The sequence below is a fragment of the Amborella trichopoda genome, chromosome 8, assembly GCF_054954075.1.
Source record: "Amborella trichopoda isolate Santa Cruz 75 chromosome 8, AtrichopodaSantaCruz75HAP2 v2.0, whole genome shotgun sequence".
Taxonomy (NCBI): domain Eukaryota; kingdom Viridiplantae; phylum Streptophyta; class Magnoliopsida; order Amborellales; family Amborellaceae; genus Amborella; species Amborella trichopoda.
The window spans coordinates 38,749,821-38,821,909 of NC_142343.1; the positions used below are offsets into that span (position 1 = coordinate 38,749,821).

Below are 72,089 nucleotides of genomic sequence, written 5' to 3' on the forward strand. Positions count from 1 at the left end.
AAAAATTCGATCATGGATTACAAGAAAAAAAAACAAACATTTCGATCATGGATTACAAAAAATTCGATCATGGATTACAAAAAATTCTATCATGGGTTACAAAAAAAAAAAAAAAACAAAAAATTCGATCATGGATTACAAAAACAAAAAAAAACCAATTCGATCATGGATTACAAAAAAATCAATCAAGTATTACAAAAAAATCTATCATGGATTACAACAAAAAAAAAAAAAAAAAAATCCGTACGGGACTCGCCGATTCACTGTACGGGATCGCCGATTCCGTACAGTGAATCGGCGAGTCACTGTGCAGAATCGTCTGATTCTCTCTTGAACCGGACGATTCCCGTTTTTTTCACCGATTGGATCCGTCCATGGCGATTCCCGAGTCGAACTGGGCGAGTCCGGTTCGACTCGGCGTTTTTTTAAACACTGGTATTTTCTGTTAAAATTATCTACCAAAACAAAAATAAAAGAGTTGAAAAAATGATTTATCCTCCATAAATGATGTTGGTTTGCATTGAGCACTAAGAATAATAATATTCTTTTAATGTTTAATTTTAAAATTTTAATTTCCTTGAATTTTTTGACTTTCTCTGTAAAAATGTGTAATGCCTTCTTGGTTAGACACACTCTTTACGAGAAATAAAAATAACTGAGATTTTGCCCCAAATTGAAGATTTCATTAGAAACTTAGAGAAAACTAAGTGAATAAGAGGGGGTTAAAGAGCCCTTTTGTCTTGGTTTAATTTGGAAATGTCAATGTAGGGCGATGCAATGCCATCATAGAAGTGTCTAATATGTATCCCTTGGGTTTTGAATATAGAGAAAAAGAGGAGAGAGGACTTTTCATGTGGTGTAGCTCATAATGATAAAGTTGGGCCTAAGTAGGGGTGGTAATGGGCTGGGGCCGGGACCTGGTCAGGGCCAAACCTAACCTGGCTTATTTGCTCGAGAGGGTTGCCCCTATTACCAACCACATCCCATTAAAATGCATAACGAAAGGCATTTTTTAGGACCTTGTTTCTATGCGGCCAAGCCTGCATATGTAAAAATGCGACCTCTTAATAAATTTATTTTTAAGATGGATTTTAAGATTTAATTTTTAAGATATGTAATATCTAACATGGAGATCATGGATATGAATAAATAAATAAATTTTAAAACCTCAAAATAATAATCCTAGCAAGAAATCATTTGAACTGTTAGTTTCCATTGTTTTTAGATGGAACGCCTACTTGCATCCATCTTTAAGATGGATGCTTTACACATTCTGGACCGCATATATAAAAATACAGTCCAACCCGCATGAAACAATTTTCTATTAGTAAATCTTGTCATTCTTAGTTCACTATTTAGCAAGTAATCCTGATTCATATTAGCAATAAAACCAAGCATCATTCATTCATGACTCACAAGCAAGAAAAAAAAAAATTGGGGGCTTTTGCAATTTGATTTAAAGGTTTTCTTACTACAATTACCAATTAATGCATGTGCAGCTACAAGCAAATGGGTAGGGTTTCTATAAGGTTACAACATTAAACAATCCAATTAAAGCGTACCTCTAAATTTTATCATAACATGTAATTTTAGTGTAAAAAATTCTTAAGATTATCTAAAAATCTATTTTTATATCTAATTATAAATTTTTAAACTCCAAATATAGTTAAAATCAAGTAGATCTATAAATATGTGAAAATCTTGAAATTGGACGATCTAGATAATGTGTTGCAAGATATACTATTTTTGAGACTCAAATTTTTTTTTTTTCATACTCATACATCTCATTATCGAGATGATCAATTAGAAGGTTTTTTAATATTAAAACAACTTTTTCAGATGGATTTTGAGATGCATCTTTAATTCTACATTTTAAGGTTGCAACCTTATATATAAACTTTTTTCTAAACAAATTTCATCAAACTTTTCGCCATTGATAAGAGGGAACGAGTAAAAGTCAATGCGGCTTTACCTAGGCCCTGTTTGATAAGTTTTTTTTACCATTTCACCAAGAATATTTGACAATACTTAGAATTTTGGAAACATAAAGAAAGTTAGTGCAATCACTTTCCTTAGTTTGATGATTTAGTTAAAAAATTAGAGCAATCAATTTCTCTTGTTTGAGAATATCACTGAAAAATTGGTGCAGTCAGTTTCATATGGGAAACTATCAAATTGATCATAATAGTCTCTAATATAGAGAGAATCTAGAGGAAGACACTCTTAGAGAAAGGGTCTAGGGAAAGAAAGGCCCTTGGAAGAGAGATAAAAAAGGGGCCTAGAAAGTAAGAGGTAAGGTTTGGGGGAGATAGAGTAGATTCTAGAGAGATAGGGTTTAGGGGACATAGAGCAAACTTGTGAAGAGAGAGAGGGGTTAATGAAAGCTCACCCTAAGGTCTACAAAAAAAAAATAGTAGACCTAAAGGTTAGTGAGGTTTCATTTCTATTAAATAACTCAAATGTATCAAAAAAAATAATACGAAGTTTGCAAGCTTTAAAATTTAGACCATAAAAACGAACTCAAATTTTTACCCTTTTTAAAATGATGATCATTAAATGCTTATTTAATGAGGGAATTTTCCGCTAGTTCCCCACTATGGGAAAGTATAGTCTCCAACTTTTCTATTTGTGGGGAAGAACAGGAAATAGGGTGAGAAGTTTTTTGGGCAATTTTTACCTGAACAATAGATGACAATTACCCAAATATTTGAAAAGGTGGGAAAATCATGATTTTTTACTACTTTTTACTGATATCAAACCTGGCCTTAGAGAAAGCGAAACCTTTTGTTAGGGGGGGGGGGGGGGGGGGAATTGTGTAATGCAAGGGTATCCATTGCTGTTCACTATAGGTTAAGATTTAACGAAAGCAAAGCTGCGAAAGCAATGTTGTAAGATTCGCCTCGCAGCTTTCCTTCGGCCATAGCTTTCGGATTTTAGGCATGAACCGAAGCAAAGTGAAGCCTAGTGTTGCTACTTTGATTATATTTAGGCTCTTTCAGTCAGCTTTGGCCTAATTTAGCCGAAGATTTGACCCTTTTGGCTGAAGCTTTGGCTGAAACAAAGAAATATCTGTATAAAAGTATTTTTTATTTTTTTTGAAATTTTTATTTTTTATTTTTCTATATAAATATAAAAACAGGTCTGCAGTTTGTCCCGATTCGGCCAAAGTACCAAATTTCTTCATTTTTCTCATTAGACCAAAAAAGACTCCGAAGCGAATATGAGAACATTGAATGAAAGATTATCGTTCTAGCACTAGGATTTGATGCCCTCGCCACAACTTACCGCAAGCCTTTGCTTTTAAGGGCTGGTCTCGCTGGGCAACCCGGCCCATTTGCCTCCTAAGGCTAACCCAAGCATGTTAATAAAATAGGTATTTTTCATTTCTCTCCATGATTATAAGCTTTGGGGCTCCTGAGGTATTCCACAATTTGAAAGACCAAAAAAGCACCTGTTTTGAAATTTGGAAGAAACACCGCACTTTTTGAATAAATTTTGACAGGCAGTGTCTATAAATAGACTATTTATCATTTGTACGACAATTATTCTTGTCATTTAAATTTTTAAAATAGTTGATTGTAAGAGTATCATTAATTAGAGTATTAGACATAAAATTTCACAAAAAAAATTCTCGATTTTTGTGACTTACCCCAAGCCCTTCAATTGATATCTAATAAGTGTGAATAGTTGTTTCTGTTGGAAAAATAAGTAAAAAAAGGTAAATAGTGCCTTTATAGGCTATCCCATTAAAAAAAAGATGAAGTTTCTATAGGGCCTAGGTTTTATAAAAACAAAATAAACCCTCACTTCAAATCTTGATTTGGAAAACACTTTATGCATCAGAAATCCTTATGATTGCTGTAAAATCAATTTCTAACACCAATAATAAAATTTGAAATTAAAAAATGATACAAATCTTGCGGATATGTGAACACTTATTTTTAGAGTGTAATGGATGGTCTAGATGATTTATTCCAATATATATTATTTTTAGAACTTGAAATCCTAATTTTTTTCACAACTATAATGATTAAGCTGAGATGATTGATGTATAGGTTTTCAACATTTGAATTGTAATTTTTGATGATTTATGAGGTGATGTTTTATTTATTTTATTTGGATAGGGTTGCAACCTATCAAACCATTTGCCTTGAAAAAAAGAAGCATATGGTAATAGGAACTTTGAAAATAAAAGATACTAATAAGGGTTCAAGGCATTTAAATTTGGGTTTTTTTTTTTTTTTTTGGGTAATACAGTGGGGAAGACAAGACCCTATGATTCAATGGAGAAGACATGACCCTAGCTGTTTTTTCAAGTAGATTGGGAGTTAGCATTTTGAAGGTATTAGTGGTGGGAATGAAAACTACAATGTGGTAACTAGAGTGTGAGGTGCATAATGTTGCAAGCTTAAACAATCCAATTAAGATGCACTTTTAAATTTTATCATAACTATAGTTTTGATATTACAAATTCTTAGGATGACATCTCTAATTATAAACCTTTAAACTTTAAAAATGGTTCAAATCAAGTAGATCTAAAAACACATAATTTTTTTGAAAATAGATGGTCTAGATAATGCGGTACAAGATACAATATTCCATAAACTTGAAATTTTTTTTTTTTTTTCATATTTATACACGTCGATATCAGGATGATTAATTTAAGGGTTGGAAAACATCCAAACAACCTTTTATGATCAAATTTTTTAGGTGCATGTTTGATTACAGTTTTAAGTAGCAAGCTAGTATGAACTTTTTCCTTTGAATTTGGCCGTAAAAGTAGGTGATGAAGCGACAAAGAGGTGAACCTCCCCGTTCAATAAATCCACGTAACAGTAAGACACTTGCCTATACAAGTGTGCCCTTTGTGTGGACCCCTTCTCCACATAACAGTAAGGCGCATTCTTACCGTCTATTTACAATATCGACGGCCTTGATATGATATAGCGGGGTAGGAAAATCGTTGACGTCTCTCTCTCACGCGCTCTGCGACTTTAGGTCTGTGATTTTGCTGACTCCATTCGAAACCGCTTCGGACCCCCTCTCTCTCTCTTAAAAAAAACCCATATGTAGACGCCTTCTTATGTATCACCAAAAATCCTACAAACTGGAGACCTCTTCTTTTCCTTTCTCTCTCTAAAAGGTCCAGAAGAAAAAAGAATTTCTCCTGTCACCATGCCTGGTATGTCGAGATCTTCGGCTTCATTTATATGCTTTCAAATTTTTCTTTTTTTTTGAATTCTTACAATTTTATGAATTTTTTTGTTGAATATGTTCGAATAGTTGGGAGAATGATTCCTTGTTAGATAGTTACAGTGATCGTTATTACCTGCAACTAATTTGTAATGAGTTTTTATGCGATCAAAGTTGAGTTACAGAGTGCTCTGGTTAGGGTTTGAAACTGTGGAGTTTAATGTCTTGGAGCCCCAAAATATTGAGATGGAAACTTGTATAGCTTGTGGAAATGGAGGGCATGGAGGTCCTGATGCATTTGCACATGAAATGTATTGAATTTTTTGCTAAAAGAGTCAATTTTATAAACTCACGGTTTAAGAAATGTGAGTTACTCTAATTGTTAATTGGATTTCTGGTACAACACTTGAAAGCTTTTTGATACCTTCATGTGGTCTTCTCTGCAAAATTTGAGTCCATGTTCAGCTAATCAATGATCTGTCATCCTTATAACTTTTCAAGTATTGTTGATACCCTCAGTAAGATCCTAAATCAACATAAATATAATATCTAACTGCAAGGCCATAGCTTTGGCAGCTACCAACAAACTCTTGATACTGGTACTTCTGTTTAATTGTAAGGATAAATACCGACTCTTAGTCCCAACTATTCTCAATGAAATATAGCTTCATCATTGTTTTAAACTCTATGCAAATTCCATTTGATATAGAGTTCTGTATAAAATCTGGTAATCACTAGCAAAAGCACTTGAAGCTGCCGACACTACTGTTTATTTGGTAACTGATACCTCTTCTGCATTTTTGCATTTTTTTCAACTTTTGAGTTTACCTAATTGTAGTTTTCATAGTTTTCTTGTCCCTTCACAGCCAACTAGCTAAGTGTAGTTCTTACTTGTTTGCACTGGCCTTTCAAAGTGTTCCCCATGATGTCATTTCTTTGCCGTATGACCCAATTACTACCACATTGTCTTGTAGTCATTTTATGTCTTCTTAATTCTCAATTGGAAAAGAGTACCAACAGTGATAATAGTTTCTCTTGTAATCTTCAATTTCTAACTTCGCAAAGAGCGCCATGAACCTTAATGGTGGGAGCCTTTCTGATCCTTTTTGTTGAGTCCATTGGTTTTGGAGGCCACATGCTCAGGGAACTACATGAAAAATTATCAAGATTTTCCATTGATATGACCCCATCAAGATCAAGTAAAGATATGGGGACTTATATCGTTGCTGAGGGTATAGTCCTTGATAGAGCAGAACAGTGGACTAGAATTCCTATAGCCAACCCCAAGTAGTTGGGAAAAGGCTATGATGATGATGATTTGACCCCATCATAATGTGATGAATCAAGATTGGGAGTGAAGATATGAACATCAATCTCAAGGAATGTAATTCCGTTTTTTCTTTTTTATCGAGTGATGAGCTCAGTGATTCAAAAAGTGAACCGTTTAGCGCCTAAGCGGTCCGAAAGGCCTGGGCGCATCGCCCAGGTCTAGGCAGCTAATTTTGGCGGTCGACCCTGGGCGGCTGCCTAGGGTCTGTGCCCGGCCCAAAGGCAAATTTTTTTTTTCTTTTTTTTTGTTTTGATTTTTTGTAAAGATATAAAAAGTTAGACGGAGGGGTTTTAGCTTCATTTGAAACCTAAACCCACAAGAACCCTATTTAGAGAGAAAGAAACTTCCAGAAAACTACATTTCATTAGATCGAAGTGTTTTTCAAAGTTTAGAGTTCGAGCAATCAAAGTAAGTGCAAAAGTTTATTTTTTAGATTGCTTGTTTTATTTTGAGATATCTTATTCAGGAGTTAGTCGGAGTGGAGATCTGGGTTGGCAATATGGATACAACCCGAATCCAAATGAGAAAAATTATGTTAGATGCAATTTTTGTGAAAAAGATATGAAAAGAGGCATAAACCGGTTTAAGAAACATCATGCCGGTATTAAGGGGGATGTTGCCCCTTGTAAAAATATTCCTGAAGCTATCAGAGAGGAGATTGAGTAATATGTAAGTTATGTAAAACAAAAATAAAGAACAAAATCCTTGTCATAGATCTATTTCTGCTACTTCTAGAAGAAGTGATCCGGGTTGGAAGTATGGGTACAACCCAAAACCAAATGATAAAAATTGTATAAGGTGTAATTTTTGTGAAAAAGATATCAATGGGGGTATTAGCCGATTCAAAAAACACCTTGATGATGTTAGAGTTAATGTTGCTTCTTGTATAAAGGTTCTTAAACCAGTTTGGGATGAGATTGGACATCTTCTGAATTTAGAAGAACTAGAAAATGATGAAAATAAGCCTTGTTCTATGGAGGTCATTTTCTCCAAGATCTTCCAGAAGTGGTGATCCGGGTTGGAAGTATGGTTATAACCCGAATCCAAATGATAAAAATCGTATTAAATGTAATTATTGTGGAAAGGATATTAATGGGGGTATTTACCAGTTTAAAAAACACTTTGCCGGTATTAATGGGGATGTTGCCCCGTGTAAAAATGTTCTTGAGGCTACCAGGGAGAAAATTATACAATATTTGAGTTCAGAGAAGCACAAAGAAAATGGTAGAGTAGTCAAGACTCCTTGGCCTCATCTGCACAGACTGCACATACTAGTAAGAGGAAGGTAGAAGAAGAGGAGGAGGAAGAGGCAGATTCAGAAGAAACAGAGGAGGATGAGTGTTATATTGAAGAAGGAGATGACTCTGATGATGATGGCCTCGACTCTGATGTATATGATGAGGCTTGTCCTATTGATATTCCTTCTGATGATGATGATGACGATGACTGAAGACTCTTGCCTCTTGGTACTGAGTGTTGAATGTTGACTTTTGTATTCTAGACTGTATATTTTTAAAATTTATGTATATTTCTGTTGTGTTGAGTGTTGACTTTTGTATCCTACACTTATATGGTTTTACAGTTTACTGTTTTAACATTATGGATTATCAAAATTCTCTTCTCGACTTCTATCTTTTTTTTTTTTTCCAACTTGGAATATGGTATGTTTTTTTCAACTGGGAAGCTGCCCAGGTTCTGGGCGCCTGCCTCGGCGTTGGGCGGCCTGGATCCCCTAAGCCGCCTAGGACCTACCTAGTGCTTTTTGATACACTGATGGAGCTATTTTCATACATTTGGGGAAAAATCTAAGCCTTCTCTATCCTTGAAACTTCTCTTTCTTTTATGTCTCATCATTTTTAGTATATGTTGTCCCATCTTCTCCCATACTTGATTATATTTGGCTTTCATTGTCATCTTTACTGCTAAATAGGTCCACATGGTAAGTTTGTAATTCATAAAATATACTTGCAGCAGTTGGTATTGTGCATTTGTGTTTATAGAATGAAGTTGTTATATGCTTATAATGGGCATTGAATCAAATTCTCCGGTTAATTTTCTTGGGAGCGTAAGCTTCCTATGTTTTGCAATGAGCTTGCTTTTCCTTTTATGTATTGTATTGTTGATGCAGGTATATTAGTGTTGTGGCTTTAAATTAGGTTGACATGCTTGAGTTTAACATGCTCTACAGGAAAGGATATGACCTCCAAAATTGGAATGCCACCTTTAGATGTTTCTATTGCATTTCCTCAGGCAACATCAGCATCTGTCTTTCCTCCTTCCGGTAAGATTGTCCTTTAAGCCTTGAGCTATACTAGAGATGCATAATGTTTTGATTGATGTGTGTTATGCTTTCGTTCAATGAGAACATTTTTATTGGCATGCAAATTACTAGTTAGGAGCTATGTGCCCATGATATATCTGTATCTCACTCTGGTTGATGTTATCATTTAGTTGTGAGCGCTGGTTTTACTTGAATGTATGATGTGGTATGGTCATCTATAATTTGTATGTTGAAATTAGAAGTATTGACTACTTGAACTGCCCATGATGACAACTACCTAGGATCCTCAAGGGTCATCATGCCTGCAGAATCCTCAATTAACATTATATAGAAAATCAATAAGCATGTTAAATTTCTTACTTTTACATAAAACAGAAAATTAATCCATAAAAATGAGAAGGGGAGTGATTTCATGCAATGGTTGTATAGTAATATAATGAAATAATTTGCAAAAACCATGTTAGGGCATTTGTTTTACCCTAATTTTTAAGTATACACTCTTTTCATTCCAATGAACAATCACAAAGAAAGCAACATTTGAAAACACACCCTAGAGTGTTTTTTTAGCCCAATTAACATACGCCGTCCATTCTAGGAAGATGCTTAGATCTAGGCCTTAGAGGGATTTTTCCCCTTTTCAAACTTTTTAGATGGCTTTCTTATCATTAGATAAACAATGAACAATGTTAAAAAAGAAAAAAATGAGTTCCTCAAACCATAGATCTTGAAATTCACCAAATGGATGGTCTAGATTCATTGTTGGACTGCTCACTTTGACCATATATAGGGTGCAATATGAATTATGTTCTTTTTGATATTGATTATTGGGATGAAGAGAGGGTGTGTGCAATTTTTTGGGTCTTACAAATGACACAAACATGGTTTTCTATAAGTGTGGTTTCATTATATTACAATTACATAGTGACATGAAATCACTCCCCAAATTAGAAATTTTCTAATTAACTATAAATTCCTAGGCTATTACTTCCTCAGTTGGTCTCTGCCTTTGACTCAACTGCACTTCTGGCATCCATTAGAAGACTCTGGTCTTTATCAGCATCTTCTTAGGCGCCTTATTTATCTCGCCATAACTTGACCTAATATCATTATGTTGTCACTCAAGTAAGCCAGTATATGCAAGCACCTCGTACTCCACATATAGATGCCATTAGGTGCATTTTGCTCTATCATAAGCTAGCTCCTAGGTGAGGAAATCTTATGATTGAGGGTCAAGTTCTCTCTTAGATTTGGTTGACTACTCCAATGTTGACTGGGCAGAATGTCCACTGATCATAGATCTACTCCTGGTTATTGCACATTCAATGGACATGGAATTGTAAGAAGCAAAATATTGTTGTGGGCCATACAGGGTAGTTTATACAATATATTTATAATATAGTATAAAGTCAAGCATTCCTCAAACACAAAAAAAGAAAAGAAAAAGTAAGCTGTTGTTACCTAGTCCTGTGCGGAAGCTGATTATTGCTTTATGGCATCCACCATCTGTGAGCTTATTTGGCTGTGCACACTAATTAGTGATATGGAAGTAGAATTGGGGTTCTCTATACCGATGTATTTTGACAATTGGGCTGCTATTCAGATTGCCATTGATTGTGCATTTGATGTCAGTATCAGGCACATTGAGGTTGATGATCATTTTACCCGTGAAAAAGTGGTTACAATAGTCATCCATACACCTTATTTGAAAACTATGGATCCCCTAACTAATGTCTTTACAAAAGCTATTGGTGGAGGTCGTCTTCTATCTGTCATTGGCAAGTTGGGCGCGCTTGATAGTCATGCACCATTTGAGAGGGAGTGTAAGTGTGTGTATCTGTTTATGTATAGGATGCATCATGTATGTATTCATGTTATTATAATCTGGGACATACTTGTTAGGATCGGGAGTGGGGGATCATGAAATGCTAGAAGATCCCTTTGGTTGGAACCGCTGTCCATATAATGCAATATTTTAGAAGTCTAGATCCCCAAATGTCAGGCATCGGGATCCCAACCTTTTGGGGGATCTTGATCCCAACCTTTTGGGGATCTTGTTCCTGATCTTATATAATCTAGGACTATATATACTATTTAAAATAGGGATCACTTTATTTATAGCTAGCAAGCAATGCAGCTATATTAAAAATATAGTTGTGCTGTTAGCTGGCTAGAGAATAAGAAAATGATCAGTTTGGTTGTTTTGGTCTTTAAGGTTGGTCTTGGTCTTTAAGGTTGGTCTTAAGATCCCTAAAAATAAGATCGAGATCTCTAACAGTGGGGAGCGGGATCCCAAAATTTAAAAATCTATATCCCTTGACGATCCCTTTTCAAGAGCGCATAAGCGAGATTTCTAGTACGGGATCTTCGCCTATGTTGGGAAACCCCTGACAAGTATGGTATGGGACCCAAGTGTCCTTATGGACATATATGGGAATACATCAAGTGACTTTGGCTGGACCCATTTCATTCTCTGATTTTTCCATCTACTGCTCATCTCTTTCTTCCTGTACCCCTGTAAACCCTAATAGGGTCAGACATGTAGCATAGTGGGAAGCTCAAAAGATTAAGCAAAGTCATATTTTGCCCTAACAGAGCACTCTCCCCTTCCACCCTGTCTAATATGCTTCTGACCTTCTCCTTTATTTAATTTTTTTCCCAAGAAAAAAAACAAAAAAAAAGAAGAAAAAACTTTGTCTGGCTTTGGTTTCATGTCAATTCTTTTAGAGGTGGAATACTTTATATAAGGGCTCAACTTCACTAGCCATATTTAGCAAATTGTCATCAGTTTCTTTGAGATTCACCACTTATTCTTTAGTAAAAATTATCCTTTACACCTGACACCTCTTCAAATATAAACTTTAGGAAGCGGGATCAGTGCTTGCTCTCCTATATCAAATCCAACTCCCTTAGCATTATGTATGAAATGGATGAGTGACATAGCACCTTCACTACCTCACGAAGAGATAATGATCATGATTGAATTTGACTGTTGATGAGGGGTTGCCCCGCTTAATCCCTTTAAGACTTCAAAGATGAAATCTAGGAGGATCATTAGTCACTCTACAAAACCCGCGCATCTTATGGCAAGCCCATCGAAAATTAATAGTGTCTTTGAAAACTTACATGTTCACATACTTTTCCCAACTCAACTGTGGAATTCAGGGTAATACATTTAAGGAAGATATGCTACATGCCAGTCGAATAGAGGAAAAGTAGTGTGGTACCTCTTTACAAGAACAAAAGAGACAAAATTGTACAAACTATCGAGGAATCAAGCTTATGAGCCATACTGTGAAGCTCTAGGAGAGAGTCATTGAACAACAACTAAGGCATGAAACGAGTGCATCTCAAAACCAATTTGGTTTTATGCTAGGAAGGTCAATAATTGAGGCTATGTTCCTACTTAAGCAGCTGACTGAGAAGTTTAGGGAGAAGGAAAAAGAACTCCACATGGTCTTTATTGATCTAGAGAAAGCTTATGATAGAGTACCTCGAGATTTGATTTGGCAGGTGTTGGAAAAGAAAGGCGTCTCTAGACATTACATCAACTTGGTGAGAGATATGTACGATGGAGCATTAACTAGTGTACGAACAGCTAGTGGAGAGACAAGAGAGTTTTCAGTAACAATAGGTCTACATCAAGGGTCAGCATTGAGCTCGTACCGCTTTGTCTTAGTTATGGACGACTTAACTGGGCACCTACGGGATAAGGTAATGTGGTGCATGTTGTTCGCAGATTACATAGTTTTGATTGACAAGACCCAATACGACGTCAACACAAAGTTCGAAGTTTGGAGGGATGCTCTAGAATCCAAAGGTTTTAAAATTAGTCGGACTCAGATAGAGTATATGGAGTGCAAGTTTAGTAATAATAGTAGTAAAGAAGAGGAAGTAGTTAAGATTGACGGTCAGGAAGTACAAAAAGGACCGCACTTTTGATCGATAATCCAGGAAAATGGAGTGATCGAGGACGATGTCGCACATAGAATTAGTGCTGGGTGGGCGAAGTGGAGATGTACAATTGGAATTTTGTGTGATTGCCGCATACCAATGAGGCTGAAGGGTAAGTTCTATAGGATAGCTATGAGATCAATTTTGCTCTATGGGGCGGAATGTTGGGCGTACAAAAAACTATATACCCATAGAATGAGTGTAGTGGAGATAAAGATATTGAAATGGATGAGTGGCAAGACAAGAAATGATAGAATTCAAAATGAATGTATTCGGGAGAATTTAAGCGTTGCACCAATAGGCGATAAAATGAGAGAGATTAGACTTAGGTGGGCTGGCCATGCGTGGCGCCGACCAAGTACAACACCTGTTAGGAGTTGCGAGTTAGTTCAAGTGGAAGGATTGAAAAGGGCAAGAGGTAGGCTCAAAAGGACGTGGTTGTAAGTAGTTTGAAAAGATGTGGTGACTTATGACCTTATTGAGGATATGACCTTTAATAGAGCAGAATGAAGAATCCGGATTCATGTAGCTGACTCCAATTAATTGGGAAAAGGCTAAAATGATGATGATGATGATACGTGCACCATGTATATAATGCATTTAGTCTACTTATCTCTGTGGTTTGTCTCAATGATGGGTGGAAATGAATTGTTGCTCTGCATTTAGGAACATTTCATCTCTACTGATACTAGAGATTAGCCTATGCTTTTTAAAATAAAAAACTGTGTGCTGTATGGGATGCCTTCTATTGATCTCTCATTTCATTCTTGCAGTCTCAGACTATTATCAGTTTGATGATTTATTGACTCCTGAAGAAAGAACCATCCGAAGATATGTGAGAAAGCTTGTTGAAAAGGAAATAGCACCAGAGATGGTAAAGGTAAAGTTTTTTCCTTTTTTTTTTTGAATATTTCGTGTTTCTTCTCTTCATATCCAGTTGTTCATGCAGACAATTGTGTGAATCTTATTTTGCAAATTCATTACGAATTGAGGGATCAAGTTTCTTTAGTGTGATTTTCCCGAGTCAAACATCATATAGGATGGGATCATTCATGTGCGATATTTTGTTACCAGTTTTGGGAGAAAGCAGAGTTCCCATTTCATCTTGTACCCAAGCTTGCTGCACTCCGTATCGCTGGTGGTACGATTAAGGTACTGAGATTTTCTTCCATCAGTCTCACATTATGAATTTCTCAGATTCAGTTATTGACAATTTTACTGTTTGAATGATCAGGGTTATGGGTGTCCAGGGCTCTCCATTACTGCAAGTGCTCTTGCTATAGCTGAAGTTGCTAGGGTTGATGCAAGCTGTTCTACATTTATTCTGGTTCATTCCTCCTTGGCCATGCTAACAATTGGTACACTCCAGCAAATGCTTTACTTCTTTTATTTTGTATATGTATCCACACACTTGTGAATGAAATATGTGCTTATAGTGAGATTAACTTGAGGTTGGTCAATTTTCAAATGTAGCTCTATGTGGTTCTGAGGATCAAAAGCATAAATATTTACCCTCATTGGCTCGTTTTGATACAATTGCCTGCTGGGTACGGAAAGTGCTTACTGATGTGACACGTGCAAAAGCTTTGTTATTTTTCATAATCTATACAACATTCAAAGGCGATGACTTCTATTTTTCTACTTTCTACAGGCTTTAACTGAGCCTGATTATGGAAGTGATGCTAGTTCCTTATCGACAACAGCAACAAAGGTACCCTCTCTCAACCTTCGTTACCTGTAACAACTGACATACATAATTTTCTATGAGAAAATGGCTTTTTGTATTTTACATTGTTTGTTTCCCAAAGATGCTAAGTGACATGTTTATCCCATAAGATTCATTTGTCTAGTCTCTTGCACTTGGTTTGTGGATTAAGGTACTGGTCTTTTTAATGTATCCTGTTTTGTTTGACATTGGGATAATCAGGTACCTGGTGGTTGGCTGCTTGATGGTCAGAAACGCTGGATAGGGAACAGCACATTTGCAGATGTCTTGGTTGTCTTTGCTAGAAACATGAGCACTAACCAGATCAATGGGTGAGTTGAACTTCCTTATTTATTTTTATTGTAGAGTGCAATCCTCTGACCTGTATGTTTGTGCGATATATGTATGGGAGAGGAGAAGGATGCTTTCTGTTGCTAAATTTCTTACTATGAACCATTCTCAAAAATAAAATAAAATCTTACTATGAAGTATATTATGGGCATTAAAATGCACATCACTGAGTTTTGTCTTTTTTTCCTTTTTCTTTAATTTTTTAAGAAAAAAGTGTCATGGCCGTTTGTTGCATGTTATACTTTTCAATTTGTCTGAAAATGAGGCTTGGAGCTTGAGCCTTTTGATCATGGGGAATTCTAGTAATAGTTCTGCTAATTTCTGGGTTTTCTCAGATATATTGTAAAGAAAGGGACAGCTGGACTAAAGGTATCTAAGATTGAAAACAAAATTGGCCTGAGGATTGTTCAGAATGGTGACATCCTTTTGCAGAAGGTCTTTGTTCCAGATGAGGACTGGTTGCCTGGAGTCAATTCTTTTAAAGATACAAGCAAGGTATAATAGAGGCATAGTTGTTATTTAGGTCTTGCTGATCTTATGCTTGTCATTTTCAGATACTGGTGAATTCTTTAAAAAATGGAAATTTATCCAAATATCATGAGAGATGAACTATTTAACCTTGTACCCATGTCTTCTGATATAATTTCAATACCCATCAAAAGATACATGATTATGGGTTGAAATAGTTGCAAATGGGTAAACAAATACTGAATAGTTTCTCTTCTGGGTATATTTTGATAAATTTCACCAGAAAAAAGAAGAAGAAGAAGAAGCAATCTTATGTACTGCATGTTCTTCATTATTTCATCAAAATAGAGCTAGGAGTAAGTTCATGAGGTCCTCAGAGGGCCTGTTCTATAGCCTTTTAACAGTGCCACTTGGGGTGGCCGAAACCCTAGTTGGGAGATTACAATGGCCTCATGGAAGTTAGGTTAGTTCATCTGTGGCCTTGTTTGAGGTGATACTCTAGCATTCGAACCTTTTTGAGAATTGAGACCAATATGATTGGTTTCTCTGTGGATTATAGTTGCAAGTGTCGATAAATGTCCATTTGAAATGGAGCCATTTGTTCTGGTTTCTGGTTCATTCAGTTTCATATGAATTCCACATCATGGATGTCAGTCTCAAACTAATTGAAGCTTCTGCTATTCTCCATGTCTATCAACAGTTACACAGTATTTTCTGCTGAATTCATTAGTAACTTGCATAGTGGTGCAATGACTTACTGCGTATTATAAGTACCAAACTTGTTCAGTGTTCAGTGTTCAGGAGGACTTCTAGACTACCGATTAGAGGTCAGATCATTGAGGTTAAAACTTGAATGACTTGGAAACCCTAGAAGCTTCGGGACATCCATCCAAGTCCCTATTGCCATACTCTTCTGGGTGAAATATAAAATGAGACATGGTTGAGACAGAGCTCGATATCATTAGGGTGTGGCCTCAAGTCTTGGATGGTGACTTTGTCGCAATCTCAAATTCTCAACTAAAAAAAATCATTTGTTGCATGGTTGGTTAATGGGCTTCAATTAATTCTCCATGATGTTAATTATAAAATTCTTATCTAGACCACTTAAGATTATGAAACTACCATACATGAACACAATGACAATAATTCATTTTGATAAAATAAAATTTACCAATAATGCATATAGTCATATACTAAACATATCTAGCCTCATTTGTCTTTTTTTGTTTCACACTCCAAAGAGATTTAGTCTGCTGTCCTAATTATATTGCTATTCAAAGTGAAATTTCGACTGTACCATGTTCCATCACATGCTTCGTATAAGAACAGATTTTGTTATAGCTTGTGAGATAGGTGAGATATTTGTTTCTCATGAACATGGCATTCAAAAATGACACAAGGTAATTGGGATTGCCTAACTGCGTATGTCAGTTGTTCTATGAGCCTTAAATGCGTAAGCATGAGACCCCTTACTTGAAATGCAGTTTGTTCTGAAATTTCTGGTATCCAGTTTTTTGATTCCTCTGTTTGATGTGCCATAAACTGGCAATATTTTATGGCAGGTGCTTGCCGTTTCACGTGTGATGGTTGCATGGCAACCTATTGGGATAGCAATGGGTGTATATGATATGTGTCATAGGTAAGGAAGGCCCATCATGCAGTAATTGTATTAACTATTTTATATTGTTTTATATGTTCCCTTTTTACTGGTGAATTCTTTTTATTTGGAAAATAATCCAGATATTTGCAAGAGAGGAAACAGTTTGGAGTACCATTGGCATCTTTTCAGATTAATCAAGAAAAGCTTGTTCGTATGTTGGGTAACATTCAAGGAATGTTTCTTGTTGGTTGGCGTTTATGCAAGCTGTATGAAACTGAAAAGATGACTCCTGGTCATGCTAGCTTAGGCAAGGTAAAGTTTTATGCGTAACCAACGCACCTTTTTGTATTCTACATGGAAAAAAATGACCCTTTGTTGATCATTGCAGGCTTGGACTTCCTTGAAGGCTAGAGAGACTGTTTCTCTTGCACGGGAACTACTTGGTGGTAATGGAATTGTAGCTGATTTTCTGGTGGCCAAGGTATTATTCTTTGTGTTCTAAGTGATGTATTTCTTGTACTTTATTAATTTCTGAAGTAAATTGGAGCTTTATATGATATGAGATTCTACACTAGTGGTGCATTAAAAATTTGTATGTTTTCTCTGATATGCTTCTCTGATGAGTGAATGTCCTCTATATTCGTGCCTGGTTTTCTAGAAGAAGTTTAAAGGAGGTTTTTTCTTTGAATTTGGGCTAGCTCTGCATTGTAGGATTATATTAATCTTGTTTTTTTGGTGGGGAAAATTTCGTAAACATCCCCTATATTTTGAGGAATTTAGAAAGTTTCTTTGATATTTCATATTTTATGCTCATGTCCCACTTATTGAGAGGGAGTCTTGTATTTTAATTTTAGTAGTCTTCTATGCATCAGATTAAGCTAAAATTTTGGGTGTCCAGAGTTGTCACCTTCATGCATCTGTAAAAAAAGGTACCAAAGAAGTTATTCAATACAAATAAAATGACCAAAATATCCCTACAATTCAGGGGTATTTTGGTTAGTTTGATATTTTTTGTATTTCAAATTATTTTATTTTTAATTATTTTTTGTATATTTTACAGGTGCGTGATGGTGACAAGTATGAACACCCAAACTTTAAGCACAACCTGATGTCTAGAAAAAAACTAAAAAAATAAAATTAAAGTACAAGACACACTCTCAAAAAGTGGGACATCAGCATAAAAATTGAAATTTGGGGGATGCTATTTGCATCCCGTAAAATATAGATGAATTTTAGAAAAATTTGACCCTTTTTATTGGTAAACCAATTGATGATGTTCATTCATAGCCTTTTAGAAAAATGATGTTGAAATTACACCATGGGAGGTAGCTTTGGGGCAATATATGGCATCCTGGCTTGCGTAGACACTCTTGAGCATAACTTGCTTTGCTCTAATTCCTTTTGTGGCAGTATTATGTTTAAGATGTCGTAGTACCAGAATTATTCCCTGATTAGGAATTATTGGGATAAAAAAGTGCATTAGCTTACTTTAATAGAAGCATTGTCACACTTTGGTATGACTTAAATTCTATTGTCTACTACAGTCTTCATAACATTGTTCAAAACCATCAGATTTTCTCTAATCGTAAACGGTGGTTCATCTAAGTCTTTGGTTACATTTTCTTGTAGTCAGTGCACTCAAATGAAGCATTCTTACTGCATTACCTCTTTGATGTGTTAATAACATACTAAACCCCTAGGTTTATTCTTGAGCCTTCCTGAGCAATGGACCCTGAAAAACACCTCCTCAACTATTCTGAAAGTCTGCTTACATAGGCTGTCTGTGAAGGCTAAACTACAGACACAACCAAGATTGACCATTGTTATCACAGTTGGGATGCCTTGCTACATGAATAAGAAACAGTGTGCACCATTGAAGATGTTTGAACATTCTCTTAACAAAGCAAGAAAACCAGTTACACTTGAGTTTTCTGAATGGCAAGTTCTTAGGCCTTTCCTGGGTAACATGAGTTTTTAAGTTCTGAACCCTGAGCACGTAGACGCTACTTGTTTTTGATTGATTGTTGTGTCATTTCATGGCTTACTTAGACTTCCTAAAACAACTAGCCTTTTTTAGGCATGATTGGTGGTTAGGACTGACAGGAATGCGAGGTTGGTATTTGTAGTGTTTGATTGCTTCTCAGTTCTACTTTGGAGCATCCTGAAATTTCTTTCAGAGGCCAGTGATCATTTAAGTCGAAAAGACAAGGCAGTGAGGCATATCCTTGAATATGCCCACATTTACCTGTACATGGAACTTAATGTTCTTCTGTAGAATTTGCATGTTTAGTGCTGCATTTTTATGTAAATGTCATGGTCGAGAAAATATTCCTACTTAGCCAAAGAAATCTTCCCTAGTTTGGATGTCTGGTTATTTCCAGATGGCAGACATCCACAAACACTGGGATTTATATTAGCTTAATAGTATTCAAGTCCATAACCTAAATGCTGATTACAGATGGTACTGCCTCCAGTGCATGGTATGCTGCATTTGTCGGCTTTCTTTTTCATTTGGTAGTTCATATGTTAACTTTTCTTTCTTTATGACATTTATACCCTGCACTCTTTCATGTATATAAATAATTTGTAATAGGTTTCGGGCTATTCCAATACTTTTAAGGTTAATAATGATGAAGCAATAATTGTATTTGGTGCAGGCTTTCTGTGATCTGGAGCCTATTTTCTCATATGAAGGCACATATGAAATCAATAGTTTGGTGACAGGAAGAGAAATTACAGGAATAGCGAGCTTCAAACCTGCTGCGGTTGCTAGAAGAAGTAGCTTGTAAGAAACAATTACATCTTCCAACCAGGGGTAACTTCATGGTAACCGCAAGACATGAAAAGAATAATTACTGTACCAGTCTGCAACCTGGCAATAATAATGGAAACAATGGAAACTCAGTGCAGAGTAGTCTCTCTCTCTCTCTCTCTCTCTCTATCTCTCCCTTTCTCTCTCTCTTTCTCTCTCTCTATCTCTCCCTTTCTCTCTCTCTCTCTCTCTCTCTCTCTCTCTCTCTCACACACAAATTCCAGAATAACTCTTTTCAAAACTAGCTTCATCATCATTAATCTAATGTGGGTTCTGGAATTTTCATACTAGTACAATGGTTCAGAGTTATAGAAAAGGAGAATGATCTCATGTCACTCTGGCATTATTCAACTTTTCAAGGAGTAGGGAGTGTCGCGCTTACAAATTTACTTGGTGTTCCATCATCAAGAGATTGCATGATTAGTACTAATCCATCTCCGACACAAGGCTGGGTCAGATGCGAAACTTGAATTGGGCTATTTTCTCCCCAAATGACAGTCTCGTTGATTTATGTCCTCCCAATTTGCATCAATCAGACCATACAAATCCATTTCATGTCCATTTTCTTCCATACAGTTGTTCATGTATTGCACAGTTGATTGATCAAACACTATCAAAGTGTAGCTTGTAGTTTTGCTTTTGATTCTTTCTCGGGCAATGTCGAAACAAAGAGACATTAGGGACATGAAATGCTTCTCATTCTTCAAATCCTTGAGAAAATTGGTCATCTCTGCAATCCTGAAAACGGTCGTGACAGTGGAAGGGTTGTCGTGGGTGGGAGTGATGGTAGCCTGTGTTTTCGTGTCGTAAGGAAAGTAAGGCCTTGAAAGCTCAGGGTAGTGGGAAAGTCTCTTATGGGTCTCACCCCATGATCTCGTGAAATTAGTCTAGAGGATTGGGTCAGCGAGGAGGAGGCTACAGCTGTGACCGACTGCGAAACCACCACACTCAAACCTGGTTAACTGCAAGAACGGTAAAGTGATGGATGAGATATGGTTCAATCAACCCTCTCTCTCTCTCTCTCTCCCTCTTTTGTATACACAACTCAAGAGGACATCATCTGTGGAAGGACTTGTGACCTTTGGTCTGGTGGTGTGAAACTGGCATTATATGAGATTCAAGGATCGAAGGTTTGAAGTGTGCTCCTCATAAAAATCAAACCTAATTTTTGAAGATGGTCTGTGCTAATTCTTTTTCAGGAATTCAACAATTTATCAAAATGTACATGAGAGATCAGCTATTTATATATGGGTGCTGTTTTTATAAGGTTACAACCTTAAAATCCAACAATCCAATTCAGGCGCACCTTAAAATTTTATTATCTTAAAATCTATTTTCATACCTAATTAGAAAATGGTGGTCTAGAAAATGTGTTGCAAGATGCATTATTTCCAGGATTCAAATTTTTTTTTTTTTTCATATTCATACATCTCCATGTTGAGATCGTTTTTTTCATATTCATACATCTCCATGTTGAGATGATCGATTAGAGGGTTTTTTCAACATTAAAACAACATTTTCGATAGATTTTTGAGGTGCATCGATGATTCTACATTTTAAGGTTGCAACCTTATATAAACTCTTCCTTTTATATATTGGACATGCTTTTTTATTCAATTTCGAAGTACCATCTAAAGGCAAGGTTTCTATGTTTTACCTACAACATAAAAGTTCTATCTTCCTTTTACCATACAGCTCTTTGATTTTGATGAAGAGAGCCACTCACTGTTTGATCTTAGATTCGATGTCTCAAATTATTTTATTTTTAGTTTTTTTTATACAAATTGTATGAATATGAAATTTGGTACGTGCTATCTTCTTATTGAGTCGTACCTATACAAAATATTTAAAATAATTTTTTGATAAAATATAATAACCAAAATATCCCTTGAAACGTTCAGGGGAATTTTGGTCATTTTATTTTATTGAAAATATTTTTTTATATTTTTCTCCAGTGCGAGTTTAATAGAGAAATGAACGTCCGAGAATTTGGTATCAAAATAGTTAATAAAAAAAAATTAAAAATAAAATAGTGTAGAGACTTGACATTGTGATTGAGGCAATCTTAGCCCTCTATTCAAAATGGACGGTTGGATAAGGGGGATGATATAACTTCTATGCTATAGGGGAAGCATAGAAAGCTTGCCCATTTGTTAACTGTTGAAATTAGGTGTGTTTTTTGCAATGGAAAAAGTTTATATATGGCATCAACTGTAGGGGTCGTTTTGTTCATGTAAAATAGTTTGACAAGAAAATATTTACATAAAAATATTTATATATGAATATTTATATATGCAATCAATCTATAGGGAAAGAATTCCCATTTTTGGTAGTTGCCCTTGGAAACCAGTAGAGAGGGAACACGGGTAAAAAAGAAAAAAAAAAAAAAGACAAGCATTTATTAAAAGATTGTGGGGATGTTTAGAAATATTGTTGTCATGGCAATGCTTTCATGCAACCGTTGTATAGTAATATGATGCAATAGCTTTAAAAAACCATCTTATGGCTATTTGTTTGATCCAAATTTAAAATATATATTCTTTTCATTTTAATGAACAATCACAAAAAAAAAAAAATTGAAAACACGACTTAGAAGTATTTTTTTAGCCCTATTAACATATGCTGTTCATTTTAGTTAGATGCTTAGATCTAGGCCTTAAGAGGGTGTTCTTTTTCATTTCCAATTTTTTTAGATGGCTTTATTATCATTAGATGAACAATGTTAAAAAAGGAAAAAATTATTTTGAATTTATAAAAGTTAAGATCTTGAAATTCACAAAATGAATGGTCTAGATTCGTTTTTTGAGGGGACTCATTTTGACTATATCTAAGATTCAAATTGAAGAATTTTTTTTTTTTTTGGGGATTGATCATTGAGATGAAGAGAGTGTGTGTACAAAATTTGGGGTCAAACAAATACCACAAACATGGTTTTTTAGAAGTGTCGTTGTAACATACTATGATACAACCGTTGCATTGGATCATTGCTCATCATAATATAATCAATTAATCATATTTGACATAAGTTATAAGGAGAAAAAAAGAAGGGACAATTATAGATACCCAAGGATTATACTTCCTAGGCATTTTTCTTTCCGTTTTAAACCACACCACTAATACCAAGACTATTTATTTTTGCATCCACCTTTAATATAAGAAAACAATCTTTTTAGGATCAAAATATCCCCATGTATAAATTAAATTTATTTCTAAAAGTTTTAAGATAGTTTCTCTCTCTAAAAAGTTTGAAATAAAGTTTGAAATTTGAGATAATTTCTCTATCTAAAAATCTTGAGGTAGTTCCTCATTTTAGTTTTTTAAGATAGTTTCTCTCTCTAAAAATTTTGTGATAATTTCTCTCTCAAACTGGAAATACGATATAGTTTCGCCCTCTAAAATTTTGAGATAGTTTCTCTCTCTAAAAATTTTGAGATAGTTTCTCTCTAAAAATTTTGAAATAATTTTTCTCTCTAAAATTTTTGCCAGTTTATTTTTAAAATTTTGAAATTCCAAATAGCATCTCTCTAGAGACTTTGAGAGTTTTTCTCTCTAACAATTTAAAAATAGTTTCTCTCTTTAAATATTTGATATAGTTTCTCCCTCTAAAAGTTCTAGAATAATTTCTCTCTCTAAATATTAAACTTTGATATAGTTTGTCTCTTAAATTTTTTTGGGATAATTTCACTATAAAAATTTGAAATTTGAGATAGCTTTCCTCTCTAAAAACTTTGAGATAGTTTTTTTTTCTTTAAAATTTTTGAGATAGTGCTTTTTCTAAAACTTGAAATTTGATATAGTTTCTCTTTCGAAAAGTTTGAGATAGTTTCTCTCTCTAAAACTTGAAAATTGGGATAGTTTATTTTGATAAATTTTTGAGATAGTTTCTCTCACTAAAACTTAAATTTTGAGATAGTTTAATTCACATCCAATGGGAAAACTAATGCTATGTAATTTTTTCCCCTGCTCATGAGGTAGAGAGTTCTTTTCGTATGAAAAGGGCCATTTATGGTAAATATTTTTTACTTTGAATAAATATTTACACATTTAAAAGTACAGACATGTGTAATTTCATATTAAAAAACAATTTCAAGGATTATTCTCATATGAACCTAACAACATATTATATCTATATCTATACTACATTATTAAGCTATGGCATATCAAAAAAAAAAAAAAAAAAAAAAAAAGGAAAAAAAAAGAAAGAAAAAAAGACAAACCTATGCATACAGAGGATGTGAGGAAGGAGATCCTATCCTTAGAGAGAATTTAGGGCACGTATTCTAAAAATTAAATTAAGGCAAATGAGAGAGAAAGAAATAGGAGGCCTACAAGGACATATATGCACACACAAAAATTAGGAGGACCTATATATACCTTCCAACGATCCAAGAAAACATGTGAGGGAGATTAGGAAGAGTTGTGTGATGAGAGAGAGAAGATAGGAAGATACAATGGAAAGGGAAGACAAATGAAAAATAGTATAAAGATATATCCCCATATGATCTAAAAAAAAGGATAGAAAAGAGTTTCGAAGGAGTTGTGTAATGAGAGATAAAATATAGAAAGATATTATTTCTAGTTCACCAATTTTTTTAATAAAATTTTTTATGTCATCATCATCGTCAAAGCTTTTTTTCAAGTATACAATAAGATAATTTATCTTTAATATAAGGTGGTCATAAAAATTAGGTGGCCACATTTATTCTATTGACCAAATTCAAAATTTAAAAGAAAATTCTTTGAACTTTGTAATACACTCAAGCTTTCATATTTTACATCAGCATCCTTGTACCAAAAGGAAATAATCTCACCGTTTACAATCCCATTAATTTAAGGGCAATGGTGTAATATCATAACCTAAAATTCAATGACCAAATCGTAAATAGTTTTTTTTTGAATGAATCAAATTACAAGACTATTTCTCCATCGCAAAAGATGGGGTTGCCATCTACTTGTAATTACAATTTGATTTTCTCCTTAAAACGGTAATGGATGGGGATGACATCAAATTTTACAGCACACAATATTCTAAGATCTATTTTTTGTTTAAAAAAATTGTTTCACGTCTGGGGATGCATTTCTACATTTGCATCCCTCAAAGTATAAAAAATCCATTTTAAAAATGGACGAATAGATGGTTCATCTAAAAATAGTTGAATCTAATGGTCCAAATATTTTTTTAATAGAAATATTTTTTATTTTTAAAATTTATTTTTTATATTCATTATCTCCATGTTACAGATTATATGTCCCTATAAATTGGGTAAAAAATCCATCTCAAAAATAGATTTTTAAGATGGGACTTATTTCTATATGGACTCATGGAAACTGTCCTTTCATGTTACCATTAACCGTTAAAAAATATTGGCCTCGTCAAAGAAGATGCATTAATCAACAAGGTGAATTTAGTTCAGGCATTGGCCTGGTCAAAGAAGACCCATTTACCAATAGGGCCAGCTTTCTATGCTTCTCCTATAGCATAAAACTTATATACTTCCCCTTATCCAACCGTCCATTCAGAATGGAGGGTAAAGATTGCCCCAATCACAATGTCACGTCTCTACACTATTTTATTTTTAATTTTTTTTTATAAACTATTTTGATGCCAAATTTTGGACGTCAAATCCTCTATTAAACTCGTACTAGTGAAAAATATAAAAAAAATATTTTCAATAAAATAAAATAACCAAAATACCCTTGAAAGTTTTTAAGGGTATTTTGGTCATTATATTTTATCAAAAAATTCTTTTAAATATTTTTATAGGTGCACCCCAATGAGAAGATGGCACATACCAAATTTCATATTCATACAATTTGTATAAAAAAACTAAAAATAAAATACTTTAAGACGTCGGATCTAAGATCAAACGATGGGTGGTTTTCTCTATCAAAATTGAATGGCCAGATGGTACGGGGAGGATGGTTCTTCTCTGCAGTAGGGGAAGTACATAAACCTTTCCCTTATCAATAAGGTATGTTTAGTTTTTTATACGGGGAGGATGGTTATTCTCTGCAGTAGGGTAAGTACATAAACCTTTCCCTTATCAATAAGGTTTGTTTAGTTTTTTATAGAGCTATGTGCGATAATTTTGTAGATTTTGATCCCAAGGTGTGACACCATTATTAAAGTCATAAAGATTGTTAAAGTAAGCCTCCATATGTTGTTTCTTCATTGTCATGCATTTCTTAGGATTTAAATATTTATGTACTATTTGTATTTCAAAAAAGATATCCTTTTATTATTTAAGTATTTAGATATTATAGGAAAATGTGGAAATATATTTTATATTTTTAATATTTTTTTAAATTTAGAACTTTCATTTTTAATGCCTTTTGTGATATTTTTTATTTTATTTTCTATTTCTTTATTTTTAATTTTGGCTAAATTTTAAAAATATTTTATTTTCTATTTCTTTTATTTTTACTTTTTTTTTATACACTCATACAAATACGTATTCATATGTATCTGTAACGATGTATATCAATCAATGGTTTAAAAAACGGATCGGTGACCCGGATCGGGCACCCAAAAAACCGATCCGGATAGGCGAATCGACTATCCGGATCGGGAATCGGGTGAATCGGTCAGAATAAAGCTTAAAAAAAATCCGAAAAAATTATTAAAATTCATTATAAATATTGTTTTTTAAGAATTCAATAAGAAATGAGGGTACTCCATCAAGAATTTTCATGTTTTTGAATGAACATACGAATATTGATATGTTCTTTCCCTGCATGAACCACCATTCAACATTTAATTTACATCACACAAAAGGATAAACATAGAATTATCATGGAATAAGTATATCAACATACATGGACTACAATAAGCATAAAATTAGTAACATATGATCTAAAAATAAAATGATAGACGACGTTGTTGTTCTTCTTGGTCACGCTGGTGCCATTGATTGAATTCGTTTAACAATTCATTGATTCGATCTAAAAACGAATCATCGATAATAGCAGGCGTCTGACTATTCCCAAATCCCTGAGTGTTAGTGTTTTGTTGTGTTCCCAATCCAAAATCCCCGAAGCTTGTCCATCCTTCATGCTCACCTGCACTGTCGTGCTCATCCCTACACTGTTGCTGTTGGGACTCGATATGTGAATAATATGGTTGAGATATGGTAGCCTCAGAATCATCATCTCTCTCATTTTCTCTTTGAATAATATGGATTAAAAAAAAGATTTAACAAATTTTCAAAAAAATCGATCATGGTCTAAAAAAAAAAAATCACAAATTTTCAAAAAATTCTATCATGGATTACAAAAAAAAATTCGATCATGGATTAAAATAAAAAAAATCACAAATTTTCAAAAAATTCTATCATGGATTACAAAAAAAAATTCAATCATGGATTAAAAAAAAAAAATCACAAATTTTCAAAAAATTCAATCATGGATTACAAAAAATTCGATCATGGATTACAAAAAATTCGATCGTGGATTACAAAAAATTCGATCATGGATTACATAAAATTCGATCATGGATTACAAAAAAAAAAAATCATAAAAAAACAAAAAATTCCATCGTGGATTACAAAAAAAGAAAAAAACAATTCGATCATGGATTACAAAAAATTCAATCATGGATTCCAAAAAATTCTATCATGGGTTACAAAAAAAAAAAAAAAAAAAAAAAAAAAAAAAATTCGATCATGGATTACAAGAAAAAAAAACAAACATTTCGATCATGGATTACAAAAAATTCGATCATGGATTACAAAAAATTCTATCATGGATTACAAAAAATTCGATCATGGATTACATAAAATTCGATCATGGATTACATAAAATTCGATCATGGATTACAAAAAAAACAAACAAAAAAAAACAAAAAATTCAATCGTGGTTTACAAAAAAAAAAAAAAAAAATTTGATCATGGATTACAAAAAATTCAATCATGGATTACAAAAAACTCTATCATGGGTTACAAAAAAAACAAAAAACAAAAACTTCGATCATGGATTACAAAAAAAAAAACAAACATTTCGATCATGGATTATAAAAAAAAAACAAACATTTCGATCATGGATTACAAAACATTCGATCATGGATTACAAAAAATTCTATCATGGGTTACAAAAAACAAAAAAAAAAACAAAAATTCGATCATGGATTATTAGAAAAAAAAACAAACATTTCGATCATGGATTACAAAAAATTCGATCATGGATTACAAAAAATTCTATCATGGGTTACAAAAACAAAAAAAAAAACAAAAAATTCGATCATGGATTGCAAAAAAAAAAAAAAAAAAAACGATTCGATCATGGATTACAAAAAAATCGATCAAGTATTACAAAAAAATCTATCATGGATTACAAAAAAAAAAAAAAAAAAAAAAAAAAAAAAAAAAAAAAAAAAAAAAAAAAAATTCTGTTCTTATGTACGGGACTCGCTGATTTCGTATAGTGAATCGGCGAGTCACTATGCAAAATTGTCCAGTTCTCTCTAGAACCGGACGATTCCCGTTTTTTTCACCGATTCGATCCGTCCATGGTGATTCCCGAGTCGAACCGGGCGAGTCTGGTTCGACTCGGCATTTTTTTAAACACTGACTATGATATTAAAACATCTTAATTTTTAATGGTTGTGCTTGTAAAAAAAAAAAGCGTATTGTTTTCTTATTTTTTGGCCTTTTTATTATAATGAAAGTTGGCAGTGGCTAAAAACTTGCTAGCAATATGCTTTACAATTAATTTTAACTTATTTTTATTGCAACTTACATATGATATATTAATTTTGTATTAACAATTTTATCTGATATTTTTTTTTTTTAATTTTGTTTTGGTGGGTTTTAGCCTATTGACAAAAAATCTATGCTAATTGTCTTATTACTTTTATTATAAATGACTATTGCAGTTAGTAAAGAGGTTATACTTTTTCTTTAAATAAATCATTTTAAGGAAATTTTTATTAATTTTTTGATATTATTTATTTTAATTTTAATTTTCTTTAAATTATACTTGGCATATAATTGTACTTTTATATAAGTATTTTACTTCATTTAAAGATCCAAATTCATCGACATTGGCACTAGAAATATTTTATATGGACTTTTCCTTAATATTTAGCAAGTATTAGATGAATTTTTAATTTCAAAGTCAACCCCATTTTTATCTTGGGCTTTTCTGTTTATGTGATGCATATATATGTATTAACAAATTCTACATTAGAGTTCTTCTTTACAAGGGAGTCTTTTATTATAATATAGGCTGATGTAATTTGTTTTAATATAAAGTTAAGGGCCCTAGAGCGTTTAGAGCTATTAGCTTACGTGATGGCGTGTTGGGCTATTTTTGTATATTTTTATTTAGTTTTGTTATTGAAATATTTGTTAATTTATTCATGCAAGTAAGATATTTAATTTTTATTTTTCTGAGTTTATTACTTTTAAATTGATTAATTTAAGAGAGATATATTTTTTCTATTTAATTAGTGTTACTAATTAGTCTCTCATTAGATTATTCGTGCATTAAAAGAATAATTTATTTTTTTGCAAGAAACTTTTGGCCTTTTTGATGCTGACTTACGCTTAGTGAATGTGTATTAATATTTTAAGCGTACCCTTTTTTGGTTCTGTACAACTTATTTTTTGTTTATGGATAAAAATTCAAAATTTTTAAATAATATTTTTTATTAAAATTATTTATTATAAATTTAAATTATTGATTGCCAAAATTATAAATATTTCAAACAACCACACTGATTTTTCTTTTAGCACTCAATATTTTAATTTAAGTAATTTTGTGCTCCCAAAAGTTCTAACTAGTGTTTTTTTTTCTTTTTACATAGATTTAAAAATAATTATGTTGTCTTAACTGTAAAAGGAATTGTTTTTTTTCTTCAAAGATTGAAGAAATCTATAATTATAAGTATATAATTTCACACTTTAAAGGTACTTGTGGCGAATTTTGAGTTTTTTTTATTGTGACTTTTCAAATAAATTTCAAAATTATTCCATTTTTCCAATAATTTGTGCTTTCATTTCTTATTATAACGTTAGAAAAATAAAACTGTTTAAGCAAATTTTTATAATTTCGAATATTTAAGCAACTTGTAAAGATGTATTATGCAGTGAAATTTATTTATATCCTATTTAGAGATTTTATTGATATTTTTTTAACTATTTATTCCTCAATCGCTCATAATCTTTTATGTGTAACACACATAAATCTACTAGTTATAGATGTAAGGTAGACTTAAAGAACCCAAAAACCTTCCAATTGACAATCTCGAGCATGAGATATATGAATATGAAGAAAAAAGGAAGTTTATGTCCTAAAAATAGTGGTATTGTTATATATTATCTAGACCATCTATTTTCAAGATTTTTGAGTGTTTATAGATATGCTAAATCTGAATTTTTTTTAAAAAATTAAGTATTATAATTAGAGTTCTTTTTTTAAAATTTAAATTTCATTAGTTAGAGTTTTTAAATTTCATAATTAGAGTTTTTTTTTTTGGGTAAGTAAAAAAAACAGAACAAAGTGGTGTGTTAGTGGTGATTTGGGCTCTTACTCTTTGGTGAGAATGGAGTAAGAGACCTCCCTCCCCATAAAGAGCTCAGAATACTACCGTCAGGCCCTAGGCCATTCTCAAATGGTAAAGTGAGTGGGGATTTGGGACCTTACCTTTTGGTGAGAATGGAATCAGAGACTTCATTATGATGGTACTACCGCCAAGGCCTCAGCCCATTCTCAATTTCACAATTAGCGTTGAAAATAGGACCATCGCAAGGCTTTTCGGCAGCATAACTGCATCTTAAAATATAATTTAGAAATGCGCTTTTCTTTGATGGTTTAGAGTTGACGCCTTACGCAAACCTGACCCTTAGATAAATTACCTTTTTTTTTATTTATTACATCTAGCATCAATTTACCAAAAATGAAGAATGAACATCTCACATCGAATTAGCATGGGACACGGCCTTGTGGTGAAAAAAGTTTGATGTGCTTCGTGGTCCATTTCCTTCTTGATTACGAGAAATATATTTCACTACTTGTAGATATAATTATTTTATAGAAAAAGTTTATATAAGGTTGCAATTTTATCTTATAGAAGTAAGGTCCACATAAAAAATCTAGTAAAAAAGACTGCTCCAAAGCTGGAAAAGTTTCCAATTGATTATCTCAGCCTCGAGATGTATAGATAGTTTCTAATTGATTATCTCGGCTTCGAGATGTATAGATATCTATATAAAAAATATAATTCAATTCTAAAAAATAATGCATTTTGTAACAAGCTTTTTCCACAACAGAATTACATCTTTTGGCAAAATTTAGATGTACGCCCTACTTATATAATATAAGGTGCACACCTTATACGAACCTCACCCTTTTTTATATCATAGTTAGGAAAGTTACATAGTAATGAGCCTCCTAATAGATGGTCCTCCATACTGAGAAGGTTCACATCCTACCAATTTTTTGATGGGCTTAGAAGTCATGTCCATGGCAACTTATGAGCACCCAGTGTTAAGCCCAAAACACTCTCCCTGCGCCATTAACATACTATATATGACTGCAAATTAAACCTGGGCATGGCTCATGAGAATGTGGGAGGTTAGCTTGCTTGAAAATCTTTATTTTGTTTGACAACCTATTCGGAGAATGGGGTCAGGGCATCAGTGGATACCTCAACATAACGTCCCACCCTCTATTCTCATTGTTAACGTATCAAAAACCAAAAAGAGTATTGCTTCACATGTTGATTATTATCATATGGATATGTATCATATCGATATGTATCGTATTGATACGCATCGATACAATAACATTGCTTACCTGAGCATACATCAAAGTTGAGTAGTTTGGCTCCTCAGTCTCAATATCCTTCCAATAAGGCAATTCTGCCCCTGCCCCACCTGCCCCTAGCCAAGCTGTCAAAGTAGATTGAACCTTGGCTTGAACAAGCTTTAAGCCCGCATCATTGCACTTTATCCTCCATCCACCCTCCATCTCATTGAGCCCCCAGAGAGCCTCGGCCATCCACCCTCCATCTCATTGAGCCTCCCAGAGAGCCTTGGATTGCCAGAGAGGGTCACTGAAATGGACTCTTTTAGTAGTCCACTTAACACCCACCTCTCATTTCCCTTCTCTATCTCATAAGCCTCATAGTAGAGCACAACCCTCATTTGTTCTCTAAATGCTTTTTGAAAGCTACCATTCAAAGCATGAATTGAGTGGATGAGATCTGGTTTGGCTATCCTACTTGGCATCATACTTTGCATAGTTTCAATGTGCACTAGAGACCTTGCCATGGCTACAGATGTAGGGAATTCACAAAGCTCTATTGGGTTTAAGTGGATAGGCAAAAAGGCCTTATATATAAGGACAAGGTTTCTAACATTTTTAGGACTCACATGTAGATATGCGGCCCCTCTTTTTAATCATTTTTTAGATGGAATTTGGTCCTAATTTTTCAAGTATATATATAGTCTCAAACATGGAGATCAGTGATATGTAAAAATAAAAAAACAATTAAAGCTTAAAAGATCATTTTTTGGAAAAAAATTTGAACCATTAGATTTTGTTCTTTTGGAAGGGGCCAAAACTTTGCATCTATCTGGGCGTTTGATACCTTATGGGATGCAAATATAGAAATGCGTCCCCTTACTCATAGAGTACTTTTCTTATATATAAACACATACATTAAGGTGAAACTCTATATAAACTAGCCTCTAGTATGTATTATAAAGAAAATATTCTTGCAAAAGCTTCTAGGATGTGACATTAAAATAAAAGAACGCTTCTAGGATGCATAAATAAGTGGATGACAATGACTTAGGTTGGTGTACCTAGTGAGTAAGAAAATCTTCTTGCAAAAGCTTCTAGGATGTGACATTAAAATAAAATAAGGCTTCTAGGATGTGACATTAAAATAAAATAAGGCTTCTAGGATGCATAAATTAGTAGATGACAATGACTTTGGTTGGTCTACCTAGTGAGAAGTGGGGTTCTATTGATGGGATTTGGTTAACTGATTTGTAACTAACGCACTAAAAACAAGTTGTTTCTATTTATGAGAAAAAGTAAAGCTGATGATCTTTTAAGGTCGCATCTGTTAATTGGGTGCCAAACTAGTTGGGTTTTTTTTTTTGGTAATTCAGTGTGGAAGACAATGTTGGTGGTATAAGATCAAGTGGCGAGGTACACAATCTTTAAATTTTTTTCTATTGTATTAAAACTCAAGGGTTTAAATACATAAATATCTAAATACAGAACTATACATAAAATCCAGCCTATAAACTTGATTTATACATATTTGAATAATAAAAATTCAACCCAAATAATCCTTTACAAATCTCTTACTAAAAAATACAATTAAGCTCAATATAATGTCCAAATATTCACAATATACATCTAGACGACATATTACATAACTTGTATTTAAAATTCTCCATTATATTAAAATTACATGATAAATCCATCTTCATTTTTCCTACTCATCATATATCACAATGTCTCATGCATATCATACACTTGATCAAAGTAATCCAATGAGATTTCAGTTCACATAAATAATAAAACATAGCATTAAAGCTTATACTACAATATTAAATAACAATCTCAATATTCATATAATATACCGAGTTATATCAATCATAAATCATTTAATAACTATAAATAAAATAAATAAACATGCTTGCAAACATGTGGGGTGCCATGGTTCGAACCCCTTCTGCCTGGGCCACAAATTTGAGCCTTTTAGGGACTTAATTTTGTCCCAATGAATAGTGCAAAAGTGATTTATAATCCCAAGGGTGTTTAATCCAATTAGGAAGATTTTACACTTTTAAAACTACTTCTTAGAGTCCACAAAATCGATTTAAAATAGTTTGCAAGAAGAATGGAGCAAATCAAGTCAATATGGAGCAATATTAAGCAAAACAACTTGTAGTGGTCTATCGGTTCACCAAAACAACTTTTCATGCAAAAGTTCCAACTTTAAATGAGAAAATACACTTCTAAGATGATCTAAATATATCTTGAATTTGAATAACAAGACTTAGAAATGATCAAGAGAATTTGTGCAGGGTAGATCAAAAGAAACTATGTATTATCAAAGGTTTATCAAAGCATAAAACACATAAGCAAATATAGGATCACACTCTGTAAGAATGATATGAAGATAACATCAAAATGGAGGTCCAAGGAAACTAAAACATGATTGTAAATAAAATTTCCAGAGACCTTTGATCAAGGATAAAATGATATTTGATATAAAATAACTTAGAGAGATCATACCTTCATCATAGTATGATATAAACTTGATCTTATGGAGTGAAGGACCACTATTAAACTATTCTTTTCGGGTAAATCAGTGGGGACAACGAGCCCCTACCTGTTTTGTTTTTATTAATGAACACAAGAAAAATGGTATATCACAAAGGAGAACACGTACAAGAATTAACCGGGTCTTTAAAGAGGGACATTATCATTATCCAACGAAATGAAGGTTGTGACAAAATCAAGGGGACGGGCCTGTGAAACTGTGGCTTGTGCCATAAAGGCTGCCTACTTAACAAGGCAATCAGCAGTCAGATTCGCCTCTCGGAATACATGCAATATCTGCTACTGGTGGTCTGCGAAAGAGGAGAGCTTTGCTCTACAGTTGGATAAGAGGATGCGAAGCTTCTATGGGGGAGAGCTGTGGTAGGTGAGTGTGTCAACTAGCAACATGGAGTCATTCTCAATGATAAGAGGTCGACAATCCATCTCATGCACCAAGGATATGTCTTGATCCAAGGCATGAAACTCAATGACATTATTGGAGCTGGTGTCAAGAGGGACAATAAAGGCCCTTACAAAGCTACCATTAAACTTCAAAGATCATCAATTGATAATAGGAACTCTCAAAGGGAAATGGGTGGAGGTCACACAGTTTTTTCTCTCTATTCAATTCAAGCAAAATTGATTTTCCATGTGGGTAGGATTTGGGACTTAAAGAAGTATATATGCATAATGTGTAAGATTGGATATCATCAACACCTTTGATGCACCAATCCAAAGGCCCATGAGAGGCCAACATACCCTAGCCACCCATCCCCATCGAACCACTAGGATAAAGGGATGATATTGAGCACTTTTATTACCCACATTAAACCCTAAGTAAGGTCATTTTACCCTTTTGTCCTTAAGTCCATATTTTTATTTAAAGTGAATCCAACTTGCCATTATATAAAACCTTTAGTTTTAAATAATCAAATAATGTAGAGATCCATCAAAGGCAATGAGGAATAAGGTAAATGGTAAAACTCACAAATGTGAAAGGAAATTACTTTATGAGAACCAATCATCTTATACATCTAATATTTCAAACCAACCACAATGAGCTTAATGTCCCTTTCATACATGTGCGAAGATATTATTTGATTTTACTTTGGATTCAATATTTAAATTATATTAAAATGGATCTCACACATGCCAACAAAGGTACTTGTGTGAATAAAATAAACATGTAACAAAAATATATTTTATGTTATAACATAATATAGCAAGTCAAATAACAACATAATAAAATAATATATGCTATCCATGTCCCCCACCTTGGGATTAGCACTCAGCTGGGCATTGATCTTATAGTGGGGCCAGGGTTGCCACACGGCCACCCTATGCCCACTCGGGTGTGTTACGTAGCAGTTCTTAAATAGAATTAGGTCTAAACAAATATTAAAGGTACATTTTTATCAATAAAAAATTCTGAAAAATTCACAATAAATATTTAAAATATTTATGAGCATTTATTCATCATTTCTCATCATAATTAATTGGACAAAGGGTAACTGAGATATCATGGCCCCTACCTTAGGTATCAGAGGACTCCATTGAGTTAGTCCCGAATGATAGTCTGTCAGTGTCTCAACCTGGCTCAATTGACTTATGCTTCACAGTTTATATCATAAACACATAATTCGTCACATTAAAGTCATTGAACAAGAGCTTCCCATCATTCGGCTCTCAATGGATTACATGTGCACCCCTGTAAGACATATTCCACACAAGTACAAGGGTCATCTCAAAGCATATGTGTATTGGCTCTTCCAAAATTTGATAATGGATTTGGAAGAGTGGCTTCCCATGCGAACGTTAGTGCACATGCATTCTTAGAAAAACCGGCCGATCTAACCACTAACTGCCCGGTAAGATCGGAACCGGTTAGTGGTCGGTTCTGGTTTTGGGTGGTTTTGGTGATCGATCGGTATTTTAAAAAAATTAAAAAATACATATAAATAGCCAAAAATAAAGAATTTGGTTTGTAATACATTTTATAATATTCTTTACATTATAGTAATAAAAATTAATTTTGTCATTAATACTCACTTTAATTCAAAAATTGATTCGTTAAAATCTATTTTTTATTAATTTTCAATTTCATTTGAATGTATTTTGTTTTAATCATTCATTATATGCATTTCATAATTTAGCAGATTTTTTAATATCTTTTTTATTTTTTCAAATTTTATTTTTTCAACATTTTTTTGACAGCTTTGGACTTGCTCAGTTAGAATGGTTGAATTGGCCGGTTTACCGGTTAGGCCGGTTAAACCGCTTTCGGGCCCATTCCGGTTAACCGTTCTGGTACAATTTTACGAATACTATGCACATGCCATGAAATGGTCTCATGTCAAGATACAGACTTATGTCCCATAAGTCATGACCATCCTATACAGGGCCGTTACTTATAAAAAATACTTGGGTTCTATTATATTCAATTGGATACCCCAAGTCTTAGCTAATCACAACAATCATGAGGCTAATATAAACAAGATCCTGACTAGTAAAACTCTCATAGCCTCACAAGTATTCGGGGCATAAGAATCACTCCCACTAAATGAGAGACTACTGGTATTCAAGCCTTGAAGGGCCATATACCTAACATACATGCCCTATCCATTTTTTGAAATAGTATAGGAGTCCCTTTTTGGAAGGTGGGTGCCAAATTAGTTTTTTTGTTCTTTGGTAATTCAACGGGGAAGAGAGGTCCCTACCCATTTTTCCAAATAGTTTAGGAGTTAGTTTTTTTAATATGCTTTTTTTTAGAATTAGTTTTTGTAAGGTGTTGGTGCGGTAGTATCATTGAGAATGAAAACTTAGTTTAAGAATTAGTTTTTTTAAGGTGTTAGTAGGTCGTATCCATGAAAATGAAAATCACCACATGATGACTAGGGTGTGAGGGTGCTACCACCAAGACCGAGCCCCTTACCCAAACTAGGTGCATGTTAACACACTCATGATAATTGTTTCTTTTCTTGTATGCCTTTCCTATTTTTGAGATTTACCATTGCAATGACTCTAAAAAACTTGAATTACCCAAAAAATGACTATCGTATTTTTCTTGTAAAAATCTCTCTCTCTCTCTCTCTCTCTCTCTCTTTCTTCGCCATAATAGATCAATAAATCAGGATTTGCATAATACATAAAAAAAGATTTTTATGGAGAGATGGATATGTTTATCTTTTGGATAGTCTATCCCTATATTTAGATAGAAAATTAATGAAATATTTATGTAAAGATATTCAAGGAGGTGAATTGAGAGAGAGGAATTGATTTTAAAGAGTTTCTTAGAATTTTAAATGTCCCGTACCTATTTATTTTATTATGGGAAAGGTTTATATAAAGCTGATGCTCTAAACGATCAAATTAGAGCCTACCTAAAAAATTTCATTAGAAGAGATTGATTTGATGCCCAAATATCATCAAATTGTTCATCTCGACATCAAGATGTATAGATATGAGAAAAAAATAGATTTCAAGTTATGGAAATAGTGTATTTTGTAATGCATTTTTCAACCGTCAATTTTTAAGATTGTCAACTTTTCATAGATCTGTCGATTTGTACTATTTTTGAAGCTTTAAACTTTATAAATAAAGATGAAAATATGTTTAAGTTTATCACAAAGATTTCCAGTATTGAAACCACATTTCTTGACACTATTTGAAGGTAGGCACAAATTTGATTGTTTAGAGCCTAGGCTCTATATAAACCGCACCCGTTATTTATATAGGGATTATATATGAGAGCATATGGAGGTAATAATCATTCTTAGCCATTGAATGCGATATTTAATGAATTGCAGTCTGTCACAACCGTCTAATATAGATCTATGGGGTGAATGGTCCACCCTTTTGATCAGGATTTTAAAACATTGGATTGAATATTTTAAGTTCCATTCTTTGTTGCAGAGATTGAAAAAACAAACATATAGGTGATTTCTGTGAAAGAAATCTGCATCGTTAAGAGCGTGGACAAAATTAAACCCTTCTTATTAATCCTTAAAAACTAGCAGGAAGCGGCCAAAAATAGGCTGCAACCATATCAGAACATTTTTCCTCTATTATAGTGCACATTGTGCGCAGTACGCTTCCAATTCATAACTCATCAAGGCATCATCCAAAACCGATTCATATCAGATTGGACCAACAGTCGAACCATTGAATTGGCAAGGGTTTGGCCTATTCAAAATTTGTCTAATAACTAATCAAATTGGTTGGATGGGACTTTAGAAAAAAGAAAAGAAAATAAATGTAATAATGTTAAAGCATAATTATATTAAAAAAAGTTGTCCAACTGCATTTAGTTGGTCGAGCTAGTTAAAATTGGTTGGTCCGACCAAGTAAAACCAATCAAACATTAATTTTAACTCATTTTCAATGAACCCGGTTTTTAACCTTAAACCGGACTGGCCACTTCAATCGTGTCTTGATAACTATGTTTGAGATGAAATTTAGTTCCACATGACAACCCAGAAAAATGAGAGCCCACAGTGGACTCCCCACCTTATATGGTATTCATGCATGTCATACGGTATGGTTTATGACAGAGTCCATAGACTAATATATGGTACATACTTCCAATTTAGTTCGGAACCAGATTTTAAAATCGCAAGTCAACTAAGAACCGCCCTAGTTGGTATTGAACTGCTCGAGCCGGTTCAGGACCGTTGGGGGACTGATCTGGTTCCTAATAGGAATAGAGCGACTCACCATTTTTTTGTTCCCAACATCTTTCATGTATTTTGCTTAATTTTAATTCATAAATGCTCTGTTTAAATGCATTTTACATCTGCTATCGAGAAGTAAAAGGTTCTGATCTAAAGCATGTTAGGGCTAGATTTTCCAATAAAAACCTCACTATTTTAGAGCTTCAAAATTCCTTTTCCAATAAAAACCTCACTATTACAGAGCTTCAAAATCCTTACTCGCCTTTCTTTGGATTTCTCCCTTAATGCTCCACAAACTATTTCAAAGTTTTTTTCCAAATGATAGTTTTGGATCCTTCTAGCTGATCAATATTATAGTTTGTTGGATTGAAGCCCTTGTTTGCAGTGTGATCTAGAGTCGAAAATTTCAGAGGTTTTTAAAATCGACATAAAAAATCTTTGATTTCTCGCTCATTATCACTAAATTTCTTCAAGTTTATACTAACATATTCTTAGCATACTGATCTAAAATCCAATTCTCTAAAAACTCAAGCCGGGAACCAATTCAAAAAGTAGAAGGATTCTAGGTTTACTGTTCAAGCAGATCACATGAAACAATTTTCTAGAAATCCTTCTAATTTTTTGTTTTTCAGAAAAGTCCAGAAATCCTAAGCCGGGTTTTTAATTCAAGTGGTTAGTTTTTTTTAACACTCGTTAAAATCCTTCCAAAATTCTGATAGGGAAATGACAGGGTGACAAGATCGTGTAACTTATATTCATGGGACAAGGCGCACGTGGGGGTTGATGTATGCACTATATTTTTTTCTTTTTGACAATGTTAAAACTTTTTATTGAATAAGTGCTGAAACAACATCAAATTACAAAGGAGGAGCTAATGAAGCATCAGAAATACACAGTGGGAAAGGAAATGCGAAGTTTAGCAAGGCCATCAGATAAAGGTGGGCGGTGTTAGGTAGGGCAGCTAGCGTAAAACTTCGCTACATCTTTTCATGAATCTTGATAATAAGGATTCATATTTTTCTTAATATTTTTAAACTCTGGATCAGTGTTTGCAAACTCGGCCGGTCCAACTTAGAATCGGCCAGTCAAATAGGAACCGGGGCATCGGCCGATCCGATTTTGATTGGTTTTGGTGGTCCAGCCGGGCATATAAAAAAATTTGAAAACAAATATATAAAATCTCAAAAAAATAAGAGACTCGTTTGTAATGTGTTTTATCATTTTGGCAAAAATTAGAAAATGCTTTGGTCATGAATACTTATTTTTATATTTTTCTATCTTTTTTGAATTTTTTTGAAAATACCTCTAGAAACAAATCGATTTTTTAAAATTTATGTTTTTCACTACTTTTCAACTTCATTTGGATGTATTTTGTTTAATCAAGCCTTAAATATACTTTTTATATTTTTTTTTATTTTTATATTTTTTAAGACTTTGAACCGACCGGGGCCTGCCTGGTTCGGCCTGTTGAACTGTCCGTTTGACCGGTTATTGGGACCCGTCCTGGTCCAGTTTTGAAGGCCGGTTCTATTTTTTGAATACTGTATAAATGAGTACGTACACCAATGCAAAAGAAAAGCAAATTGAAGTCATGACGCACCCATTCACTGCATTTGCTTTTCATACGCAAGCAATTGCTTTCACACCCGCACTTAGCATGCGCATGCGGCTCAAGCACTCACCATCACTCTCTTGCTTTCGGACCTCCCAGCATAGGCTACGGAGGAAGGAACCACTCAAATCACCAATCCTTTTCCAAGTCGATCTTGTTGCCACTTGATCCTGTTCCTGTTTCACTGCTCAAGATTTCTCCTCCATTTTTTTTCTCCTTCTCCTTCTTCTTTTTCCTCTTTTTGAATGATCACTGCTAAAGAAATTTCAAAGTTTGTTTATTGATCTAATGATTTACTAATCACACATGCTATATTTTAAGTGAACTAAGAAGTCTCTGCTAATGTTTGGACTGTGAGTCACACCAGTGCTTCAAATGGTATTTTCAACTCGTGTAGGTCTTTTTGCTACAAAAGAGCTTAAAAAATATTAAAAAAATTATCAAAATTAAATAATTTGTTTTAAATATGACACAAAAACTAAAAACTATGTAAAAAGTCCTTCTTCTCCTTTTTGAATGATCACTACTAAAGATAATTCTAAGTTTGTTTATTGATCTAATGATTTACTAATCACACATGCTATATTTTGAGTGAACTAAGAAGTCTCTTCTAATGTTTGGAATGTGAGTCACACTAGTGCTTCAAATGGTATTTTCAACTCGTTTAGGTCTTTTGGCCAAAAACGACATTAAAAAATAAAATAAAAAAATGATCAAAATTAAATAATTTTTTAAAATATGCCACAAAAACTAAAAACAATGTAGAAAGTAAAAAAAATCTATAAAATCTATATAGATATACACGACATGGATTTAGAAAAATAAAAAAATCCATGCATGTTTGGAGACATTTTAGTAAAACTCAAAAAAGAGGAAAGTTACAAAAATCATGTATGTGACTAGAAAAAAGAAGAAGAAGAAGGAGGAAAACTCACAAATCATTGTATTTTTTACTTTTTTGACAAGAGTGTTGAATATTATTTAATTTAAATCATGGAGCCATTACAACCATAACAACAGAGTAATTGCAAAAAGGAAACCAACATTAGAACAAAGAAAGGGAAACCTTTAATGAGGGAAGGGATGCTCCCTTCTTAGCAAGGTCATCTGCCAAAGCATTAGTTTCTATATATATATGGTTAAAGGTAATGTTGCTGCTAGCAGATAATTCTTTAATGTGCAACCAAATATATCTCATACGCCAAGGTGTAATAGATAAGCACTTACACTAGTCCATCGCATTCTTAGAGTCCCCTTCCACAAATAGGGAGTCCCCCAAGCTCATCTCCTTCCATAGCTTGATACCTCAGCATAGGTCATAGTAGCATCACCACACGGTCCTGCAAAACAGAAAGCTAAATTCCCACTTGAGTCCCTGCATATCCACCCAGCCTAGCCCTACCTGAATTTCTCATAGAAGAGCCATCAACATTCAATTTAAAGCAACCACTCAAAGGAGGCTGTCAGTTGCTTCTTGTAAAAACAATCTAAATTGCATATATAATTTTATGGGATTGTATGCAATGAGAACATTTATCTTTGATACAAGGTGGTCACGATTCCTTACAACAATTTGATGTGAAATTTGGTAGCTTGGATGTGTTACAAAGTTCAAAAAAATTTCTTTTGAAATTTGAGCTTCGTCAATGGAATAATTTCAGGCATTCAATTGCACATCCAATAGTCATGATTAATGTGACCACCTTGTATCAAATGTTAATGGTCTCATTCTATATTTTCCATGTTTTTATATATTTTTTATTCATTATTTTTTAAATTTTGTTTAAGCAGGCACCTGAGTACTCAGCTTGACAAGGTGTCGTGTCTGAGTGGAGTAAGTTTAGAATTGTTGCCTTCAAATATCAAAATCTGCTCCGACAATCCAATTGTCTAAATCCCATATATCCAGTCTGATTGAAGAAATTCTTGAGTTAGATCAGACTAGTATTTGAAAAATCAAACCAGCTTCAGAAACCAGCCAATGGCCAATTCCTAGTAACCAGCAAACTGGCCTAACTGGGTAAGTCTCGGCCGGTCCAAAAAGTGCTAAAAAATAAAAAAATATCAAAAATATATTGAAAGTATGATTAAACAAAGCACATCCAAATGAAATTGAAAATTAGTGAAAAAATGGATTTCAAAACATTGATGTGTCCCCCTTGGGGTATTTTTGAATTATTTTTTAAATAGAAAAAATGTAAAATAAGTATTCATGGCCAAAACACTTTCCAATTTTTGTCAAAATGATAAAAACCATTCAAATATACAATACAAACAAATCTTTTATTTTTTGAGATTTTCTATAAAATTTTTAAATCGATTTTAAAATACCCTGCTAGACCACCAAAACTTGTCAAAACCAGATTGACCAATGCCCGGTTCTTGTTTGATTGACCGAATTTGCAAACATTGGATCAGACCATATTTAACAATGAAATTAAAAAGAAAAAAAACTGAGACCATCAGGTGATTAGATTGGGACCTCTAGCCAAACTTGGTTTATTCTCTGTCGATTAGGCAATTCTTCAATCATTGGTGGGTACAAGCCTCACTTAAAATTCAACCGTAAGCCACTTCCGGGTTTGCCGATTAGGCTGGTTACTTCGAGCCCGTGTCATGTTAACCGTTTCGGTTCGATTTTGCGAACGCTGGTTATCAGAGTATTCAATTCAACAACGAAAGAAACTATGTTGACCCACTGGTTTTTAATTAGAGGTGGTTATTTGGAGTCTTCCAAGTGAACCTTCAAGTAAAGTTTGACTGGGTTTTGAGTAAGCAATTATTCGCATTTCACAAAGTAAGATATAGAAAACTCAATAATGATGATAAACAAAATAAAATAAAAGAAGAAGATAATATTTGCTATTTTAAGTTATTCATTATTATCATCTTCATAGTTTTTTTCTAATTATTTAAGGTCAGCTACATGAATTTTATTCCGCCATTTTGCTCTATCAAGGGTCATTCCCTCAGTGAAGCCATAATTTGCTATATGTTTTTTCACTACTTTCAACCATGTCGTTTTAGGCCAATCCCTCCATCTTTTAGAAACCAAGTTGTTTTTACTAAATGGCTTTTCAAATGGGGCTGGTATTGTCCACCTCAAAGGCCCAGTACTGTCCAGCAGCCCCACAACCCCTTATATGCGGTACGAGCGCCGGGTTTGGGCTTCATGACTGCAGCTTATTACTAGCCCGGGCATGGTTCAAGGGTTTATGGCTTTGTTGGAGGTGCAACGTCTTATTGGCCCAGGCGTGGTTCTAGGGGTTCATGGCTTGGTTTGATATTTTATGTGGAACGATCTCAACCTATTACCACCCAGTGCCTGATAATCCGGCCCAAGTTAGGCTTTTAAGGGAACCACCAACAGCATTAGATTAAAAAAAAAGAAATTTTTTTTTTTTTTTTTGGAAAAAAATGGTTTTCGGGAGAATCGGGCTGGACCCTTACCAGTTTTTGAACTAATTCGGTCCTAGCCGATTCAGCATCAGGTTCGGCAACAAGTCGAAAATCGCCGAATTTAAAAACGCTAACTTGACCTAATTTTCAGTATACCGAATAAATATTTGTTTTTATTCGAAACCTTGAGGCATTTTTAGCATATTGTCGTTAATAACCACTAAAAATAGCGTTCATTGTCAAACATGTACTTATGCATCGCATCATGTACAAAGCGTACATTGAATAAGTGAGGGGGCATTTTCCCGAAATAGTGAAATTCTGGTCGTTAGGGCTTACACGTTTGTGCAAGTGCAACATATATAGAGTTGAATCATTAAAGTAGAAGAATGGTGGTTGAGCTGTGTCTTGTAAACTTGGACCTATAAGCGCCACCAGAAATAGAGCTCATCCAAATCAGCGACATATGATGATGATTATAATACGGAGTACGGCAAACGCAATAATAATATTCCGAGATATGGTTTTAGTCTTCGTGGACACGCATGTGAGAGAGAAAATGGATAGTAGTTGGGAAGAGAGAGAGAGAAAAGGCATGGATACCGCATCAGAGATTCTTTGAAAGCTACGTCAGGGGTGGCAATAGACTTGGACTTATCCAGGATGCTAGTTGTAAACCCAATTTGGGTCTCGATATGGGTTAAAAAATTTGACTCTAGGTTAGGTCGGGGTTCAAATTTTGGATCCGAACATTATTTTTATCTTGTCGGGTTTAGTAATATTTTTTAGCTCCTAATATACGAAATATATTTGAATATAATTAAAGGTTATGTTAGGGTGCTAACACTATAGAGTAATTTATCATCGTACTCAATAATTTTAAACACTACATAAAAAATTTATTTCTTTAAGGTATTTATGATAATTAGGAAATATACGACATCATCTACATGGATCATTAAATGTTAGTTGTATGTCCATGTGAGTGACCTCATACCCAATGTGGATGATATTATACCCTTCCAAATGATAAAAATTATCCTTATAAAAAAATATTTTATGTATAAAATAATGGTATATAAGTGTCCAAAATTATTAAGTGCAATGATAAATTACTCCATAGTAAGAGCACATTAACATAACTCTATAATTAAAAGGTATAGTTTCTATAAGGATGCAACCTTAAACAATCTAATCAAGGTGCACCTTAAAATTTTATCATAACATGTAATTCTGTTATAAAAAATTCTTAGTATTATCTTAAAATCTATTTTCATACTTAATTAGAAAATTTTAAATTCTAAAAATGGTTAAAATCAGTGGATCTAAATTTTAAATTACATAAATATTTTAATTTTTGGATCGGGTTTGATTGGGTTGGGTCCAGTCCGGTCTGATTCCAGATCTAGGTCCCACTCTATATTTTCGGATCTGGGTTTAGGTCCTATATCATTTTTCAGGCCTGGGTCCGGGTTCATTTGCGTCAGGTCGGACCTAGATGCGCTGCCACCCCTACTACAAACCGTGGCACGAGGGATGAGGTAGGGCTAGTGCCCGTTCATTTCGGCTCATCCTGACCCTTTTTTTTTTTTTTCTTGTTCTCTTTTATTTTTCTTCATTTGTCATTGGCCCGGTCTTGCTTGGCCCTAGTCGGGCCTCGGTAATTGGAGAAGAGAATTATAGAGAGAGAGCGAGAGAGAGCTGTAGCCTCCTGAAACAAAGATGACGGTGCAGGGTGAAAGTGAGCCACTACGTCTCCATCTAAAACGAAAACCTCGTTTGTGCCGCTTTTCATAAACAGTAACGCTCGTTATCCATCTACAGCACACGTACAGAAAGTTATTGACATCGACCCTCCCTCTCTCTCCTCTCTACACGAATCAACGCAATCAGTAATTGTAAGACCCCCGCCTCTCCCCTTCTCGCAAATCATGACCACACAAACGACTACCTTGCTACGTGTCAAAATCGTAGGCGGTAATCATTGCTCGAAGAAAGGGTATATATGGAGCACATAGCTGAGTTGACGAAAGGAGTGGTGGTGGGCACGATGAGAGAGGAGTATGGTCAACTCTTCCGTCTTTTCTCCACGAGCCACGTGGCATGCTTTTTTGCTATAAATGGGCTTTCATGCGCGTGTCAGGGTGGCAGTTTCAAATTTGGCCATCTACCTGGGGCCCGATGTCCGTTTAGATGAGAAAGAGAGAAGATTTTGTAGTTTGTTGTGTAGAGAGAGCGTGAAGATTTTTGTATTTTGTTGTGTAGAGCGAGAGAGAGAGAGAGATGAATTGCTGTTGGGTTGGTGGCAACCGCATGGGGTGGCTGCTCCTGTTCCTCCTCCTCGCGGTGGTGGTGGTGGTGGTGGTTGAAGCAAGGTCCGGGTCTTTTATGCCAGGTTTCTCTCTCTATCTTTCTCTCACTGACTCACTCATTTTTTGGGCCATTATTCCTACACCACTTTCAAAATTGTTTATCTTTTTGTGTTTGGGGACATTAATAGATAAGAGATTAGTATGGGCCTGTTTGATTTTTAGAAGACTGCAGTTTAGCACTTTTCTATTTCGATAGCCGGAAGTTTTACGGAAAAATGGATATGACGGGATCTAAAAAGTGGATGCTGCGAGTTCCTTTCATAGACGACTATGAAACTTGGGTTTCCACTTTTCCCAAAAGACACAGTACAGTTACCTGAACTGCATCTTTTATAAATCAAACACCCCAAACAAACACCCACTAAAGGAGAATACTCTGTCTCTCAAGCAAGAATTAAACAAGAAATGCTTCTCCCTAAACTAGGTTTTCAAAAACTCTCTCTCTATGCATGTGTGCTGAAACGGCACAAACAGTTCACCATTCGTGTATTTTTCACCACCAAATGGGTATTTGCTTTCCTGAATTCCCCTTGAAAGCCTGGATGAATATATTCCCTCCCTCTCTTTCTTTCTCTCTCATCATTTGGTGAGGCACATTAGGATCATTCTTGCACTGATCAAGAACATGGAATGAGGTCACAATGAAAATTTTGTTTACTCTCTGTTTCTCTCTTCGTGTGCAGGTGAAAAGAAAGTAGAAGAGTTGGAGATTATGATGGAGGAGGGGAGAAGGGAGCTCATTGCAAACACTGATGATTACACTGACCCTTCGGCAAATCGTGGACACGACCCCAAGAGCAAGGGTGGAGGCGGAGGAGGCCGGAAAACGCGCGGCGATAACCCATGACACAATTCTTTTGTATAAAAACGCAGTCGTGTTTTTTTTGGTATTTATTGCTACCTTAAATGTGTGTGTCATTATTATGGCTGAGGTGGTAGTGGTGGTGGTGAGGCCTTTAATCTGTGAGGGATTGCTTTGGTTTGTGTGATCCCTTTATTCGATGGAGAGAGAGAGAGAGAGAGAAAGAGCTGCTTAGCTCTGTTGACTCTTTGGTTTATATTTATGTATTTGACTTTATAGTGTAATGTGAATGCCCTAGTTTTTGGCGTTCAAGGAGTAGTTCTATGGTTAATATATTCAATAATATGTCGCTTTTCATTCCTAATCTTCTTTTTTGTGACAAATAAGCGACATGGTGGGCTTTACTTCTGCTAGTTTGCATGAACATGTGAAAATAGCTTTGGAAGTCCTTCACAATGAGCCCGCCCTGAAAAACTACGGCCTGAGCCACAAGTGGCAGAGGGCCATACGATCATGGCCCGAATGTAGGGCAGGGCTGGGCCTGGGCCAAGGCCGGCCTTGGTGGCATGGACTGACCCTCTGTTTCCCTGCTTTTTATATTTTTCTATTTTATTTGGCATGGTTCGTCCCATCCCTGGTAGGGCTATGGCCTGGCTTGGGCCAGGTTTTTCTGTGGCCCGGTTAGGGCCAAGCCAGGCCTAGGCTGTCCCTTCCTAGGCTCAGCACATTGCCAATCCTACAAATAATGGAATGCATATAAACATTGGCCTACTACATATGCTTCTACTTATTACTACATATGCTTCTATTTATTTATTTATTTATTTGATGAAGATTAAAATCTGGTGGCGAAAAATTTTAATTTGTATTTTAATTTATTTATTTGTTTATTTTTTGATGAAGATTAAAATCTGGTGGCTACAAATTTTAATTTGTATTTTTGTTAATTTTATTTTTATAGATTGGGTAGACTTTTTATTTTTATTTATTAGGGTTAATTTTGAAAAATAGGATTTTTTGGTTTAGTTTGATAAAGTCTAATTTTAGGAAGTATGTTTTACTTAGGAAAATTAAGTCTGTATTCTTTTAAGGTCAAATCTTTTCTTTTGAAAGAGTTGGTCATCGTTTCTATTCAAGGAAATATCCATTTTTGCTAATCTTAGAAATAGATTTTATTTTATTTTTGGAGGTAGAATCATTTATATATATCTTTTAGGAGCTATGGTAGAAAAGTGAGTACTATCTTTTTATTAAGGTATGGCTTGGGTGTTATGGTATTAGCCTAAAATTAGGAAAATAATGGCTCACGTAGGTGGAAAGGATGAAATGGATGAAGTAGGAAGTTGCACTTATATTTTAGGAAGTTGGATGGAAGAATATGGAAAGAATCTAGATATAGATTTAGTTTGATTAGTTATCGTTTTCCGTTTTTAATAGAGAGGTATCTTAAGGGTTATCTTTTAATAGTTACGTGAAGACGTGATTTAAATGTATAAAAGGAGGCACACAACATGTTAAAAAGAGGATTGAATTTTGATTAATAAAGAAAAATTGAATTTTGATTAATAAAGAAAATCTTTTCTTGGATAGAGATGCTCTTTGTGAAGAGGTGATTTAAATGTATAAAAGGAGGCAATTTTGATTAATAAAGGAAATATTTTCTTGGATAGAGAGGCCTCTTTGTGAGTGTGTTTTCTTCTCTTGTGCATATGGCCCATGTCGGAATACTCGTATCCGAGCGTTTTGTTCTTTCTTCTTGTGATTTTCTTCACGATTTTTATTTCTCTCTTAAACGTGTTGCTTTTGCTGGTGTTGTTCGCCGGTAAATTTTATAGTGCATCATTTTTTTTGAAGTTAACTTGGTCCAACTTTATTCATATTTTCTTATACAAGGCTACCTAGCTGCTTAAAAAGTTGCTAGAAAAAAGGTTGCAACCAGGTGGCATCAAAATTGGAAAGGTAATTTATCAAAAATCACCTTTCTTAATAATTTCATAATTTATCCTTTTCAACAAGTCTAACTTATGGTTATATCTATTTTAATATGTGTCTTAAATTAAATAAAAAATGTGGATAAAATGTTAATCTCTTATCCTTTTTGTGAATTCCCTGATTGATTCATGAGTAAGCACTTATTGCACACCTTTTTTCCACTCCTTATAATTGGGGAATGGAACTGGTTACTATGATCCATGACTAAAGAAAATTTATTGTCCTTAAGAGACTACAATGGACAATGATGGATGGAAAGTGCAACAATTGGTCATGTCATTTTCCGCAGGGATTCCATACTGCACATTGAATAGATTGTGAGAACTGTTATGACCATTAAATTTATGTGGTCATCATAGTATAATTAATCGCTCATGAAAATAAATTGTTAATTTTGATGACAAACATTCGAGTACCACTCTTCTTAGAGCAACACATGGAACTAATGGTGATTAATGGACCACAATCTGCTTTCATTAAGGGAAGACCGATTATGAACAATATTTTATGTTCTCAAGAATGTATTAGTTCAAGAAGAAAGGGTGATGTAACCGGTATAACATGTAAAATTAAGTTGCAAAAAGCTTATGAAAGAGCGGATTGCGGGATCCACAGGAAAATTATGGCTGCCATGGTTTTTCGGGATAGGTAGTTGAAATGGATTGATGGATACCTATCTTCTTCTGCTTATTTTCAATGGGAAACCAAAAAGCTTTTTTAACGTTACTCGGGGACTTAAGCAAAGGGATTTGTTATCACCTTTTTTATTCACCATTATAGTGAGTTATTTAGTGTGATATTGAAACGTATAGTTGAGGAAGGGATGATAAAAAGCTTCAAGGTAAAAGAACGGGGGGCAAAGGTATTACAACTGCAATATGCAGATGATACTTTAATCTTTTGTTGAGCAAATTAAGCTAAAGTAAGGTTGAAAACAAGGTTTTTTAAATGTTTTAAAGCAACATCTGGGCTTACGGTCTACCTACAAAAAATACGTTAATTGGAATGGAATGTCAGAATGAAGAGGTTTCGGGGTTCACTGAGAAGATGGGATTGGGGGTGATGAAATTCCCAATGAGATATCTTGGGCTTCCATTAACATATAAGAGAATGACAAAAGCAATGTGGGATCCAATAATTAAAAAAATGCAATGGACGTTAGACTTGTGGAAGCCTAAGTTATTGTCTCTAAGAGAATGATTTACTTTGATTAAAGCTACTTTGAATGATTTGTCAATACCTTATATGTCACTATTCATGATGCCTAGTTGCGTAGTAAAGGACATGGAGGGACTGATGATAATTTTTTTATGGGGAAGTGATGAAGTGAAGATTAGTCTTATGGCATAGAGCAAAGTGTGTACTCCTATAAAAATGGTGGTGGAATGGGAGTGAGAAATCTAAAATTAACGAATAGAGCGCTGCTAAGAAAGTGGTGGTGGCGCTGCAAGATCGAAGACAAACTATTATGGCAACGTATTTTGGAAGAAAAGTATGGATTTGATAGAGAAAATGAGATGGTGGCTAAAGAAAGAAATAAGAAAGGTATTTCATAAATGTGGAGAAGCATTGTGTCCCATAGACAGTTCTTTTAGAGCAATATAAGGGTAGGTGTTGGCGGAAAAAGGAGGATAAGGTTTTGGCAGCGGTGATAGGCCATTGAAAATTCAATTTCCAGCCTTATTTGAAAAAGCGTTAAAAAAGAATCCGAGAATTGAAGATTATGTCATTGGCAGTGTTGATAAAGCGGTAGGGACGATAAAGTGTCGACATAATAGAGAATCTAATGTGGTGTCTCATGAATATGTAAGTTGCTTGCCACAGTTGGAAAAGCATTCCTATAATCCACACAAAAACGACACAGTGATATGGGAACCAAGCAATAACAGAGTTTTTTCAGTTAAGTCAGCATATCATTTGTCGTTCCGTGATAGATGGCGATGGCACATGAAGAGTCCAGTAGAAGTTTGGAAGTACATTGCTTTATATGGCTAATGTCATTAAAAATGATTCTTACTGTAGATTTTCTTACTAGAAGAGGGAGAATATTTTCTAATGTTTATTTGTTTTGCCAAAAAAATGGCGACTCAAGTAACCACCTATTTCTAAATTGTGTGTTTGCAAAGTATATGTGGGGATGGGTATTGGGAATGTTGGATATTAATGTGACAATACCAGTGGATGTTGATGAGATCAAGTGGAAGGTGAAATGTGTTGGGGAGAAAGGTAGAAGCTTGTGGAAGATGATTAATGGGGCTTTAGTGTGGGAGATCTGTAAAGAAAGAATTCGACTTTGTTTTGAGAATTTTGCAAAAGAGGCGAAAAAGGTGTGTGAAACTATAAGCGTGGAGGTTGCTCAAAGGGAAAAGATAAAACAAAAGTTTAAGGGAGTGAGTGGAGTGGATTTGATGTACAACTCAAAAGATAGGGTGGATAAAAGGGTATCTAATTGGGAGGCGCGAAGTAAAGGTTTTATTAAACTTAACTTATATGGTAATTGTTGGGTTTTGGTGATAGCCACATCATGTTATCCATATTTTCTTATAAATGTTAAGGGCATTATGGTAAAAAGAGATGAACTTATTTGGGAAGCAATAAATTAATTTCTAAGAGGGCTAAATAATACATAATACCCATCTTTTGACGGTCATCTTTTTGGGGGTTAGAGGAATGGATTTATGGAGATGGGTCTCTAAGAGAGACAAAGAGACATGGTCTCGACGAGAGATACGGTATTTCCATGAGTTTTGGGTTGGTTAACTTTCACTTCTAGATAGAGAAAGTCTCTCGGTTGCTTTCGAGGTTATCTTTCCAGTAACAATATTGTAGAGAAAAAGAAGGTATTGATCAACGGTGGTGTTCGACAACGAGTTTAGAAGGGAAGACCAGTGATGGTCTTTTACCGATATTTAGAGACAGGTATTATCTCTTGTAACCCAAAACTGTAATCATCATTGTGATAGTGGATTTCTAGTTGTCGAGGTAGTGGATGTAGTCCTACGGAGTGAACTGTGTAAATCGTGTGTTGTGGTGGTGTTTATGTTTGCTTTATTTCTTGCATTCTATTTATAGTTATATTCATCTGCTTCGCATGTAGCCTATCATGTACACGATGTTGGGTAGGATCCCATTATTTGGGATTCCCAAACGCTATAATTGGTATCAGAGCATAAGGTGTATATGGGGCTAAGGCTTGTATTAAGAAAAAGGTGTGTGGCGAAGTTTGATGGATACATGGTTTGGGGTGGAGAAATATAGAGGTAAAGTGTTTATGAAAATTCTACAATGGAGGCAAGCGAGAAAAAATCAAAAAATCTATTCAATAAAAGTTGCTAAGGTAATTATAGTGATTTTACTATCAGGGTGAAGATTGTTGGGTTTGGTGATATCCAAATCACCATACCCATATTTTCTTCTAAAGATTAAGGGTATTATCGTAAAAAAATAATGGACTTTCTTGAGGAGCAAGAAAGAAACTCAAGTAATCTCTATAAGAGGAGTTCAAGGAAGCATAACACTCATCCTTTTGAGAGTAACCCCTTTGGAGGTTATAGGAATGGATCTCCAATATTGAGATGGATCTGCGAGAGAGAGAGAGACATGGCCATATATATATATATATATATATAGAGAGAGAGAGAGAGAGAGAGAGAGGGGGGGGGGGGGGGGGGGGGGAGAGTCTGTGTGTGTGTTTATACAATATTGAGGCTCTAAACAATCAAACTAAGGCTAAAGCGCACCTAAAAAAATCCCCTAGAAGTTGTTTCGATGCCAATAAACACTCAAATTTGTTCATCTCAAACTTGAGATACATGGACCTAAAAAAAGATTTCAAGTCTTGGAAATAGTGCATCTTATAATGCATTATCTAGACTGTCAATTTTCAAAATTTTCAAGTGCTCATAGATCTGCTTAATTTGCACTATTTTTTAAGCTTTAAATTTTATGATTAGTGATGAAAATAAATTTTCAGGTCATCATAAAGATTTTCGGTACTAAATTTTCAAGACATCGAAATAAATTTTCAGGCCACCTTAGCAGATACGGTAGTTTGACTCCCCAATTCTTGATTCTCACTTTCATCGAGGGAGGAACATATTTTTGGAGATGCTATTCTTGATCATCCAAGTTGCCTCCCTCATAGTCCCTTGGAAAGATTGCTTGTGGTTTCCTACTTCCAATTGATTTCTTTCTAGCTAAGTTTCCCATATAATGGTGGGAATTGAGTCTTTCCAAATCTTGGTCTAACACTTATTTGTGAATTTTTGCTGAACCAAGGTGTGTGGAAACTAGGAATATTTAAATTAGTTATGACATTAGTATTGTATGTCTCTCACAAATTTACATGAGATGAAGAGGTGAGCAGCTCTCATTATGGGCTTTACACATGATATACATTACCCAAGCCCTAGGGTGGATCATTATTTCCCATATAGGGAATTACTTTAACTCCTTGTTATCTTATCATTTTAAGTGGAGGTAGACTCACCATTATTATTGAGAACCAAAGTGAGTCTATCATCAATACCCTCACACCTAAGGCTAGATGGGATGTCTTATTATAAGTGGGAGCCTCTACATGTTGATGCATGCCCTTAAAACTTTTGATACCAAGTCCACTTCGCTCTTAGGTTTATCAATTGTGCTCAAACAAACAAAGTTTGTCTTTTCTTTTCTTTTTTGGTTTCCCTAAAGAAAGTCAACTTGTACCTGATGTTGATGGTGTTTGAGGGTAATTTGTCATAATCCTTAGAGAGTTCATGGTGGTTGAGGCTAATTTGTGATAATTTTTAAAGCCGTAGAGGAAGTTCTTGTATCTTTCATTAACAACGAAAGGGTATAATACACAAAAGTCGTTATACGTGACAGATTGCACATATTTATATAAAAAAAAAACATATACACCAAAAAAATAAAATATACAAGGAGATCCGATTTATACATGTCTCCAATATTTTTATACATATCTCCTATATTTCCATATCTTCAACTATTTGAACGTTGAGCGCCAAAGTTTCGATAAGGGCAAGTCTTCTGGATGAGATAGGGCCTACGGGTTCCAACTTCTAAGTTTGGACCGTGTTTTCTCAATTAAGGGTTGCAAAGTGTTGGAGTGCGTTAGCCTTGGAATAGTAGCAAATATAAATGGGATTATCTACAAAGAGATTATTAATCTTTTGCACATAGAGGTCATTATCGTTCTTGTCCTTTAAGTTTCAAAATGGATGGTTGTAAGAGTGTCATTGAATGGATACAATTTTTCAATAGAAAGTTCTTAGATTTTGTGACTCACCCCAAACCATCCAATTTGACATCGAGTAAGTGAGAACGATTGTAACAACCACGTGCAAAAGATATATGAGCTCTTCGTACACAATCCCAATATAAATACCTGGTTCCTACAGGCTCGGAATCAACTAGTTTGGGATTTATCAAAATTGCAGAAATGATAGGACTCATAATCAATATTTTAAAAAACGAGGAGATATTATCATATAGTTAATGAAAAGGTGTTGTTGGAGCTCTGGGAATTCTAGGTGGTGGGAACCTTCCTTTAAGTATCTATGTTTTTTTATCAGTTTAATATAATTTTTGCTCCCGAATTATCTTAAAAAGGTACCATTGAGAGCTATGGAACACTTGGAGGTGGTGATGCACATTTTTATTTAATTTATGAATTCATTTGAGGACTTGCATAATGGATTGTTGCTTGAAAGAGTATTTAATAACTTGAGTAATTTATCAGTCCATACTTTTCTGAGAATGGAGGGTGAGGGATAGGGCGAAGGATGGGTCAGACCGGGTTTGGATCCACTGGGATCCAAATTTGAATCCAAAGAGTATACATGCGATCTGGTTCGAACAGATCCAGAATATTCAGATCTGGATTAGGATCCAAAAAGTGTAATGGGATCTGGATCCAAATCTAGGCCCGATCGGATCCAAAAAATTTATTGTTATATATTATTCTAGCTGTACTTTGTATAGAGCCGATTCAAATAGTGTTGAGAAATATGGTTTCACTACTGGAAATATGGTTTAAAATATATTTTCATATCTAATAATAAAATTTAGAGTTTAAAAATAATGTTGATTGAGTGAGCAGATCTATGAAAACTTGAAAATATTGAAAATTGACAGTCCAATAATGCATTACAAGATGCACTATTTCCAAACTTGAAATCTATTTTTTTTTCTTATGCCCGTGCATCTTAATGTCGAGATGATCAATTTGAGTATAAAAAAAAACCTCTTCTAGTGAAATTTTTGAGGTGGGCTCTAATTTGATTGTTTAGAGCCTTGGCTCTATATAAACTTTTTCCATTATTTTATAGGTATGAAATAATATAACAAGAAAATGCTATGTAATAATTCTAATAACTGGATCAGATCTGGATCCAAAGTAGCGGATCCAAATCTTAGATCTATAGTCGGATCTAAATACGGTCGGAAATTCAGGTTACAGATCCAACCGGGTAAGTTCTAGCCCTAGTAAAGGAGTGGGATAAAACTATAGGGTCCGGGCGACTTATTTGGCCAAAGACTCCTGAAGAAGGTATTAACTTATTCAAAAATCACATTCCTTTGAAGGACCATGTTTTCTACTTCATCATTTTTATAACTTTAGGGCTTTATATGACAGGTAGATTCACAGCATAGCGCTAATAAGGTTATTGTAGAGACTAATGGCTTCCCTAGTAATGTCTTCTTTTGTTGTTGATCGAGCCATCTTGTTTGAATGATTAAAGATTTTTTATTATCACCTTCTAGTCATGGTTTTAAAGAAAAATAATTTGGTGCATGGATCCCCTTGGTTATCCAATTTTTCCTTTTTTTTTTATGCAAAAAAAGAATAAATTCTCATTAAAAAGTCGTATGGATAGGTTGTTTTTGAGTTTCTTCATTTAGCTATGATTTAAGTTGTTCTTCAACTCTATTTGTTGATCTAATGGCCTAACAGCAAGGCTACCAGATCTAAAGGTCTCCAAGTTCCACATTCATAGGGACTCCAGACCATGCATAGCCCTTCACTGTTTCACCCCAGCAATTTTTTATGATATCATCGTAATCTTTGTGCTCAAATCATACTACGAAATTCAAGATTTTGGACCGCAGTTTTTAATTTGCTCAATTTGAAGTTGCACACAGTCATGGTCTGATTTTTTTTTTTTTTTTGACAAAGTTACGTAAGAATGGAACTTAAAGACGACGTGCTATGAAAACCCAACAGCTACCATCTTGACCCAAGCCCGATTCCTAAGTTATAGTATGATATTGGGTTTTGGTGAAAGTTTTGTCTAAGAAATCAGTCAATTTTGAAGTTTGGAAAACATTTGAGCCATTGGCCAGAAACTAATATTCTATGCAGTTTTCGAAGATGGAGGCTCCCCCCTAGTTGATTGTTTCTTTATGAATAATTTTAGGAGTGTTTTCCTAAATCTGAGAAAGCAGTTTGGGATCATATATAATTCCATTCTATGCTTCCTAAAACTCGTCTCGCTTATTGGACGAAGCCGAGTGGCCTCAGCTGAGTCTAATAATGTAGATATTACGTTTGCCTGTGACTGGCCGTGGGCTTGACTTAGCCTTGTGCACAAGGCTCAAGAGTCCCAAGTTCCAAACATAGGTCCTGATATATGGCCGGGGTATTGAAAGCGTAGGTTGTTAATAGAGTGCCAAAGTATGGAGGTTGAGGGTTCAGTGAAATCCAGTGTGTCTTACCTGGGCGAGCCAAACCACACTCGTCTGAGTTTTGAGACTAAGCTCGGGATCTTAGAAAAATTAAAAAAAAGTTATAAAAAATCCAAAAGAGGAAATTTATTTGTAATATATTTTCTATCGTTTTAGGAAAGATTGAAAAGTGCTTTGACTATGAATACTTTTTTTTACACTTTTTTTTTGGATATTTTTAAAATACACCCCGGTTATAAATTGATTTTTTCGAAATCCATTTTTTTCACAACTTTTTTAGGCTCATTTAGATATATGTTGTTCAATTTTACTTTAAACATATTTTTTGATATTTTTTTGATTTTTTAATACGTTTTTACTTAGCCAGGACCGGCCTAACTCAGACGGTGACTCGACCCGAGTTACTCAGCCCGGCCCAGGGCCGGTGTTCGGGGGCCAAGTTGGGCTTTCCTGCACGGGTGAAATCAATATCTAAGGCTTGGGGGAATAATACCACCGAAATTTAATCACCCGCAAGGTTGTAGTTTGCTGCTATTCCGTAGCGAATATCAAACCTTTTTTTATGGTCTTTCAGAATGTTTCTAGAGGAAACTCTAGTATGATTAAGACGAGGGATTTGTATTTTTGGGTAAATTTCCTCCTATTGCAATGTGAAAATATCAAAATATTCATTTTTTATTGGGGGCAAGGTTTTGTATTAGTAGCATTGGGATACGAAGTGGAAATTTTTTCATAAGTGTGCAAATCTGCGACTCGGGGATGAGACTCGGCCCATGCCCAAGCCCAGTAATTTGGGCTACGTCTGAGTTATTAGACCGGAGTCGAGCTGGGTCCTGCCATGCCAAAAGGTTTTCAAAATTTAAAAAAATCTAAAAAAATAAGAAAGAATTATTTAAGTAAAATTAAACAAAACACATTAAATGAGGTTAAAAAAAATAGATTTTGAAAATTAATTTGTGACGGGGGTATTTTAGAAATAATCTAAAAAAAAGGAAAATGTAAAAATGAGCCGTTATGGCCAAAACACTCTTTGCCAAAATGCTAAAAAACTTTTAAAAAAATATTTATAAATAAATTACTTATTTTCTTAAATTTTTATCGCTTTTGAATTTTTTTTTTAAGATCGCTAAGTCAGTCCATCGAATTTGGGGATACTCGGTCTCATTTGAATTCAAAATAAAAGTGGCTGTCGGACCTAGCTTTGTGCTCCAATGGTATGTTTCACCATAACTCCTCTTACTTGCACCATAAACTTAGGGACTTTTGTCATAAAACTCTTTTTTTGGTTGAGAAGCCCGTTTTTGGTCATTTCCAGTGTAATACTAGCTAAAATACTTCGTTCTTGTATGATCTTGGACTTCTATATTTATCGGTACGTGATCTTGTCGGGAAACATATAAATATATATATATATATATATATATATATATATATATATATATAATCAGCACGAAAAAGAAAATGAGTATTTAAGACATCATTTTGGAATTTTGTAACACAATGTACAATAGCAAGAAGTTCTTTTTTCACAGTAGAATAATTTTGTTGAGTAGAATTCCATGCTTTAGATGTATATCTTACCAATTGTTCAGTGGTGTTTATTCTTTGTTTTAATATTCCTCTTAATCCTAATTCAGAGGCATCACATCCAATTATTTTGAAAGTATTAGGTTGGGCTAAAGTTAAGCAAGATAGTTCCTTTGCTTTGAGTTTAATTTTCTGTACAGCTTGGGTATGTTTATTTGTCCATTTGGAGGTTTTTTTTTTAGTCTATCATATAGTGGTTTAACATCTAATGCTAAATTTTCATAAAAATCAACTATATAATTTAAACAACCTAAGAATATTTGTAATTCAGTTTTATCTGATATAATATCTGAAAATTTATCAGTAAATTGAATAGATCGTTCTATTGGGATAATTGTTCCATGATTAATATGATGTCTTAAGAATCTAATCTTAGTTTGACATATATTAATCTCTTTAGCAGAGACTACTAGTCCTGAATGTTTAATTGTATTAATAAAAATATTAATATGTTTAAAATGTTGATCTATATTTTCAGAGAATATTAAAACATCATCAATATATACTATCATGAATTTGTAGTATAGATTAAATATTTCATTCATAATTTTTTGAAATTCAGATGGAGCGTTTTTTAGGCCAAATGGCATCACATTCCATTCGTATTGTCCGAATGGCACATTGAATGCCGTTTTATATTTATCTTCCTCTTTTATTTGTATTTGCCAATAACCTGATTTTAAATCAAATTTAGAGAATATTGCAGCCTTGGCTAATCTGTCTAATAAATCTTTTTTATTTGGAATTGGATATCGTATTCATTGAAAAACTTTATTTAATGGTTTATAATTAATAACTAATCTTAGTACACCTATTTCTTTTTCAGTATTTTTCTTGACATAAAATGCAGCACAACTCCAAGGAGATGTACTTGGTCTTATTAAAGTTTTGGCTAATAATTCTTTTATTTCATTTTGACATGTTTTTAATAAAGTAGAATTCATTTGGACAGGTCTTGCTTTGGTTGGTATTTTTAATTCTTCAAATCCAATTTCATATGGCAATCCTACCATATGTTTTTTCTTATTCCAAAAAGCATTTGGGATTTCGCTACAAATTTCCTGTTCAATCTTTTGTTTGATTTGTTTGATTTGGTTTTGTATTTCTTCTTTTTGTAATGCTTTTTCAGTATTTCTATAAAGAATTTCTTCTTTTAATAAAGACAAAAATGATTCTTTATTTTGTATAATTGTTTTAACATTATTAATTTCTTTGAGTTTGGGTTTATCTATAAATTCAAATATGATTTTATTTCCAGCTATGGCAGTTTCTATTCCTTCATGTATTATTAGTATTGGATCTAATAGAGTAAGAAATGGAACTCCTAGTATTACTGATTGGCTTAGTCCTTTTACTATAATAAAGGGTGTAGAAAAACAGTGTTCTTTATTACATACGACAGCATTGGATAATTTATATTTTATAAATAATCTACTACCATCAGTTGTGTTTAATATTTGAGTAGTTTTATCGAAATATTTTGTAGGTACTAGTCCTTCATTAATACAGTTTAAATCAGCTCCGGAATCTATGAGAGCTATTGAATGAAACTCATATTCTTGATTAATAATAATTTTTACTATAAGAAACCAATTTTGAGTTATTATTTTATTGAGTATGTTTACAGATGTATTAGTGTCTATTTCTTTTATTTTTGTTCCTGATGTTTCAGGTATATCTACTAATTGGGTAAACTCAATTTCATCTAAATCAGTTATTTCTCAATTAACTTCATTATGTAATTTCAATATGTTAATTCTATTTTTAAGATGATTTATTTCTATTTTTACTTCTTTGACTTCTTGTTTTAGTTCAGCTATAGTAGGTTCTTTTTGTATATTTTCTTTTTTACTAATTTTTTTCATTATATCAGCAAAATTATATTCATCTGGAGGGTTTATTAAAGGAGTAGTTTTAGATTTAGACTTTGCAAGATTAATAAACTGAGTTAGGATTTCTCTTTTCTCATCAGGGTTATTTATCTTATCTATGATATCTAAGATTAATAAATCTTTTTTAGATAACATATTACAGGAAGGTATATTACATGAACATTCCATATCAGAAGAGCTTGAAATTATAATATTTTCATCTTCTATTTGTCCTATAAGAGAAATATCACTACTACTATCATTTTCTGAACTTGAGGTAGATTCTTTTTTATTTAATTGGATAATATCATACATTTGATTTCTTATATTTTCATCTAATATAATTGCATTTAGTTTTTTCTTAACTTTACATGTATTTTTATAATGGCCTACTTTGCCTCACTTATAACAAATAGGTATTTTCCTTTTGGCTTTTTTATATTGGTCTTTGGGCAAAAAAAATTTTATATAATTTTCTTTTTTATTTCTTTTATATAATTTTCTATCTTTCTTTTCTGGTCTATAATTTTTATGTTTATGTTTATGAGTTTTGTCCTTATGCTCTATATGATAACCAAATTGTTGAAAAAAATCTCCTAATTCTTTTTTACTTGTCCTATTCTGTTTATCTAATTGTTTCTTTAATTTCATATCTGTGCAAAGGGCTAATCCTTCAGCACATATTTCTATTGACAATTCTCCTAAAGTATAAACAGAATATTGTACAGTTCCACCATGTTTATTTTTTAATCTAATTCGGACTTTTTCGGCAAACAAGTGTGGTAGCCATGAAATAAATTTTTTATTCCAATGGTCGAGATGACTATCTTCTCGGGTTAAGAGTCTAAACAAGAAAACATCCTTATATCATTTATAATGTGATAAAGTTGAACATCTTAAATTAGAAAGTAAATCTTTAGATCTTACTTTTTAACAGTCCATTGACGAGTATTGGTTAATATTTGATTTTTCAATGTTTCAGGGAGGTGAAAATCCCACCAACCTCTTAACCATCCAGTAAATCCACATACTATGACTTTGGCGACTTTTTGATCTTGATTGCCAACCATTTTACAGGCTGAAGCATACATTGTCATATGTTTCATAATATTTAATACTTGCGTTTTAGTCATACCATCAATGTTCCAATTAACTATTGATCTTCCAGAATAGGAAGTTGTATGTGATTTTAAATCTTCTTCAAATTGAATATCAACTGGTGTGGGTCTAAGATGGTAAGGTCTAACAGTAGCAGGTTTCCAACCTTTACCATATGCTATTCTTTGAATGTATGGATTATTTGGTTCTGTGAAGGCTAATGTCTGGTGTTCAATAGTGTCTTCTATTACTGGTATTTCTTCCTAGAGAGTTAAGGTAGAATATTCTGGTATTAATTTTGATTTACTTTTTATGTCTTTTATATCTAGATCAGCTATTTTGGATATAAGTTGATTCATTAAAGTTTTATTATTTTCAATCATACGGAATTTATTTAATTCAGGAGGAGGTTTAAATAATAAAGTCTTTTTAGGTTCTAGAATTGGATTTGGCCTGATCATATTTTCTATTCTCATAGTTTGTTTTCCTATGGATTGCATATATAAATTAGTATAATTATTCTCTTCAATAATATGAGGGATTAATTCAGTTCGATGAACAATTTCTCCAGTTGTCATTTTATAAGGAGTAGCTCTTGTTTCAGAAACAAGTGAACTCTCTCTTTCTTTATTATTAGATCATTTTATAATAACGCTTTTTTCTGGAGGATGTACACTGGTTATTATATTCATACCTTCTATTGTTTGATATGTGGTATATTGATTTTCTAGGGTACTTATTTTATTTTTTGTTTTATTAAAATCTGGAATTTCAACATTCCTTTCTATTAGTGTTCTTCTTAACCATGTAAAAAATCCTATATTACATGTTTTTTATTTATATAACTTATTATATTTTTTGTGGAATAGTTCTATTAACCTGGGTTGAAATCTTTTTAAATACCATTCTCTTATATCTTTATTTTCTTTAGAAAGATAATCTTGTTCTATCCATTGTTTAGATAAAGGTTTAGTGAGAGTCAGAATATGAAATCCATTTCTGTATCAGACAGATCTGGTTCAGTTTTTAATGTGGGTTGATATTGTGGAATTACTATATTATCTTTTGTTTTTAATAAACTTTGTACTTTTGATTCATTCTACTTGAAGTAGAATGTCTAGATGATTCACTAATGGATATAGGTGATTCATTAATGTTTTTTGGTAATATAGATTGACGAAGTATGCTTGTATCATCTTTTATTAGTTGATTGGGAAACTGGATATCTATTTTATCATTCTGGTGTTCTATTATTCTATCAGGAATATTTCTATTAGGTGTTTTTAAATGATGATTTTCATTTTCTATGTTCCAAGCTTCTGGTAATTTAATATCTGACCACTGTATAGTTTTAGGAATTATTACATTTGATTTTTCAATATTTGTTTGGAAGAAAGTAGTTTTTCCTTTGGTATCCATTTGGACAGCATTTGGGCATAATGTATTCATTACTTTGTAATATATTCTATATACAATAGCGATATTTTGAGATCCTGGTAACATATCGAAACCTTGGGTTTTAAGGTTTCGTGATAATACTTTGAGGATATTAGGATCAGTTAAGGATATTGAATAATCTGAAAAACAATTAAAATATACTGGTCCATTACATAGACTTGATTCTATCATCCCTAATAGAGAGTCAAAAAACTTATTGTGTCTATTATCTCTTAAGCATACTATGATAGAATTATTTAATCCTAATCTAGTTAAATGTTTAATAGCTACCTGGATTAATCTTATATGTAAATAATTATAATTTTTAGTTTTATGTACCTGTATTATTTTCTCTGATATTAATTGAAAGTTTTCTTGATTACTCGTTACTGATACTGTTTATTCTACATTTTTTATTGCATAACCTACGTTTAATTTAAAAATTCCTCTATTGTATATATCTGAAATAGGTACGTTAAGTACATTCCAATTTGTGATTTGTTTTTCAATATTATCTATTACAACTTCTTTTTTGTTTTTTATCCTTAGAGTATTACTAGCTTGTGGTAGTGCATTACTTGATAGATTCGTAATGAAATTTGCCATTATTAGGTTGCAGATGAGTGCTTTTTCTGGCTACCTCTTACGTCTTTTTGACCTCGGCGGCTCTCTTGGCCTTAACGGTCTCTCGACTGGGTGCTCTTAAGCCTTAAGTCTCGGACCAATTTTCTCTAATGGTAAATATCAGTAGTGTTTCTAAGGATATTGAATAATCTGGAAAACAATTAAAATATACTGGTCCAATACATAGACTTGATTCTATCATCCCTAGTAGAGAGTCAGAAAACTTATTGTGTCTATTATTTTTTAAGCATACTAGGATAAAATTATTTAATCCTAATCTAGTTAAAAGTTTAATAGCTACCTGAATTAATCCTACATGTAAATAATTATAATTTTTAGTTTTATGTACCTGTATTATTTTCTCTGATAATAATTGAAAGTTTTCTTGATTACTAGTTACTGATATTGTTTGTTCTACAATTTTTATTGTATAACCTACTTTTAATTTAAAAGTTCCTCTATTGTATATATCTGAAATAGGTACCTTAGGTATATTCCAATTTGTGATTTGTTTTTCAATATTATCTATTACAACTTCTTTTTTGTTTTTTATCCTTAGAGTATTACTAGCTTGTGGTAGTGCATTACTTGATAGATTCCTAATGAAATTTGTCATTATTAGGTTGCGGATGAGTGCTTTTTCTGGCTACCTCTTACGTCTTTTTTACCTCAGCGGCTCTCCTAGCCTTAACGGTCTCTCGACTGGGTGCTCTTAAGATGAACTCTCTCCTTCTTTATTATTAGATTCTTTTATAATAACGTTTTTTTCTGGAGGATGTACACTGGTTATTATATTCATACCTTCTATTGTTTGATATGTGGTATATTGATTTTCTATGGTACTTTTTTTTTATTATTATTTATTAAAATCTGGAATTTCAACATTTCTTTTTAGTAGTGTTCTTCTTAACCATGTAAAAAATCCTAGATTACATGTTTTTTATTTATATAACTTATTATATCTTTTGTGGAATAGTTTTATTAACCTGGGTTGAAATCTTTTTAAATATCATTCTCTTATATCTTTATTTTCTTTAGAAAGATAATCTTGTTCTATCCAATGTTTAGATAAAGGTTTAGTGAGAGTCAGAATATGAAAATCCATTTCTGTATCAGACAGATCTGGTTCAGTTTTTAATGTGGGTTGATATTGTGGAATTACTATATTATCTTTTGTTCTTAATAAACTTTGTATTTTTGAATTCATTCTACTTGAAGTAGAATGTCTAGATGATTCACTAATGGATATAGGTGATTCATTAATGTTTTTTGGTAGTATAGACTGACGAAGTAATGATTGACGAAGTATGCTTTAATCATCTTTTATTAGTTGATTGGGAAATTGGATTTCTATTTTCCCATCCTGGTGTTCCATTATTCTATCAGAAATATTTCAATTAGGTGCTTTTAAATGATGATTTTTCATTTTCTATATTCCAAGCTTCTGGTAATTTAATATCTGACCACTGTATAGTTTTAGGAATTATTACATTTGATTTTTCCATATTTGTTTGGAAGAAAGTAGTTTTTCCTTTGGTATCCATTTGGACAGCATTTGGGCATAATGTATTCATTACTTTGGTGGGACGTTTTTGTCTACCACAATTTAGACCCAGAACATATCATACTGAAACAAGTCCCAATTAGCTTCAAACCTTCTTCTTACTTTACCCCAAATAATCTATCTGAATATATATCTCAAATGAGGAAGCACAATCCTCAAGCCACCAGAGCCGAACTAGAAAAACAACTATATGAAATCTTTTCAGAAGAAGCTGAAACAGCTACAGAAACAGATGCCATTGAAGAAGCCCAAGATACATCCGCCCATGGAATGTCTCAGAAACAAACATTATACTAAAGCCCATGACCCGATGATAAATACTTGTGACATGATATAAAATGCTCAAAGTTGTTACGACAAGACCAAAAATATCCGATGATGTAACTAAAGCCCTACTTGATAAGACAAGATGCTCACCAACCATATAAGACAAGAAGCTCACCTGCCATGACAAGACTCAATAGTACTGTTGAAGCGACGCAATATTCCTGAAGTGACTCAATAGTGTCGATGAAGTGACTCAATATTCTTGCCGACATAGCCTTGTCATCATTCACCAATATACGACAAAATAAAGCAAAGATTCCCTTACTAGTCGACGACCGTCTGTGCAGCCATCTTTCAAATCAATTAGCCACGTAATAAAAGCAGCCGACTACTTCCTTCTCACCGTACCTGCTACGAAAGATTCCCACTAAAAATGCATTCACTCACTTCCCTCTTCATAGACTGCAGCGAATCTTGCCACCTGGAGACTTCATAAATTGCAGCGAATCTTGCCACCTGTAAACATCTATTCAAAATAATTGAAGACTGAAGTACAATTAAGAAACATTTGAAGTCCGCAGCCTATATAAAGAAGACCTCTCCTCAGTTATAGACATCGGAAGATTTCAGGAGTTAGCAAGCGCAGAAGAACACTCTTCCCCTGTCCTCTTCTTCTTCTCCCCTCTTCTAATGTAAATATTTAAGTTGAGTTTTAGAGTGTTTGGATTTAGAGTGTGATGTGTGATTGTCATTTGAAAGATCTACCCAGATTCTGTCCACCTGAGTGGAAGTCGTTTTGCAGCTCTGTAAGTACTGTATGTTGTCACTGTAAGTTTCTTTACTTCTGTACACAGTATGTTGTAAGTTTGTAAGTTTTTTACTTCTGTAAACATTATGTTGTAAATTTTTATGTTGTAAGTTTGTCTGTCTGTATAAAGCTGTTATCATCTATCTATAACTATTTTGTACGAAGTTGTTAATGTTACTATGTTAATTCGTATTGTGTTAAGTGTTAAAATATACAAAAATACTTATTCCACTTGGTTAGTAATAGATATAGCTCCTTGTTCAATAGTTATAATAGCCTTACTATTTTTATATTTAGGTTATGTTAGATTGTTAGATTAGATTTAAAAAGATACAACTAGACTATGCTAGACTAGTTTAAAATATATAGGTTAACTTAGGACTAAACTAATCTAACATAACCTAAATATAAAAATAGTAGGATTAATATGACTATGGAAAAAGGAGCAATATTTATTACTAGCCAGGTAGATTAGGTATTCTCATAAATTTTAATACTTAGTACAATACGAATTAACATAATATAGCAACTTTAGGCAAACTATAACATTATAGAAGCTTTACAGACAAACTTATAACATTATAGTGGCTAAAAACTTACAGACTTTTGACTTACAACATATTGTGTACAGAAGTAACGAAACTTACTGTGTACAGAAGTAAAGAGGCTTACAGTGACAACATACAGAAGTAACGAAACATACGGTACTTACAAGGTACAAATGCAGAAACTGCAAAACGACTTCCACTCGGGTAGACAGAATCTTGGTAGATCCTTTAAATGACAATCACACATCACACTTTAAAACTTAATATTTTACAAGAGAAGAGGAGAGAAGAAGAGGACAGGAGAGTATTCGTCCTGGCTCGCTAACTCCTGAAATCTTCCGATGTCTGTAACTGAGGAGAGGTCTTCTTTATATAGGCTGCGGACTTCAAATGTTTCTTAATTGTATTTCAGTCTTCAATTATTTTGAATGGGCGTTTACAGGTGGCAAGATTTGCTGCAATCTATGAAGTCTCCAGATGGCAAGATTCGCTGCAGTCTACGAAGAGGGAAGTGAGTGAATACCTTTTTAGTGGGAATCTTTCGTGGCAGGTACAATGAGAAGGAAGTAGTTGGCTGCTTTTATTACGTGGCGAATTGATTTGAAAGATGGCTGTACGGACGTTCGTCGACTAGTAAGGGAATCTTTGCTTTATTTTTGTCGTATATTGGTGAATGATGACGTGGGTATGTCGGCAGGAATATTGAGTCACTTCATCGGCACTATTGAGTCACTTCAAGAATATTGCGTCACTTCAACAGTACTATTGAGTCTTGTCTTATCAAGTAGGGCTTTAGTCACATCAGCAGATATTTTCGGTCTTGTTGTAACAACTTTGAGCATTTTATATCATGTCACAAGTATTTATCATCGGGTCATGGGCTTTAATATAATGTTTGTTTCTGAGACATTCCATGGGCTGATGTATCTTGGGCTTCTTCAATGGCATCTATTTCTGTAGCTGTTTCAACTTCTTCTGAAAAGATTTCATATAGTTGTTTTTCTAGTTCGGCTCTGGTGGCTTGAGGATTGTGCTTCCTCATTTGGGATATATATTCAGATAGATTATTTGGGTTAAAGTAAGAAGAAGGTTTGAAGCTAGTTGGGACTTGTTTCAGTATGATATGTTCTGGGTCTAAATTGTGGTAGACAAAAATGTCGCACCTCTTCACAGCGAGTTGCTTTCCCAAACATGGGATATATTCATAACTATTGATATTATTATCGGATATAGCAAATGACCATTTAAGTATCCACGGTATCTGATAAAATGCAACAAAATATAGATGATAATTTATTTTGGGATCTTTCCCATTGTATTCAATAAATTTTTCCTGGGAGGCTTACAAGGCTTCTGGCATTATTTGGGATAGAGATCCCCAAACTGTAAACCAATTTAGGAACCAATTTGGAACGGGTTTGGTTACCACCATTTTGAATTGGAGGAACCATGTGTGTGAATTATATTGGTTTTGGATAGTAAGTATACGGTGCCAGGCGTCAATATAGTCAGAGTATCGATAGTGCTTATTTGAGTAATCAGGGGAATGTAATTTTTTGGAGTGCGAAGGGTCAGAGCCCCATTCACTGAAATTCAAGATTTTTTGTATCTGCATTTTTTAATATGATATAATCTTTGAATTCTTATTATAATAATGAGTAAGATATATAGAACCTGTTCCAAGTAGAATCATCTCAAACCACTCTCTAGTTTTCATGCCATTAAAGGGATTGAGGTTATTACAGAGGTAATATTTTGCTAACGTAATTGGGTCTTTTGAAGCATGTACGTTTTCAATAATAGCATCAACAATGAAGGCATTATTTTCATATGGGGATTTGTCTGAAGTTGTAGGCTTTCTAATGGTTGGAGATTGTATGAATAACGGAGTTTGAGGAGATAATGGTGCTTGGCTAGAATGTTGAGGATAGTTTAATGGACTATTTGGGATACTGGGTGAATATGGAGTCAGGCTTCTGTTTGGAGATTGTATAGGGACAATATCTAGGGATGTTTCCATGAGAGCCTTTCCTTTGAATTGTATGGTATTGGTATTCATAATTTGATTTTCAAGTGCTCTATTCTTATTAAATAATATTAGTGGTAAAGATAATTCAAGTGGATCAAAGCGATCAGTGTAGCCCTCCCTGCAAAAATTCACGAGTGAAAAAATCAGGAAGGTGATTAGTAGAGCCTTTAAGATGTTCAATAGAAAAATTGAAGGAGGATAAAATTACTTGCCAGCGGGCAAATATTTGATTCGAAACCAAGTTTTGCACATCTTTCTCAAGAATATCTTTTGCAGCCTTACAATCAGTACGAATAAGAAAATGAGTATTTAAGATATCACTTTGGATTTTTTTAACACAATGTACAATAGCAAGAAGTTCTTTTTTCACAGTAGAATAATTTTGTTGAGTAGAATTACATGCTTTAGATGTATATCTTACCAATTGTTCAGTGGTGTTTATTCTTTGTTTTAATATTCCTCCTAATCCTAATTCAGAGGCATCATATTCAATTATTTTGAAAGTATTAGGTTGGGCTAAAGTTAAGCAAGGTAATTCCTTTGCTTTGAGTTTAATTTTCTGTATAGCTTGGGTATGTTCATTTGTCCATTTGGAGGATTTTTTTTGAGTCTATCATATAGTGGTTTAGCATCTAATGCTAAATTTTCATAAAAATCAACTATATAATTTAAACAACTTAAGAATATTTGTAATTCAGTTTTATCTAATATAATATCTGGAAATTTATCAGCAAATTGAATAGATCGTTCTATTGGGATAATTGTTCCATGATTAATATGATGTCTTAAGAATCTAATCTTAGTTTGGCATATATTAATCTTTTTAGCAGAGACTACTAGTCCTGCATGTTTAATTGCATTAATAAAAATATTAATATGTTTAAAATGTTGATCTATATTTTCAGAGAATATTAAAACATCATCAATATATACTATCATGAATTTGTAGTATAGATTAAATACTTCATTCATAATTTTTTGAAATTCAGATGGAGCGTTTTTTAGGCCAAATGGCATCACATTCCATTCGTATTGTCCGAATGGTACATTGAATGCCGTTTTATATTTATCTTCCTCTTTTATTTGTATTTGCCAATAACCTGATTTTAAATCAAATTTAGAGAATATTGCAGCCTTGGCTAATCTGTCTAATAAATCTTTTGTATTTGGAATTTGATATCGTATCCATTGAAGAACTTTATTTAATGGTTTATAATTAATAACTAATCTCGGTACACCTCTTTCTTTTTCAGCATTTTTATTGACATAAAATGCAACACACCACCAAGGAGAAGTACTTGGTCTTATTAAATTTTTGGCTAATATTTCTTTTATTTCATTTTGACATGTTTTTAATAAAATAGAATTCATTTGGACAGGTCTTGCTTTGGTTGGTATTTTTTATTCTTCAAATCCAATTTCATATGGCAATCCTACCATATGTTTTTTCCTATTCCAAAAAGCATTTGGGATTTCGCTATAAGTTTCATGTTCAATCTTTTGTTTGATTTGTTTGATTTGGTTTTGTATTTCTTCTTTTTGTAATGCTTTTTCAGTATTTCTATAAAGAATTTCTTCTTTTAATGAATACAAAAATGATTCTTTATTTTGTATAATTGTTTTAACATTATTAATTTCTTTGAGTTTGGGTTTATCTATAAATTTAAATATGATTTTATTTCCAGCTATGACAGTTTCTATTCCTTCATGTATTATTAGTATTGGATATAATAGAGTAAGAAATGGAACTCCTAGTATTACTGATTGGCTTAGTCATTTTACCATAATAAAGGGTGTAGAAAAACAGTGTTCTTTATTACATACTACAGCATTGGATAATTTATATTTTATAAATAATCTACTACCATCAGTTGTGTTTAATATTTGAGTAGTTTTATCGAAATATTTTATAGGTACTAGTCCTTCATTAATACAGTTTAAATCAGCTCCGGAATCTATGAGAGCTATTGAATGAAACTCATATTCCTTATTAATAATAATTTTTACAATAAGAAACCAACTTTGAGTTATTATTTTATTGAGTATGTTTAAAGATGTATTAGTAACTATTTCTTTTATTTTTGTTCCTGATGTTTCATGTATATCTACTAATTGGGTAAACTCAATTTCATCTGAATCAGTTATTTCTCCATTAACTTCATTCTGTAATTTCAATATTTTAATTCTATTTTTAAGATGATTTATTTCTATTTTTACTTCTTTGACTTCTTGTTTTAGTTCAGCTATAGTATGTTCTTTTTGTATATTTTCTTTTTGACTAACTCTTTTCATTATATCAGCAAAATTATATTCATCTGGAGGTTTTATTAAAGGAGTAGTTTTAGATTTAGATTTTGCAAGATTAATAAACTGAGTTAGGATTTCTCTTTTCTCATCAGGGTTATTTATCTTCTCTATGATATCTAAGATTAATGAATCTTCTTTAGATAACATATTAGGGAAGGCATATTGCATGAACATTCCATATAAGAAGAGCTTGAAATTATAATATTTTCATCTTCTATTTGTCCTATAAGAGAAATATCACTACTACTATCATTTTCTGAACTTGAGGTAGATTCTTCTTTATTTAATTGAATAATATCATATATTTGATTTCTTATATTTTCATCTAATATAATTGCATTTAGTTTTTTTTTAACTTTATATGTATTTTTATAATGGCCTACTTTGCCGCACTTATAACAAATAGGTATTTTTCTTTTGCCTTTTTTATCTTGGTCTTTGGGTAAAACAAATATTATATATTTTTCTTTTTTCGTTCTTTTATATAATTTTCTTTCTTTCTTTTCTGGTCTATATTTTTTTATGTTTATGTTTAAGAGTTTTGTTCTTTTGTTCTATATGATAATCAAATTGTTGACAAAAATCTCCTAATTCTTTTTTACCTGTCATATTCTGTATATCTAATTGTTTCTTTAATTTCATATCTGTGCAAAGGGCTAATCCTTCAACACATATTTCTGCTGACAATTTTCGTAAAGTATAAGCAGAATATTGTACAGTTCCACCATGTTTATTTTTTAATCTAATTCGGACTTTTTCGACAAACAAGTGTGGTAGCCCTGAAATAAATTTTTATTCCAATGGTCGAGATGGCTATCTTCTCGGGTTAAGAGTCTAGAAAAGAAAACATTCTTATACCATTTATAATGTGATAAAGTTGGACATTTTAAATTAGAAAGTAAATCTTCAGATCTTGCTTCCATTAATGCAGTACTCCCCACAAATAGAAGTGTTATAGTATAAATGAGTGTATTAACAGCATCACTTTCAGAATAAATGGTATCTTGATTTTGTTCATTTTTTAACAGTCTATTTTTAACAGTAAATCCGCATACTATGGCTTTGGCGACTTCTTGATCTTGATTGCCAACCATTTTGCAGGCGGATGCATACATTGTCATATGTTTCATAGTATCTAATACTTGGGTTTCAGCCATACCATCAATGTTCCAATTAACTATTAATCTTCCAGAATAGGAAGTTGTATGTGATATTAAATCTTCTTCAAATTGAATATCAACTGGTGTGGGTCTAAGATGGTAAGGTCTAGCAATAGCATGTTTCCAACCTTTACCATATGCTATTCTTTGAATGTATGGATTATCTAGTTCTGTAAAGGCTAATGTCTGGTGTTCAATAGTGTCTTCTATTACTGGTATTTCTTCCTGGAGAGTTAAGGTAGAAGATTTTGGTATTAATTTGGATTTATCTTTTAT

The 72,089-nt window shown here is 33.4% G+C and overlaps 2 protein-coding genes across 2 annotated transcripts; one reads left to right on the forward strand and one right to left on the reverse strand.

The window, feature by feature from the left end:
- The first annotated feature begins 4,996 nt into the window (after positions 1–4,996).
- ACX4 (acyl-CoA oxidase 4) lies at positions 4,997–19,788 on the forward strand. The gene is made up of 13 exons (XM_011624728.3): positions 4,997–5,182; positions 8,712–8,804; positions 13,529–13,635; positions 13,830–13,907; positions 13,990–14,113; positions 14,229–14,302; positions 14,407–14,466; positions 14,683–14,792; positions 15,147–15,306; positions 16,842–16,918; positions 17,020–17,191; positions 17,268–17,360; positions 19,537–19,788. Exons 1-13 carry the CDS (start codon positions 5,176–5,178, stop codon positions 19,666–19,668), a joined length of 1,287 nt encoding a protein of 428 aa, XP_011623030.1. The 5' UTR covers positions 4,997–5,175; the 3' UTR covers positions 19,669–19,788.
- Positions 19,789–20,471: 683 nt separating this feature from the next.
- LOC18433443 (uncharacterized) lies at positions 20,472–31,797 on the reverse strand. The gene is made up of 3 exons (XM_088874705.1): positions 31,485–31,797; positions 26,557–26,781; positions 20,472–20,674 (listed from the first exon to the last, which is right to left on the reverse strand). The coding sequence occupies exons 1-3, from the start codon at positions 31,686–31,688 to the stop codon at positions 20,579–20,581; spliced, it is 525 nt and encodes a 174-aa protein (XP_088730831.1). The 5' UTR covers positions 31,689–31,797; the 3' UTR covers positions 20,472–20,578.
- Between the last annotated feature and the right edge of the window lie 40,292 nt (positions 31,798–72,089).

What these genes read in the sequence shown, in the direction of transcription:
- LOC18433443 (XM_088874705.1), bottom strand. Translation starts at nt 31,688, where the DNA reads ATGGCCGAGGCTCTCTGGGGGCTCAATGAGATGGAGGGTGGATGGAGG. An exon ending in CAACTTTGATGTATGCTCAG is followed by an intron (nt 26,782 to 31,484) that starts GTAAGCAATGTT and finishes GAGTCCCAACAG; the next exon opens with CAACAGTGTAGGGATGAGCA. An exon ending in AACAACAACGTCGTCTATCA is followed by an intron (nt 20,675 to 26,556) that starts TTTTATTTTTAG and finishes CATATCTCATCC; the next exon opens with ATCACTTTACCGTTCTTGCA.
- ACX4 (XM_011624728.3), top strand. An exon ending in TTGATACAATTGCCTGCTGG is followed by an intron (nt 14,303 to 14,406) that starts GTACGGAAAGTG and finishes TACTTTCTACAG; the next exon opens with GCTTTAACTGAGCCTGATTA. An exon ending in GTCATGCTAGCTTAGGCAAG is followed by an intron (nt 17,192 to 17,267) that starts GTAAAGTTTTAT and finishes TGATCATTGCAG; the next exon opens with GCTTGGACTTCCTTGAAGGC.